We start from the raw sequence: 72,089 nt of genomic DNA on the forward strand, positions 1-72,089 counted from the left end.
TCCACCTCTTATCCTGCCTGACATGAGGGGAGGTCCCATTGCCCTAGAGTAAGTCTTGTAAGAGAAGATGGCTCAGGCTTAGGCTCAGGCCTCATGCTCTGATCATAGCTAGTCTGCACCTCAACTGCTGTCTTGGTGCAGGACAAAGAGGTGCTTATCAGCAATAGCCATGGCCAGTGGTGAGTAGACTATTTATCCAAGAAGCAGGTGCACCCTAAGTAACAGTTGATCCCATCTCCCATGCTTGAGGACTTCCATTTCAGCAATGTTTTTATAGGGACTTTCCAAAGCTTTCTTAATGTTTTGGTAAGGACAGGCACATTGCCTTTTTATTTCAGTTCCGCATTCAGTGCCCACTAATTCTGTGCACTTACCTTTCAAGCTAATAACTATTGCTCTCTTGTTAATTACTCTCATTCCCTTTTTTATCACTGGATAATAGTCTAAGCCTTAAACCTTCAGCCTCCAAAAGTTCCTTCTTAGCTTTTTCTTTTCATGGTTGATTTTGGAAACAGGATTGTCCTTAAAATCAATTATAAACGATAGATTTATCTATATTCATAGACAAGTCCAATCTGAGCAGCAGCTCAGTATGTAGTACTGCAATCACTGCATATGTTAGCAAGGAGAGAAACTTGTGAGTCAAAGATGTTTCTTAATTTGTAAAATGGTACTATAAAACTCCATATGAAATGTTCTGACTCACACTTCTAAGTATTTTATTTAAAACCTCAATTATTTATCTTTCTCAGGTGCTTGCTTTTGGGTTTTTAAAACACATTTGACATATGAAATGGTTTTGTTTTTCAGCTGAGACAGTATCCCTGGTATTACTATGTCTATAATATAAAGTGTACATTTTCTGTTCCATGATTACCGATTGTTTTTCAAAGATTTTTGAGGTACACTTTTTTTTTTTTTTTTTTTTTTTTACTATTTTCGGTTTTGGACTGTGTTCGCCTTCTATATAGCACCACCATGGCAGTCCTGCATGGTTTTATAGATTTTATATGGGATGCAGTCCATAATGCCCGTTAGCACCGCTCAGGTAGGGGAGACCACAGCCCCTCACCCATCTCCAGCCCATCAGCTGACTTCGGGAGGTGCTGGGAAGCGCCGGCTTTGAGTACTCGTGGAAAGCACGGGAGCGGCACAACCACTTCATCCCCATGATCGGTAACCGAAGAGCAACGAGGGCAGCCGCGGCGGGGCAGCCACGCCAAGCGCCCTGTGCGCGCCTGTGGGGGGCGCTCAGGCTGTGCGACCCCGCGGAGCAGCTCAGGCCCCGCCCCACCATCGCCACCGTCCTTCCTTCCACCGGAAGTGGCGTTGCGCTGCGTCAGCGCAGCCGGAAGCGCTCTTGGGAGCGGTAAACAACCTCGTCAAGAGGCCGCTGTCGTCGCGCTTCCATCTTTGAGGCGCCGGAGCTCGCCGCCACCATGGGCGGCGTCCTGGGCCTCTGCTCCATGGCGAGCTGGGTAAGGCGGGGGCTGGCGGGCGGTGTGGCGGTTCCCTGCATCTCCGTGCCCATCGCAGGCCCCAAGCAGGCGGCCGGTGCTGCTCCTTCTCCCCCTCCTCGTCCTGTGCCTCGTCCGTCGCCGCAACGGGGCTTTGTCTTCCAGGGGCGGGCGCGTCTGTGGCGCTGCCTTCTCGCCTCCTCCAGCGTGGGCCATGAGCGCTCTCCCCCGTCCCGTCCCGCCCCGAGAGGCAGCCGCTCCGGTGGGACAGGGCTGGTTGAGCGCAGGCTGGGGGAGGCGGGCCCAAAGAAGGTGGGGGGGAACGGGGACGGACGGACTGACAGACAAGATCGCGGTGGTTCCCTCCCCCTTTGGGCTTTTTCGGATGCGCCGAAGCCGGGTGAGGAGTTTCGTACTTCACCAGACAGGCCGGCCTGCAGCGCTGCTGGTCGCTGCTTGATTCGCCTAACCGTGTGGGAGGTGTCACTATGTCCACTGAGCTCCCTCGCACCAAATCTGTAAAGGAGTCAAAATCTAATTAAGTGCTTAGGAATTCGTTTTTTCTTTCCGGAAAAATAAACCACGTGTGTTTCCCTGATCCTACTGATTGCATTTATTGCCTCTTTTTTTTTACGGCTTTGTCTTGAGCAGCTCCACCTTTCATAGCATCTTTGTCTTACTGAGCCATCATTTTCGCAGTGCTCAGTAGTCTGTGGTAATGTGTCGCCACCATGCTGAGCATCGTCAGGTGATTTTTCTTAATGGGAAACAGTAGTTCGATGTGGTTTTAAATTGTTTGCACTGTGCAGAAGAGCACAGAAGTTGAAAGAGATCCTGCAGGCAGTCCTCACTTGAGGTGTTGCTATCTCACTCTTAAGTGATGACAGGTCATTCCAACTCTAGTGCCTGTGTAAACAGATGCAGTCAGGGGGATTATGAATCTTTAGAGTTCTGTCTTAAAAATGTCAGTGCGATTGTGAAAAACTGAATTTACCAAATCAAAAATATTGTACTATACCTGGATTAAATGAAATGATGTGTATTCAAACAGTTCGTACATGCTGGTCTAACAAAGTCTCATATTGATTCAAACCTCAATATTTGTGCTGCCAAAACATATGAATTTTGGTTCCTGTAGTACAGAGTGATATTTAATTATAGAGATGATACTTAACTCCTTAGTCTCCTGTCTGAATTGTGTGAAATTATGGGTAAATTTGTATGAGCTAAGCTTCCTGGCTGATATACATGTAATAAGTGACTAGAACACTGATAATATCCCATTAAGGAAGTACTGGCAGTGTTCATTTTGCTTTAATTAACATTTAAAATGCTACTTAATGGATTAGCCAGTTAGGCTTTTGTTACTAGCTGAATATAGTTAACGTTAGCATTTTTAATTATTGTCAAATGCAAAGTGACAGTATGACTGTAGGTTTTAATTCACATACTTGAGTTAATATATGCTGCATATTCAAGTGTATAAACAGCCATTTCTGATAACTGGCTGGTGTTTGTAGTGCATGAAGAATCTCCTTTTACTTAATCTTAGTTTTGAGTGTTTGCTTCTGTACAGAGAAATACATGTAATAGTCTTTTAGCCAGAATGATTTACATGAGTATGTAACCTTGATTAAGTCAAGATTTACAGTGGGTAATACCTTCTTTTAAAGTGCCCAAGCAAATTGGGGTGTTTGTTGGATTGCTTTGTTTTTTTGTTTTTGTTTTTTAATTCTTTCTTCTTTTCCCTCTTCCCCATGGCTTTAAAGTGTTGATTTTCTTTCCACACTTAATACCACAGCTAATCAGTGCATAAAGCTTGTGTATGATAGTTTTTACAGAAGAAGTCTGTCTGCACTGGTCTCTAAGGCTATGTCAGTATAAACACCATTTGGGACGCAGAAAGCAAAGCAAATTGTGAGGGTGAGGCACCAGGGGAACTAGAACGAGCGGCGTTTGTGCTAGTGTGGACTGTCCATGGCCAGGAGAACTGCTCTGCTTTTGTCTGAGAAGATGCTGCTCTTGCTGTTGCTTCAGCTGTGTAGCTTTTGCAAGGCCATGTGTTGTGTGATTGCAGAGCTGCTCTGAGTACCTGACCTTGTCATCTGGCCTCATACCCTTTATTCTGGGAATTTTTTTTTTTGTGTGGTGGTAGTGCTGATTATAGCTCTGCCCTGCTCTGTGCTGAGCAGGGAGTGCTTCAGTTCAGTGCTTTTAAGAGCACATATGAGCATACCAGAGATGGGTGGTAGGATGGGGGAAAGGCCTTAAGAGCACTGTCATCTCACTAGAAGTCTTCTGATCCTGATGGCATTGATCCCATTGATTGGTCAGACAGTGCCATTTTCACACTGCTGGGTCTTGCCTCTCTTGCTCTGTTCTCTGAAATAGCTCAGCTGCTGTTCTGCTCACTTCAATATTCTTTAGCAAAGCAAAAATCTTGATTAAGTTGGTTCTTTTAAGCACATTGTAGGGATGATGTAGCTAAAACCTGACTAGGCTCAGCGGGGTAGGGCTTAGTGTTTTTGTGAATATTTAATTCAGTATATAATCATTTAGTCATTACCCCAGTGAGAAGATTACATTTGATACTAAAACCCTGTTCTGTGTACATCAGGGCAGTAACACTTGATTTTTAGTGGTTTTGTTGGCTCTTTTTCTACAGTATTCATCTTGTTATGTGTTCTTCCTGCAGTTCCCAGAGAGAACAAAGGGACTAGTTTAGCAGGCATGAATTAACTTGTCTGCCCAGGTGGCTGCTCCCAGAATAGGTGTGTGAGCCTTTTTTATTATTTTTGCCCTAGCAAACACCACTGAGCTCCTTGTATCCCTGTGTGTTTTGGGGAAAAATGAGTTGGTAGGTACAAATGTTACTGGATGGTGGTTGTGACTTAGTAACTGTTGTCTGAGCTTCCTTACAAAACAATCTCAAAACTAATTGCGGGGTAACTCTTTGTGCACATCTATGATTAAGCTGAGTCTCACCTGGGGAGTTAAGCTTTGATTTCTGTGGTAGTCTTACTGTTTGTACTGTAGGATTCTTGGTAGGAGGTGTGGAATTTAGGAGGAAAGCACAAACTGTCCTTGTCCTCTCTGCTGATAAACTGACTTCTATGGGCTGAATGTTCTTTGCTTTCTGTTCTTTTGAAAGTCTGTTACTTGTTAAAAGTGGTCTTGCCGCTAGTATGATGATATTTGATTGGAATGGTACAGATTTTTGTTCTTTCTTGCCAAAAGAAAAAGGGACTTGGACAATACCATGTTTCCTTGTAGAAGTGGCCAACTTGTATGAATAGTATCAGTAATCAGTAGGTGTCTCTTGTTCAGACATGTGCATGGTCTCAGCTTGTAAGGATGAGCTTCTTGGTGGCAGAATGTTTTGGAAGCTGTTCTTGGAGCTTAGACACTTACATGAGTATGGCCTCGTTCGAGGCATGTTGTCACCCAGTGAGGTGGAGACAGTCATCTTTATTTCATCCACTGCAAACCTTCTATGTCTCTCAGAACACACATTCCTCTGTGTGCACCTGGGAGGAAGCCACTTGAATTATTTAGACACTTAACAGTTTACCACTGGGATTCAGAAGAGAAGTGACTTGTATACCAGCAAGTCCTTGCACCAAGTTTTCTGCAGCAGATGACCCTAAAGCTTATATTCTGCTCCACCAAACTCAGCCTTTTATTCAACAGGATCTTTAAAAATATTTATGTAGAAAGAATTAGTTCAAGAAAGTAAGTTTTTGAATAGAGAATAGAAATACTCTTCACTAGAAGGGTTATTCGTGCGTGTTGAGGAACTATTGGAATACATATAGTACTATAAAATCCTGATGCATCCTAAGCCAATATTTGCCATACATTTCTTGCATACTAAACATAGGTGCCCTAATGTAGTTGGTTGCAGTCACAGAACAGCCTCAAAGGATCATCTGGTCCAGCCTTCTGTGGGAAAGGGAGCCTTGATAAGATGAGCAGGCACCCTGCTCAATCACATCTTGAAAACCTTGTGATGAACTCTGCCACCTCCTTGGGGAAGTTATTGCACTGTAAAATCCCTCTCCTGGAATCAGCATGTTCATGCTCTTTGTGCTATGATGATACTGAGTGGAGGAGGAAGTAAAAAAATGTCAACATAATATCTTTTACATATTGAAATATAACGAGAATCTACTTAGTTTCACTTTTTTAGCAAGACAGATTCAGTACTGAAGTTTGCTTATTTAAAGATGATTCTGTAGCAAAGTGAGTGAAGATTCTTGGCTCCGCCATCCTCAGAAAGGAATACAAGTACAAAAAGAATACAAGGAAATTATTTAAAAGACCAAGTGTGTGGGTCTGGTTGAACCTGTAAGAGCGCATCATCTATGCCTTTTCCTGAGGGCTTCTCCGGAGGCTGCTGGGAGTGTTGTGGCAGTTTGCTCTTCCTGTAAGGCCTGGGCCCTTCCTAGTAGCGGCACACTGCTGGCATTTTAGTTGTCATGTGACTAAATCTGTAAGAACTCGTTCTGACACATGCCAGTCATGCTGCATGATTGACATGCACTGGTCATGTGGCTGTGTAACTAGTCATGTTTTGATGTGACTGACTGGGTGTCTTCACTGCTGTGATTAACACCCGTGGCTTTTGTCACATGGTAGAGCTGTCCTGTAGGTGAGCTGGGGCAGAAGCTGGGTTCTGCTGCTCTCTGGTGTCTACGTCAGGGTGGTATTTATGAATCCTCACCACTGGATGTGGTGGCCCAGCTCGGCCAGATACTGGACATGTTTTTAGGTGGCAATTGTGCTCAAATATTTTTTTTCTCTGAAGTATTTGTTTAATCTCTGCAGCTGTGGAAGGGAGGACGGAATTGTTAAATAAAAGCAATCCTTGCATCTCGTTTAGGTGAAATTAAATAAAATTCAAGAGAACAAATGAGTCTGAATCCAGTCTTTATTTCCTGTGAATGGACAAATGATTACTTTTGACATAGCCCTAATTTCACTGTACAGTGGTGCATTAGGAAGCGCTGCCAAGATTGTGAGGGGGCTCTGTAAATGTGTTACAGTGACTTAGCCTGCAGTAAGGATGAAATGCACAGGATGAGTAATCTTCCATCATAACTTCTGGTGATCTACACAGACTGATTAAATATTAAATCTAGTGGTGCAAAATTTTTTAACGAGTCTGTTGTATGTCCTGTTTCTGTCAGATACCATGCTTATGTGGAAGCGCCCCATGCCTGCTGTGCCGATGCTGCCCCAGCGGAAACAACTCCACCATAACTCGGCTCATATACGCATTCTTTTTACTTCTCGGCGTGAGTGTTGCCTGTGTGATGTTAATACCAGGCATGGAAGAGCAGCTGAAGAAGGTCAGATTGCTTCTTTGCTAACATGTGGTAGAACAAATGTCATAGACAGTAGTAAATGACATCTTGAAAATATGGGGTTTATTTGGAAATAGGTCATTGTGCTGCCACCTGTGCTTCACAGTCACCATTAATTTGATTGTAGATCATATAAACAAAGAACTCATGGGACCATCACTGCATGGTTGAGAAGTACTATTTAGAGGTAAAGTTGCAGCTCTTCCTTAACAACCCAGAGGAGAAAAAAACAAAATCTTCTATCAAACAAGAAAATGTAGTTTATGTATATGGAGTTTTAAATTATACATTATCGACATGCTTGTATTTGTGGCACTTGATTGGTTTTGGTTGCTGTTAATAAAATAAAAAAATAACCATAGTAGTTTCATTCTGCTATACTGGTTAAAATTCTATACTGGTTAAAGTGTGCAAATTCATAACAAAAATATTTTTCACTAACGATAGTAGCATATTTTTCACTAAGGAAATGAGGAAGTGCTTATAGGGTTTTACAGTTTATTAGTTATATGCAGATATGATAGTGCATGTAAAATTACTGAGTGATAATTTGAGTTATGGGAGTGCATATAGGTTCACTGAGCTTGGAATGTGTGTGCTTTGGTTCTGTTAGTGTTTAATTTGCTGTTTTTATTTTGTTTCTAGGTGATATGAACTTCTGTTAGGCATGCTTTTGATTTTATTCCCCCAAAATGATTCATCTGTAAATGGTTATTTTGGTGTGGTGTAGTAACTATATTAGAGTTTCTGGGGGAGCCATATTAGTCGCCTAGGAAAGGAAATCCTTCTGGAGTATGATTTGACCTCAGAAAGATGTTGTTCATGTCCTGGTAGTGACTGGAAAGGATATTCTCAGCTGTTTTGTATGGAGGTTACAGATACTTCTAATTGATGTTGCAGTTTTGATGGGGAGGCTCTTTCTGTTTTAAAGAGAAGTAAGCAGGCTGCCTTCTCCTAGCTACCTGATAGTAGCTGTCAAATCAGATTTAATAAATTCCAGATCTTTTATTTATCTTCTGATTCAGATCAGCAAGTGAAAACTGCATTTCCATGAGAAGTTCCAAAATTGCTAATATCAACACACACACACCCCGTTAATAAGACTTGGTTTTGTTTAGAATTTGCCTATGTGGGATTTTTTTTTCCTTAAATGTTTTTAATATTCTAATTAGACTGTAAATAACAGTACAGCCCTTCAGTATTATATTTTCTAACAATGATGATAGTTGCATAACGTTAAAATGCTCAGTAAAGATGTATTAATAAATCATTAATACATATTTGCTCACAGGAGGCCTTTTACAGATCACTGAAGTGTCTTCTATTTGTCACAGATTCCTGGATTTTGTGATGGAGGTATGGGAACAACTATTCCTGGGGTGTACGGCCACGTGAATTGTGATGTACTAGTTGGTTACAAAGCTGTGTACCGTGTGTGCTTTGGTATGGCCATGTTCTTCCTCCTCTTCTCCTTATTGATGATCAAAGTGAAGAGCAGCAACGACCCAAGAGCAGCAGTGCACAATGGGTAAGATACAGCCATGAGCGGTATGTGCATATGAGGTAAAGCTACTGTGGAAATAAAGCCTGTGGCCAAGCACACTGGTCAAATTTACTGTTCCACAAACAGAGCTGCATAGTAGCTAGAGGAGTGATGTTGCAGTAGAGGGCACTCAAAGTTCTTAGACATGGCAGATTAATTTTTGTAAGAGGAAAAGATCCATTTTGAGAATGGATAATCTGTCCAGAGGTTTTCCAAGATCCGAGGTTCTGCTTTTGTCCAAATATGACAAAATTCAGAGATGAATGATGGTACTAAGTTTCATTCCACTGAGATTTTTTTCAACAAATTGAAAGATTAAAAAGCCTCATCTGTCCAATGCGTAAGAGGAATTACACTTCTAACTTTGATGTTTGTAAAGGCTTGCACTTTTCTGAACAGTTTTATTTTGAAGCTTATAACAATTTATATATGTTCCTATATAGATATATAACATATCAATTCCCCCTCTGTTATCTTCATTCTTCCCTCTGCATAAAGAAGTATGAGTTATGAATTAAATTTACTAGGAAGCTCAGAAATTATTCTTTTGTATTGCATTATAGTTAGAGTTATTGGATGGAAGATGAGTGGAATTGACATAAGTGGTAGTTTTCATCCAGGCTCAGCTTATGTGTAACATAGCTTCTTGAACCAAGGAGATGTAAATAACTGTAATAGGGAATAGCACTAAAAAGCATAAAATTATTTATGGTGCCTAGTCTTGGTGGTCACAGTGATTGCTTAGACTACTTTTTCGAAATGATTCTACTTAATGGAAGCTATGAACAGCTAAGCCATAAAAATGAAAATCAGTGTAATAAGATTAAACATTTCTAGCATGAAATGAGAAAAATCTTCAAATGATTGCTGTAGGGGAAAGGAAAATAATTAAGACTGAGCAGAGTATTGCTTTGTTTGCTTCCTTTGTTTGTTTTGGTTTTAAAAAAGAGGCTGGGTAAATATTAAAGATGCATTAGCAGCAGTAACTCAGATCAGCCTTTCCCTCCACCCTGCTTTGTTCAGAAGGGCATACTTGGTACATGCAAGAAGAAAATAGCTCAGGTACATTCTATAGCAACACTTTGGGGTGGGTTTTTTGTTTGTTTGGTTTGTGGTTTTTGGTGGGTTTTGTTTGTTTTGTGTTGTTTTTTTTTTAAACCTGAAACTGCTTCTTAAGCGTTTGGGATTTTCTTGATGTCCTTGTCTGGGGTTGTGCTCTCCAGTACAAATGTTGGTACTGTTTATGCAACCTGTAGCAGTTTACTCTTAGCCAGTCTAGTGTCAGCACCAGGGTAGAGGGACAAACAATACTTGTTACTGGTACAATACTTAATAATGTTACTTCCAACACTTCTGTAATAACTGGTTGCTCCAATACAGGTAGCTTGATGAAAACCGTGGCTTTTGATTTTGAAATTTTATGTATCTTCTGTAATACTTCATGATGTCATCTTTTTGCCAGTGATTTGAAATGTTCAGAATATTGGGATTTCCCATATATATGTACTAACTTTTCCATACTCATGTGCAAGTTAAGCCTAGTTATGTGATCTGGTGCCAGTGCTTGCTGCCTTGGCTTTAATGGCAGTATTCAAAATGGTTTCCAGCCTTGGGTTAATAGAAAAAATCAGTTATAATGTATTCACAGGATTGTTGGTGGCTTGCACAGAATTCATACAGAATGTAGGTGGTGTTTCAGATGAGAAGTGCTTTCAGCTGTCATACATTATATGGGTAGAGTGTTAAGATCACTTTAAAAAGTCTGGAAATTAGAGATTAGATTTAATCAAACTTGAACATGTTCCAATTTCTACAATTGAGAATGACAATTACAAAAAATATGTGGATTCAAAACCTAATTTTAGTGAGGCATATGTTACACCATGAATGTGGTTAATTCAGCTTTCAAAGGGAATTTAGTCACTTCTCTATGTCCCAGTGAATTAGTCCATTTTCCCCTGTATTCTTCACTCAGTCATCTCACATAGTTCCTCTCCACGCAAGTGGAATGTATTTCTCTGGTCACCATCCCCTGATTGTAACAGCCAGAAGGACAGATTCCACTTGCTCAAAGTATGAGGAAAGATGGGCAGGAATAGGAAACTGGAAAACCATCCAAGTGTTTGACATTGTGGAGTGTGATACCTGTCTTTGTGTTACATTCAGTTTTGAAGTTCATGTAGACGATACTGTGCCTGTATTTGGAGCTGCCTGCCACTGTGATCAGAAAAAATCATCTTCAGCTTCTTGTAGTTTTGTTGGTGTAACTTTTTGATTTGAAGTTTGCTATGCAGGGTATATTTGTACACAGTCTGTGTTTGGGGAGAGTTTAGTAAATCTTTAGTGGAAGGTATTTCCTTGTCTGTTTTCTAGGAAACATCTGATCTGTTTTGTTTGTCCAAGACTCTGTATTCTACTAGAAAAAAATAGAATCCAATGCTACTGCCTTGGAACGGGGACTTAGAGTTTGTGTCTATCCTATGAAAGATAAATCCTTTGATTTTGTTGGCTGTGGTTAAACCTCAGCAGGTGTAGGCCTAAAAAGTGAATCCAGGCTTTTGTACATCTCTTCTGTGTAGGAAGTGAATTGAGACTGGTAGGGAACTCCAGCATAATGTTGTCTGTCGTGGGAACTGAACAGTTCTTCTGACTTTTTGGTTTGATATTAAAAACAGGTAGGGATTTTTAACCTGTTTTTCTGATATGCAGGCAGCTCAGTGATGTCACTGTGCTAGGTAAAAACCTTCTTAAAAAAAAACCCCAACCAAACATAAATGCTCTCAGTTATCTTCACCCTGGCTTAATTTGTAATACGTGAGTGAGCTATCCCTGGGAAATGTGCCAAATGATGTGTCAGTCTAGCACAGTTTAAGCATAATAAGAACAAAAATCTTGGGCAGGTAAGAAAAGATTTTTAACCTACTTCAAAAGACTTAAGAGTTGGGAGCTTTATTTCAGTCATTCTTAAAGACGTGTCTTTTGTTACTTTCCAGTTCTGCTGAATTAGATCAGACTTCAGCAGTGGCCTTACTTTTTAAAATTTCCCTTTAGATTCTGGTTCTTCAAATTTGCAACAGCACTTGCAATTAGTGTTGGAGCTTTCTTCATACCCGAGGGACCATTTACAACTGGTAAGGAAATACTTTCTTTTGCTGTATCGTGGTGCCATCATAAATGGGTTTAAAGTTAATCTAAGTGCATGCTGATGTCTTAGAGATTTAATTGTAGCTGTCTTAACTATAGCACTTTTCTCTGTTTAGAGACATATCTGTGGTTCTTTAACTTCTTGTTTTCTTTCTCTTCTAGTGTGGTTTTATGTAGGTATGGCTGGAGCATTCTGCTTTATTCTCATTCAACTGGTCTTGCTTATTGACTTTGCCCACTCCTGGAATGAATCTTGGGTTGAAAAAATGGAGGAAGGGAACTCAAGATGCTGGTATGCAGGTAAATGACTGGACCACAAGCAAGTTTTAGATTTAGTTGTGCATTATATTAAATCGGTTATTCACCAAGCAGTGCATTTTACAAGAGTGCAGAAGGGCTACTTCATGTGTAAGTATCACTTTCTCAGATGGTGTAGTTCAGCTCTGTTGTTGTGCTGTCCTTTTGATGTCAAGTTAAATAAGGGGGGCAAGGGAGAGGGGCAGCAATCTCTCAGTAATAAGATCAGTAATAAGATCTGGGAGCAGGGTTTCAGTTTGTGATAGCAAAGAAGTGGCATTTGTACATGTTATTTTTTGTTTGTTTGTCTTTTGTTTTTTTCAGCTGTAAATTTTGTTATACCTTAGCACTGATAAAAACCAAACTAGCCTCTTCCTGCTTCATGTGGAGCATAAATACCTCAAATAATTGTTTTCTACTTTCTGTCTGCCAGTCGGACATTCTTCAAATGTACATGATGAGTGAAAGGCTCAGATAGTAAAGAAAATACATGTTAATTTTAATAAATCATTTCAGATGTGATAATATAGGTATTTCAAAAGACAGCATGGCCTGTCTTTGTGCAATGGCTGTTTTGCTCTTTAATGTTTTTAGCAAGATGGAATTTGGAAATAATATTTGGTTTTCCTTCTATTGGAGAAGTAGTTTTTCAGTATCTTTTTTAAGCTTTTAGCCAGAGTGTGTGTAGCAGAACTCTGTTCCTTCACACTTGCTGCTCTTGGTTGCTCTTTGAGCACCAGAGAATCTGGTATGGCTTCAGGCTTCCCATTTATTGTGTTCGTTCTTTTTAACACATCAGAGTATTGAAAACTTACTTTGTGCTTCAGTGCCCAGAGCTGCTGTCTAATTGTGATTTTATGCCATATCCGAAACCTGGGAGTCATGTAATACTATTTCAGTTCCAATACTTCCCATTATTAAGCAGCTTAACTCTTCTTTTGTCTCTTCACAGCACTGCTGTCAGCTACAGCTGTCAATTACCTGCTGTCTCTGGTAGCTATTATCTTGTTTTATGTTTATTACACTCATCCGGAAGGCTGTTCTGAAAACAAGACATTCATCAGTGTTAATATGCTGCTGTGTATTGGTGCTTCTGTCATGTCAATTCTGCCAAAGATTCAGGTATAGTTTTAATTCTTTTATCTTCTAGATTTGTTTCGGTTTTTTTCTTGCCTTTTGGGGTTTTTTTTTTTTTTTGTTTGGTTAGGGTTTTGGGGGGGGGGGGTGTTTGGTTTTTGTTTGTTTTGGGTTTTTGGGGGGGTTTGGGGGGTTTTATTATCAGTCCCAGGAACCTATTATATATAATAAAATATATAATTGTGCCTGAGAATTGTAATTGCCTAACTTTGCTGTTCCATGACTACTTTGCATAGGAATCTCAGCCAAGATCTGGTTTGCTGCAGTCTTCTGTGATCACAGTTTATACCATGTACTTGACTTGGTCAGCTATGACCAATGAACCAGGTAAGTATAGGAGCAATGTTATGTTTTTTGGGGTAGCCAGTTTGGCAGTAGATTGTATTTTCACCATTTTGCAGGGCAGTATTTGAATGGGCTACTACAATGTGTGTAAGGTAGAGGCAGGACTCATTAGTTAGTGTTCTCTTCCCCCTCCCTAACTTTCTGTAATCATACTGAAGAAATAGTTCTTCCAAAGTAATGTGGTTTTCACTTGCTCTTACGTTTATCTCATGGAAAAATTTTGATCTCTTACTGGCAGGACTGCAGTATTCTAACGGTTAGATGTTGCAAGTTCCCACAGCTCTTCCCAGTTGTCTGGAAGGTTCATCTCCCCACCAAGTTTCAAGTTTCTTTCTGGTGACTGAGATGCTACTGATTATATTTTTCCAAGCAGAGGATTTTAAATAATGTATTAATAAATGTTTTCAATGCTGCTTGTGTCTGAAAACAGCAGAGCATCTCTAAAAAAGATTTAAAAAATGCAGAAATTCTGGTTGTTAAAATAAGCTGTCAAATACTGATTTTTGGTGTTTTTAAATTGGGTCTCTAGCCCTTTTGTCTTTAATGATGGACAATCTTCTGTGCTTCTGTGTAATAGTACATATGAGTCATATCGAATTCCTGCAGTAATTATGGGGAAATAGGATGGTCTGCTGTTCTCAGCTGTTTCATCCATGTTATCTGGAGGCGGTGGATTGGAACTGTTGGTAATATGAATCTGACTTTGTAGCGTTATTTTCCAACTCTGAGATGACTCTGGTACCCCATCTACAGAGTATTTTGTTGTCAAACTTGTTTTGTAATGGTAGAATTTGTAAAACTCAATATGCAGAACGTTTTTATGTTGTGGTATCTAATTATGAGATGAAACAGTAATGCAGTTGATTCATATCTTATATAAGTTTAAAATCCTTTTATCTGCTTGGAGAGACATTTTTATGTCACATACTTTCATTTGCCTGCTTTAGAGAGACTCAGTAGGTTAAAATCAGATTTAAAGGTTGTTTTTTACCTCAGGACTGTCACAGTTCCTTTCTATTACCATGCATTCAATGTGGAAATGTACTGAAGTCCTAACGTAATATCTCCCACAGACAGGCGCTGTAACCCAAGTTTGCTGAGCATCATTGGTTACAACAGCACCACCATTCCAACTGAAGGTCAGGTAGTTCAGTGGTGGGATGCACAAGGAATTGTAGGACTGGTTTTGTTTTTGCTCTGTGTTCTCTATTCAAGGTAAGCTTTAAAAAAAAAAATCATCAAAACAATCCTGTTAACTTGTATTACTTCTCATTGCCAGACACTGAATTGTATTTGGGTAACTGTACTGTGTCCTTTCATGTCAAATGCAGCATCCGAACATCCAACAACAGCCAAGTGAACAAGTTGATGCTGACCAGTGATGAATCAACATTAATAGAGGATGGAATGCCCAGGAGTGACAGCTCCCTTGATGATGGAGATGATGTTCACAGAGCCATAGATAATGAGAGGGATGGAGTTACTTACAGTTACTCCTTCTTTCATTTCATGCTTTTCCTGGCATCACTGTATATCATGATGACGCTTACCAACTGGTACAGGTATTTACATTTGATAACATGCTTTTCTAATAATAATAATAAGCATACAAGATGCTGTTAAGGAAAATTCTTGATCCCGGGTTTCCCACAGCAGGGTCTCTGTCATCTGATTCTTAGATAAATAATGTAACTGAGTGGTACAGGAGTAGGAGCAGCTCGAGCTATGTGCCTCCGGTAAGGGACCCAGAACAGAGATTCCTGGGGTTTTGTACTCTTGCATTTTAGGCACTGGACCATAAGGTTGTTCAAGCAAGCACATTCCTTGCACATGCTTCTTGGTCCAGTGGTGGATTTTGGTCTGGGTTCTTTCTGAGCCTCTTCTTACCCTTTTCTTATCTCTCCAGTTGTCACTCTTTGCTAACAGATGCAATTCCTTTGTCTTCCAATTTGTAAGGGTCTCAAGGTCTTCCTTTACATAACTAAACAAGTGCAGGTTGTAAATTAAGTTCAGCTTTATCTAGGTGGGAGTTATCTGCTTGTGGCCTAAGGCTTTAGTAACTTCAGCTTCCCATGCTAAGCAGCTACTAATGGTAAGCAAAAGCACCCATTCAAAAGAACTCAGTTAAAGGAGTTCAGATAACTAAACTTAATTCACAACAGATGCCATCTCTTGCTGGACAAGGAGGTAAGTTGTGTGCTGTGAGGAATGTAGGTCTGGAATGGGACTTCTCAAGGGAAGTATACTTTTTGATCTATATTAAATGAGTTGTATTTGAAGACTGGGAGTAGCCAGCCTTGTTCACAAGTGCTTTGTTGTATTTTCTGGAGTAATAGTTACGATTCACTGGACCGCTGAAATGTTTCCTGCTGAAATGAGCAGAATAGAGTCTTAAATTCTGTAACAAGTACAGATAAGTAACCACCAGGCCCATGTCAGGTACAGAGAGCTGGAAAAAGGAGAGATGGGACATGGTATATTGGCAGGCTGAGGGAGAGGTGATCCTTCCCTCTGCTCAGCACTGGTGAGGCCACTCCTGGAGTCCTGGGTCCATTTCTGGGCTCCCCTACACAACAGAAGCATGGGCATACTGGAGAGAGTCCAGCAAAGGGCCACAAGATGATGATGGGACAGGAGCATCTCTCATACAATGAGAGACTGAGAGAGCTGGGACTGTTCAGCCTGGAGGAGGCTCAGGGGATCTTAACCCTGTGTATAAGTGCTGAAGGGAGGGTGCAAAGAGGACAGAGACAGGCTCTCTTTTCAGTGGTGCCCAGAGGCATGGGACAGAAACTGAAACACAGGAGGTTCCTTCTGAACATCAGGAAGCACTGTATCACTGCAAGGGTGACTAAGCACTGGCACAGGCTGCCCAGGGAGGTTGTGGAGCTTCCATCCTTGGAGATGTTGAAAATCCATCTGGGCACAGTTCTGTTTTGCAGGATGTAGGTGGCCCTGCTTGGGCAGGGGAGTTGGGTAACTTCCACAGGTCCCTTCCAACTTCAGCCATTCTGTGGTGGGGTCTGGAGGAAGGAAATATGGTTGTCTGCTCGTGAAAAAATTCTCACAGTAGAACAGTCCTCCTGAGTGGGAATTTTTTTAATGTTAACAGCTTGAACAGATGCTCTTCAGAATTCAGAAAATATAAATTATGATTTCTATCATGTTAAAGGACATTTGTATCAAAATAGCAACACGAGAAAGGTGTTCTCTTAAAAGTGACTCTTAATAGACGGTCCTGCTGTGTGCCTTGCATGGGTCAATATGACATCAAGAGTAGTAATTCTTCTAGGTGTTATCTTTCGGCAAGGTGAAATGCCTTATTTGCATCTGTAAATGTTATCCATTCCCTTCCTTTTCACAGACTTCCTCAGAGATTCCACGTAATTATTTCTCTTGCTTGACAGCTTCTCTTACTATTTTTTGGGGTGCTGTTGCTTTCCACTTTCCTGTGACACCAACATACTCTTGCCATTCTTGTACAGGTTGGTGGGAACTGCCTGGAAGAAGGGGAGAAGTGTCCTTGGAGGTGTGGAGCTTAAGTGGAAATGACCTACTGTGCAGAAAGGGTTGAAGAGTGGTGTACTACATGTCTGTTCAAACAAAGATTGCAAATCTTCACTTTTCTTTTCCTTCTTTCACAGTCCGGATTCTTCTTATGAAACCATGACCAGCAAATGGCCATCTGTCTGGGTGAAGATATCTTCCAGCTGGATCGGCATCGTGCTGTATGTGTGGACCCTGGTTGCTCCGCTGGTCCTCACAAACCGTGACTTTGACTAAGCCGTTGCTCTCTAGGGAGACTCTGTTAGCTTTATTCACAGTGTCTTTGAGACAGACAGTATTCCAGATAGTAGTGCAGTTGTAAATATGTGTGTGTGCACGCACGTGCTGTCCGTGTAGGATACCCTGCTTTATTCTGCATGAGTACCTTGAATCACGTCTTTCGTCATTTCACTAGATGACTTTTTCTAGCTGAGCTCAGTGAAAATTGCTGTCATGGTTTTCATAGGATTACTCCTAGATCAAGTGCTTTCGGAGCATTAGATGTAAGATCAAGACCCTTTGAAAGTAGGGTGTTGTTGGTTTTTTTGTCCATCTCAATTGTGTTAAGTAGTTGTAGGAAAAAAAAGTGCAAGTGTTGTTAATTAGGGTAACAAACCCGTGTTAGATCAGGCTGTGGCAGCAAAGGAGAGGCTGCCTTTCATCATCCCTGTTGCCTTGATTCCAAAGGAAGTCTTGAGTAAGCATTGTTAAAGTGGTGCATGTTAGGGGTTAAGTGGGCATCCTGCAGCAGCATTTTGGCACTGGCAGCCTGACCCTTGTCTGTCCCAAGGGCAGCAGTACCTTTAGCACGGATGGTAAATGAGGGAACTTGCACTTGGAGCTACAGAGGAGCTGATGTCCTCCCCTCCTGCATGCTGCTGGATCTGATGTGTGCCCTTGCAGAGAGGAGGGCAGATGCCCTTTTGAGAAGGGTCCTGGCATCACATGCTTAGAAGCACATTTTTAAGGCATCTGTTTACAACGTGCATCTGTGTATTATTACTATTTTTTAAAGTAGTTTAAATGGGATAGCTGTGCTGTAATTTATTGCTGTTTTGTGTGCCGCTTTTTTGGCTAAGCTACAATCACAGGAGTTTCTGAGGAGCAGAGTGGTGAAAACTGTAAGCCCTTTAGAGGCATTTTTGAGTATTGTGGTTAAACTAAAAAAGAAGCAGGAGAAAAGGAGTGCTGAAATTGCAGTAGCTGAAGGAGGCTCGTATTAACTGAGGCTTCAGTGTCTCTTCATGTATTTGCAGCTCTAAATTTTGAAATCTTCTAATGTATTAGGTATTTTGCTTGTTGTTTGGTGCCAGAGATGGACTTGAGCATAGGGAGTCTATATATAGGCATGAGATATTAATCCATTTGATTAAACTACTGTATAGTTCCTGTGCAGTTACAAAACCTTAAATGCTTTTGTGCTTGCTGCTTTGTAACTGAAGTATTTCTCAGTATTTCTGTTACTTGCTGCAACTTGAGGCTGGAGCAGCCTGGCTGGGGGTGATCCAGAGCCTTCAGCAGGCATCACATTACTGTCATGTTTATACTCTACTTCCTGTTGCCAATTATTCTCTAAGCTTTTAATTCTGCACCTGAACACTGGCAGTTACAGCAGGAGTCTGAAATCTCAGACAAACTTGAGATGGTAATGGAAGGATTAAGTAAAGGCTTGTAATAATTTGGAATATGTTGTTACCTTATTAATAAATTTGGATGAAGATATCCAGTGGCTTGATGTCTCATATTACTGCCAGATGTGAACTGTATGTGGTTTTGTGCTGTATTCTCATCTTCTGTTCTCAGGGAGAGTTTTTTATGGCACTTGGCATCCCAGATGTAACAGCAGCAGCATTGCAGCATACACCTGCATACAGGGCAGGTACTGCTAAGCTCTTGAGGAGGTCACATCCTCCCTTTGGGCCCTTTTGCTGCCGTATCTCTGAAAACACGAACATGCAACACTTGTAACTACTTCTTCACCTGCTGCCTCTCCCTTCTGTTGCAGATGTGCTGGGTGTGTTAAGTGTGGGTGGCAGGTGACACCCCTGAACACTGGTTCTACCACAGCAGTTCTTCAATCCTGTAGTAACTACCGAGGCTGTTAACTGGGAAGATCAACAGATGGCCGGGCCTATAGCTTCAGCTTCCTTGGAGAGGGGGCATATAAAAACTGGAAATCTTGCACACTGGAGCTCCTCAGACCTCCCCAGCTTACAGCTTTGAGGGCAGAGAAGGAAACTTATTTTCACAAGCAGTTTAACTTACTGCTTACACTGAATCAGGAACTCAGGGTGACAAGGCTTAGTTAAGTATGTTGGCAACACCTTCACTAGTCATTAGTGACTCCTGGCATGCAGCCATGTAATGCAGCTCCAGCACCTTCACCTGAATAAAGGTGGAAGACTTCAGTGACTTGACAGAAAGGCTCCTGCTCCTAAGCTCTTCAGCTGGAAGGAAAGCTGTGGCTCTCAGTGAGAAAACAAAGGAGAGAACAGCCTTTTGTGTACTACCACACAAAACCAGTTTGCTGCATTAGCCACTTGTTTTGGAGGCATTTAAATAAACCTTGAAGGCTGAAGATAAAGAAACTATTTTCCAATAAACATGTATGGAAGCAGACATCACTGCAAAGCTACTTGGACAGGAAGAACAAGGGCTGTTAGATCCATCTGGTACATGGAGTAAGAGACAACTCGTTGCACAAGTGTCACACTAAATACTTACTTACTTAAGTGACATTTATTTTACCAGCGTAGATGGTCCAAGATAAAAGTATTCATGCAGTCAAGGGGCCTGGTGGCTGTGAAGAACTTTTCCCTGGTTTGTGCTATGTGTGAGCACTTCTGCTGAAGTGAAAGTAAGGCAGAACCAAGATTTTGCAAGGTACAGGCACTTTGTTCCCAGTTCAAGCAGGGAAAAAAAAAGCCTACATCAGGTCCTGGTCCCACCCCCACCCCCAAAAAGCTGTATGTTTGTTAAAATGTTGTAAAAAATAGAAAAACCCCAAAATACATAAAGTCAGTGTTCTCTAACCATACACTACTAGTTTACATCATCATATGTACGACCAGAAGTATAAGAAATCATAAAGCTTACTATCAACAAGTTTTCAGTTACCTGGGATACTTAAAACAATATGCGTAATACCAAGTACTTCACAGCAATACAGTAACAGTCTTAACTTGGTATTGCCAACCGTGCCTCACAGCTGTTCTAACCACACAGTTAAAAAGTTGCTTGTAGGAAGTAACACAGGAAAAGTATTTTGGATTCCACGGTACCTGGTTACATAAAACAGTGATTTACAAAAAACTCATATACCAAACAATATTCTAAATAAATAGTTCATGGCTATATACAGAGTTCCCGTCGCATCAGTTATCCAAGAAGGACATGTCTGTGTCCATGGGTGCCGGGGCAAGTTCGCATAGATAGAACAGCGTGGCTTCGCTCGCTTCTGCCTCTGTCAACGGCTCCAGCCGCACCAGTTTGCTCTGGGTGGGCTGAGGATCAAGGCTGCTCTCCAGCAGCTCATCCACTTCAAGGGGTTTGTCAACACAGGAAGGAGTTTCCACAGCAGAGCTCCCGCTCTCAATGGTGGAGCCTGGGTTCCCATCAAGGAATGCTAGGAGTGGAAATGCTGTGTACTGTATGAGCTGTTTATCTAAGGAGAAAAAAATCCCAAAGCATCATCAGTTTGTATGCCTGTGTGCAAACAAAACCCAACCCACAGAACTGATCTTAAGAATAATTAATGAAAAACACTGTGTTACTTTTAAAAGAGCAATTAAAGGATTGTTATGTTCATGCATAACATTATTTGTTCAGAATCTCCTGCAAAAACTCCAGGTTCTCTGCACCTGGTGCAGTGCCAAAAAACCCCAACCCCAAACATGGTATTTTGGTTATTTGCCTATCAGCATGCCACAAAACCAGACAAAGAGACTGAGATGGTTTTTAGGACAATGCTTGTTCAACCACTGAACTGTTGTAGCACAGCACTACAACTGACCTGATTTGGGCTTAGAAACTTGTGTCTCCTGTGAAGCCGCAGGACCAGCATTATTCTTGGTAGTTTCTATTTCTTTTGTCTCCATCTGAAAACCAGAGCAAAATTTTAAACACATGCCGAAACCTGTTCCAATGCCACTAGGACACAGCTGACCAGTTCTTACAAAACATTTTTATTTGCTAAGGGATGCAGTGGTATCAGTTACCCATACTCACAGACTGAGAAAATGTGAAATGGAAGCACTGGCTTACTCAACAAAGAGCCAAGAGTAATGCTCATAAACAAACAGGGCAAGTTCAAAGAGCAAGATCTTCGCTCCACTGCTTGCTCATTTCTTTTCCCCACCAGACAATACAGATGAAGACGTTCTGACAAAGCGTGTACTATGTTTGCAAGTACTAAACTCTTACAGAATACAGAAATCAAGAGACTGGTACAACAAATGGGCATTTGACCTCAAGGTCATCAAGTTCTGAAGAATGTTATTTATGGGTGTATTTTTCCCTTTTCTGTTTAAAACCTAACAGGACGAATTCAGCTGCAGCCTTCCTATTCTCACGGAAGCTTCTAAAGCCAGATCATGAAAAAGGTACTGTTATATCAGTAAAGAAAACAGTAAAGGATGAATGAAGTTTGCATCACTCGCTGCTGTGCAAATCGAGCAATGGATTTCAGACTTACTTTGATATTATTGATATGATCGGTGGGATTCATCTGCACGGAGCTTGTGAAAAGCTGTATAAGACAAAACACATCAAGGTTTAGGTATCTCAGTGTTGCTATTAAAAATACATGAACATCATGTTGGCATGTGTAAGAATAATCCCTGTACTTGCTGTTTTCACTCTCCATCAGGATTAAAGTTTATTTAAAGGCAGTTATTGCTTTTGTAGAGAAAACCTTGCTTTGGAGCACAATGATTTGGAATTACATGAACCTCAGTCACAAAGGAAACAACCACATTGTGTCTACTTAGTCTAACATGGTTTGCTGCAGTGTTAAAATACCACTTCCTTCTTACGTTGCTGCACAGAGAACTCTGCGTATAAGGAAGAACATACCCTGATCAAGTCTGCAAGTGAAACCAAAAGCGACAGAGTCATCAACATGTGGAAGAGTAAAGCTGCTGTCAAGAGGGATCTCAGCAAAGCAGAAGGGCCATAAGGTTCAACAGCCAACTGCGTTTAGGACACCATAACCTCATGCACCAAGTTAGGGAACAGAGAGGGAGCAGCTCCTCGGAGAGGGTAGCAGGGAGTCACAGTAGGCAAGACCCCACCATGAGCCAGCAGCATGGCCTTGCTACAGTGAGACATGCTCTGCTACAGGCAAACCACAGCCCGGAGGGCCAAATTATCATTTCCCGCTGCTCAGCACATGAGGCCACCTTCAGAAGGGTGCCCAGGTTCTGGCCTCCCAGTACAAGAGTTTTCAAACTAGAGGGGTCCCAGAGGACCATGTGACATCCAAGAGGCTGATTGAGCTTGGCTAATCTTCTCTGAGGAAGGCAGACAAAGGAGAATAACTGCACTCTTCCACTGCCTCCGAAGAGGTGTTATGGAGAAGACAAACTCCACAGAGGTGGACAAAGGACAAAAGGCAAGAGCTACAAGCTGCAGCAGGGAAAACTGTGACTGACTTAGGGAAATCCTTCACAAAGAAGAGTCAAGCACTGGAACAGGCACCCAAGAACCTCCCATCTTCAGAGATTTCAGAATTTGAGACAACAAGGTGGAACGTGATCCAGCTTTCAAGCTGACTCTGCTCTGATCAAGGGGGCTGGCCTACATGACATGCACAGGTCCCTTCCAACCTAGACCATTCTACTAGACATAAATCTGAAGAGAAACTGAGAACACACTCCTAAGAAATAATGTGAAATGGCAAACAAACTTGTAAAATAAATGCCAAGAACCTTTTAACACCAGCTCATCGAGAAGCCCACAGATGATGTGCTGGGTTATTTCAAAGTAAGAGTATCTAACTGGTGTCTGAGTTCATGTAGCAAGAAATATAGGCATTAATTCATTAAGAAAGCCATTCTTCAATCAAAACGTTAAGCATTCACTTGACAAGTAGCACAACACTCAGAATTATACCAGTGCCCCAGAAACATGCTCACAAATACTTCTAACTTTCCTTTTCTAAAGGGAAGAAAGGAAAAACTGTTGTTTTAAATACATTTTAAACAGTAACAACCCACACAAATATTTTCTGTAGTGTATCACCAAAATACTTTAACAGTGAAGATTACCTCAACCAGGAGGTCTGGATCTATGCTGAACTGTCGTCCTGATAACATAGCCTGGAAGTCCTCTAAACTGCAGTCGATGCTGTCAAGATAATCCAAAAGTTCAACCCTAGAAGACGAACTATATTTTAGTCCATATCCCTTAACAAAAGAAGGAGAAATCCATGCTTATGCTTTACACAGATGTACTATGTGCATCTAAAAATCTTCACCAGAACTAGAAAGAACTAAGTCTTTCATTAGAAACCACCTTTGGAAAAAAAAGGAAAACTTTTAGCCTCTTTCAATTCAACAAAAGCAGACAGGTGCTCCAAAACAGGTATTACAACACCATAACAATACGCCACGACATTAGCAGAGATGTGATTCTTGCATCCAGGTAGCCCTAATGAGTCCCACTGCCTCCAAGAGTTACACAGACAAATGCTGACAGTTAACCAATGACATTCACAAAGTTACACTGTCAGATTATGTACCCCAACTCACTCACTTCACAATGAAAATCAGAGGTCTCATCTTCAAAGTACAAAGATCTTTTATAAGCTGGATAGAATAAAGGTGACCTGTAAACAAAAGTTCTCAACAGAAACTACTACTCAGATCTTACTTCAGTCAAACAATCATTTCTGATACTTGGAAAAAAACTCAAACAAAAGACCAGGCTACTCACTTTCCAAGGAGATTTATATTCTGTGAAATGACTCCGTTCTCACTGAGTATGGAATCCATCATTGAGACAGAATCTTCTGCAGTTAAAGTTGACTGGTTATTCAGCTGCACAGCACTTGACATGAGTGGGCTTGTGCTGTCACTGACAGGGCTGAGTGGATCATTAGCCGGGACAGCAACTGATTCTGTGCTTTTATCCCCTTGAATTACAGGAGCATATTCTTCTTCATTATCATCTTCCACAATTACAATATCAGGAGAATGACTACAGCTGTAATGTGAGACAAATTAATTAAAGCCTTTCACACACTCATTAAACTGGGAGTATTCCACAGGTTTAGTTACTTCCCACTTTAGTCAAACCACTATAAGGAAATAAACCTTCCTACTACTTTTTAATACAGCACTTAGCAAGATACTCCAAATATCTATTTTCCATTGATATGGGGCTGTAGTGCTAAATACTGTTAATGCAGCTCAGCTAGCAGACACTGTTGTGCTAAACCACAGTAACAACTACTAAAAATATAGAAGAACACTGGTATTTTTCACATTAGAACAACTATAATCTTGCATATAAAGTTAAGTATGAAGTGGATCCAAGCATATTAGGCCACAAACTAGACAGACAAAGTATTCAATGCATTTTTCCTTTTGTACAGAATCAACTCTGGAGCATCAGTCAACAGTATTTGTAGTTAATTAACCTTTTCTTATGTATACCAGGAAGGCAACCTAAAAACTAAGACAGTGCCTCAAGTAATTTGCTTTTATCCATATTCTGGTTTTCTTAACCCTTAAGTAGCTGTTAGTTGTGCCGTCTTCTATACCACAACCTTAACTTCATAAAATTTTTCTACTAGGGAATGAATTCCCAGATATCAGCTGAACAAAAACAATGGTACTAGTTCAAGTGTAGTTCATATATTCTGATTCTGTAAGATGGAAATATAGAATCATAGAATAGTTAAGAGTTGGAAAGGACCTTAAGATCATCTAGTTCCAACCCCCCTGCCATGGGCAGGGGCACCTCACATTAAACCATGTCACCCAAGGCTCTGTCCAACCTGGCCTTGAACACCACCATGGATGGAGCATTCACAGCTTCCCTGGGCAAACCATTCCAATGCCTCACCACCCTTACAGCAAAGAACTTCCTCCTTATATCTAGTCTAAACTTCCCCTGTTTAAGTTTTAACCCATTACCCCTTGTCCTGTCACTACAGTCCCTAATGAAGAGTCCCTCCCCAGCATCCCTATAGGCCCCCTTCAGATACTGGAAGGCTGCCATGAGGTCTCCACGCAGCCTTCTCCAGGCTGAACAGCTCCAACTTTCTCAGCCTGTCTTCATATGGGAGGTGCTCCAATCTGTCCAATATCTAAGTTTTATCCCTTAAGGCATAAAACAGGTGTTACCAATACCATGCAACTCAGGAAGAGCTGCATGCCAATCCCTGGACCAAGATTCAACTGCTCAGAACTGAAAGATAAATTACTTCTATAGCACTAAGTCTAGTACTATAGTACTAACTACAGACGGGAAGGAACATAGTCACAAAACACTTGGGACTGACTAATTTCAAAGCAAGCTTGAAAGAAAATCCCAATCATCTAGGAATCCTAGAAAAAAAAAAGCCTGAAATTAACTGGCTTAATACAGTTCAAAGACCACAGCAACATTTGACAAACAGCACATGCTGTAAAACCCAAGGAAGTCATTCCTGTCTGTATAACCAAAAGTATGAAGACACCACTTACTCTGTCTTTGGATAAGTACTATATTTAACAACAGAGTACAATAATACAGACTACTTCTCACTAGTTTCTAACCTCTGCATATTAAAACTCCAACAGCCAATTAAGTATTTCAAACAAATCCAGAAGTCAGTAGTTCAGAACCTAGTGTGAATTAATAGATTAAGCTTCCACATGTGCAGGAGTGTTGAGTAATTCTATTAATTTTTAAAAAATTATCTAAGTCATCTGAATTATTCCATATTCCACAACACTGAAAGCCACTTATACACTTCTAGAGACTTCTTACTTTGAAGAATCAGAAGTGGAATCTTCATTTGCTTCTGGTGCAATGGGAAGATTTTCTTCATCAGCCATGGGATTTTCTTCATCAGCCATGGGATTTTCATCTCCCACATCCTCAGTGACATCATAAATAATAATGTCATCTGAAATCTGTTCCCTTTGCTTTAAGCCTTCATTTCTGTTGAGAGGTACCTGAGAAATATTTTAAAGAGTGTCAGGGGATAGAAAGACAAAGAGCTTCAGCATTCTGGCAGTTACCATTGTATCTTACAATGCCTCAATTTTAAATTGCAAAAGCTGCCCTACACCTCAAAGATTATAAGCTGTTTGTATAGATCTACATTTAATAAAAAAAAAAATACAAAAAAATGAACAAGATGAAAAATAGCAGCTACAGGAAAAATACTGCAGCCACAGAAACAAAAATATCCTAGCACTGTCAGCAAAAGCAACAAAAAACGCTGTGACAACAGGACTACGCAAGAACAAAAAGTATTAAAAAGTGGCTGCTGTTTAAATAATTCTTTGGTTTAAGCTATTAATTCTAGTTTCATGCTCCAGCCCTCATTTTAAGAATTTCCCCACCAACCATTATTTGGACAGCAGAAAATAACTGTCAGTGACATGATACATTCAAATGGCACAGGGACTTGACATGATTTTGCTGGGTTGGATGCTGCCTGGCAGAGCAGCACACTGGATCCTTGCCCCTGCATAGGGATACGGGTGCCTGACTTCCAGAAATACAAATGCAACATAAATATGTTATTTCTAATAACTCTTATTATTAAAAGCAGACTGCTTTCAGAAGTATCACACCAAGCTGCATTTAACACACAGGTAACTGGCTTATACATGCTTATATTGAAAAGTGAATGGTGACTTTCAACACACTTGGCTTCTGAAGGAAACACAACGCAGTGTACCACTTGGGAGAAGTTGACAGCTCTTCGTACACAGCTATGTTTTTTTCCCCATAAAACAAGCTGCTTGATCAGTCTGCCCCTCCACTAGTTCCTTCATGTTAACAAACAGTATGCATAAAATGATACTTACATGATGGTTACTGTCAGCTGGTTCTTTCACAATTTGTTGAAACACACTCGACTTTGTAGGTCCATTAGTGTTCAGAAGTAGAGGCCTAAATCAGAAAGAGTATAGAAGAAAGCCACCTCAAAACTAAGTCCTTGGTTTTAGTCCACAAAACATGTCAGTGTATCGACTGGACAGCAAGTTGTTAAGACCTTACTTACCTCTTGCGTTTCAGGCTCACAAGCTGGTTATTCTGCACCAAGGTAACAATAAATTGTACAATCTGTAAGATACAAACCACTACTGTTAGTCACCCTACCCTGTATTTGTTTCTCTCAGATTATCAAGATCAGCTGCCTTTCCTTTTGAAATGTTAAGACTTTCTTCCCTTATGTTTTCAATTTAAGGATTAAATATATGTATCTGGCTTGAACAAACTGGAAAAAGTAATCAGTAAGAGTCTTTCCTATGAGTCTGCTTTCAGTGATTACTTCTGATATGTAAAAAAAAGGTATGAGACTCTGCATTTACATCAGTTTTGGCAGATTATAAATCTGTTCAATTAAGCTAAGCCAATATATTCTCAGTGGGTTCCATGCAATGATCACCCAACACAGAACATTAGTCATTTGACTTCTGAAGTAAAGTGGATGGACCATTTTAAGGGTACCTTAATGAACAACGTACAATATTCCTGAACCTCTGAAAAAGTTTACAGGAGTTTGGCCTTATTTTCTGCTTATGCATGTTTGTTTCACAAAGATTTGCTCACCACCCTGATGTTTTTTTCTATTAAAAAGACATTTCAGACGCTACAAAAAAAAAAGGTGAGGGAGAAGCAAGGTAACATGTGGCACCGTATTCCTATCTCAGAAGCACTCACTCACACATTCCCATATAATGCCTCAATGGAGCCTTACCTTCCGAATAACTTGCTGCTGTTGCAAGTGTTTTGCTCGCAGTTCTGCTACTTCCCTCCACAGGGATTCATTCTCTCTGTTTGAAAACAATGGTTTAAAAGTTTTAGAATATTTACGTTAATAATTTTTGTTAAGATTAGCTGGCTTCATTAAAGCTCTTTGAAATGTCTTTTTAGATTGCATGTGGGGGGAAAAAAAAAGAAAACAAGTCACACAGTAAGAAACCTTGGCAAGTGATTACAAAATGGAGACCCAAACAATAAGTAGCCTTCAGAGAATTTCCAACCCCTTAAAAATAACAATTAATTCCCTAATTTGCAATTCTTATTACACATACAGTCAGCATTTGTTTTCTTTCTTGTAACAAAGTTAACTTCTCTTCTTCCTTCTAGTGATTAAATAGTAACAACAATAAAAAACGAAGCATAAAACTGGTTCTTACCAGCAGCAAGGGACCAAGGAGCACAAGAATGCAGTTTCCTCTCACCACTAAACAACAATAGTTCCTCATCTATACTGCTTGTTCTTCAAGTTCTTCATCAAACCTGTTTGTCATCCCTCAGATACCTCTTGCTAGATGGCAAGCTACCTATGAGCAACTGTACATCCCCCTTGAAAGCATATTTACAGAACAAGCTCTCAAGTCATGCATGCACCTGTAGGTTATCTTATGCTGCCTCTACTATCAGTGGGAGAATGAAGACAACAAAAAGCAATGAGCAAAAACATTAATTGTAGTAAGCTTAAGCAATTTGTGTCATACGCAATTTGCACAAACCAAACTCTGCCTCAAGCTAAACATACCTACTTCAAACTTGAAGACATAAACCAGCATACTTCATGCTAAGAGCCAAGTTGAATATTCAGCCGCAGTACTATTATGGAACTATTAAAGGTATTATTTCATTGCCCGCTAGTATACAGTTCTCCAAACACCAGCACTGCCTATTACTTTTAGCCATATCAGAATATTCATTTTTTAATGCAATGCTTTTATTAAAATTTATTTTTATAAAGCAGTATTTAAAGTTAGGAAATAAATCAAGAGACACCTAAAAATTAGGTCTTTGGCTGGTACCTATTATCAGAATTACTCAAATTTAAGGATTGGTTGCTGATGAGCAAATTACCTCTTCAATGCAGACAACTGAGATTCAATGGTCTCTTGTTTATTCTGCACCTTTTGAGCATTACTTAGTATTTTGGAGAGATCTTCCTGACGTATCTTGTTTTCTTCGGGTCTCGAAGAAGAAACCTTTAAAAGATTAGAATCCAGAAACAATGCTTTCCTTGACTTAATGTTAACTGTTTTCTTTTGGTGATCAAGTATATTTTCCTTTAGTGCTGACAAACTATTCATTTAAGCTAACAATATACCAAGCATCAAATAAGAAAAAAACCCCACCAAAACCAAACAGAAGCACACGGAAATTTCTTTTTACAGCTTGCCACCACATTAAGCTGCCACCACAACACATTTAGCTGTTAAAAACATTCGTGCACATTCAGATTTGTCAGGCATTCTCCTAAGTAATCTACTTCATCCTAACTCTTTCACAATAATCCAACGTTAGTAAGTACGCCCCTCACCAGAGTTTAAATGCTGAATTTCTATTCATTATCTCTACCTAACTCACAGTAACGGCAGAACACATTTCAGAATCACATCTAGCAGCATAACAAACGTTTATAAGTTTGCCCCTTGTCCAATTTGGTGCAAAGTTTAATGCTTATTGTAGCTTTGTGCTGAAACAAGCTACGTAAACAAGCAGACTGTTATATTACTGATGGCAAAGTCAAAGCATGCTCTGCACGCCTTCTAATACCCATTTGTAAAACTGTATTTGCAGAATTAGCTTATTTTTTCCACCTGTGAAACTTCCTATAATGACAGCAAAGGTTAGAGGAAGCCAGTCAAGTCACCCAAAATATCTTTAAAAAAGTCAAGATATGTATGAGAGCGGTGCAGACTGCTTCCTCAACTCCAAACTTATTTGCACTCACAATCCTGCTATTAAAGCTGACATTAACTTTGCTATTCATTCAATACTTATAAGCGTTCCACTGAATTTTCACTAACCTTCCTTTTAATGTGTTCCAACAAGTCCTCCCGGCCCTGCTTAAAATACGGGTGCTGAAACTCTACTGGACCATCTCGCTCCAGTTTGACAATACCAGAATCAACATGAACAACTTTACGGAAGCCATCTTTAAAGAAAAAAAGAAGAAAAAAACCAAATAACTCTCAAAGCCCACATTAAGAAATTCAAACTATGGTGTTCCAACTATGCTGTTACCAGTTTTGAGGCTAAGACAGTAACCTAGTTGCAGAGAACACAGGGCCACTGCTCGAAGGGTATGGTCTGCAACTGAACATGTACAGGATCTAAAACCATGCTAGAAAGCAAAAAGCCAAGAACTTACACATGTTTAACTGTCTGACAAAGCTTGCCATGTTGTTGTGCTTGAAGTACTTGGGAAGAATCTCTTTTGAAAATCTCTGTTCATCCAATACCAAGAAACTCTGGCCATTCTAAAATGAGAGACACATTAAGATACTTAAAGACCATTGGAGAAAACATGCTGGGCTTTCAGAATTAATCATCAGATAGGAATGTTTCCTTTGTGCATGCAGTACGTAACTGATCTGCTTGCCTACTATTTTCCGCAACAAAAAGCATACAAAGCCTGCAGCTGGAAAGCAACGAGTATTATCAATTTACAATCCCTATCTATACATGAAAGGGAACATCTCTATTGTTACTCATGGCTTCCTCAAGAAATTAATTACTTGTTTACCAACAATTATCATAATTTCACTGGAGGACAATACTATAAATTTTGCACATAGCTTCAAGGACTTTGGAAGTAATCTAACAAAGAGACAGTGCAAGGAAAAACACTAGCAACCAGCTAAGGTCTCCTCTGCTTCCCCGTATAAAAACATGATTAGTTTAAAATGAGTTGTAGACTGGATGGAGCTGTCAAAGAGCTGAGAGTGCTGGGTTTTGGAGTCACCAACAAGATAACCACCCAAGGCTGCATCCCCCTCCTCCTGGGATGCCAACTGGGAGGGAGAACTGATCTTTTATTTCATCCACAGGCCTAGACTAAAATAGAAGCCTCAGCTCTTTGTTCTTCAATGACTGTGCTCCATTAACCAAAGGACAACTATTTGGCAGAATCCAAACCAGTCACTTCAAAATTATTTCGGTTCTGTCTGTACCTCCACAATACCCTCATCCTGTATTTAATGAGAAATCTACCATCTTTGACAGATATCAGCACTAATGTTACATCTTCTTAGAAGCCCTTTCTAGTTAAATGAGTCACATTTGTTTCTTACTCCCAAAGATCAGCAGTTCTATGATCCCAAGCTTAAAGAACCAACCAGGAGACCATGTGATGATCCTTGCCCAGGAGTTTGTTTCTGACAAACTAACAACGATCATCAGCAACAGGATTTATAAACGGCTTACCCCTGCATGAGTTAGGAGCTCAAGACTGAGAAGAGGGTAGGAAGGCAAAACCTTCCCAGTAAAGCCTGCCTACCTACCTCCTGCTGAGCATGTCAATGGAAGGGAAAAAAAGGAAGCAAAAGAAATCGCAGGAACAGGCCATTTTAGCCTATGCATTATTGAAACCCACCATCTGAAGATACTCAAACAAGTGTACTACAGTGATCTGCAGTACCTCACTTCACCGTCACTTTGACATTGTTCAGACCTACCACACAAGAATCTGGGAAACACATCTACTAGGTTCTTGTTGCCCTGGCAGCTGTTTACAGCAAAGCTGTACAGACATTAAAGCCTGACTTGAACTCATTGAAGCATTACTACACAGCTAAATACAGTTTTCAACTGCTAATATTACTGACTGCAGCATTCAGCAACCTTCCAAACACTTTGTTTGGTACTCCTCATATGTGTTTCCATGGACAACACTTACCGTGCTTTCATGGAGATATGTTTGCAGGGAGATAGAATTCAGCTGTTTGGTTGACGATGGCATTTTTTCATACAGAGTAAACTTATGGATTGGCATAGGCGGAAAATGAAATACTGCAGTAGCTGTACTCTTCCTTTCCTGTTAAACTGGTACACTTTCTGTACCCATAATATTGACACAGGCCATTTTCAAGAGCTGCCACTTGTGCACCAAGTGATCCCAATACCTTCCCCACACAGAAAATACTGCATGCCAATAACATCAACTGTGATTAGTCTATCTTCCTCCCACAAACAGCCTTGCAGAAACCCAATTAGTCTTTATTTCTAATTAGAAAATACTACAAGGATACCAAATAGCTGTGGTGTGCTTACTTGTGATAAGGATAAGCAATTAATTTGGAAAGTCTCCACTGAAAGTGCAAAGTGGCAAACCCAACACTTCTTAAGCTAGACAACATCTCAGTCTTCATGTAGCCTTTAGCATTTCTCATCCATGGGAAAAAACAAAAACCAAACAAACAAAAAACAAACAAAAAAAAGAAAATCTACCGAGTATACCCGTTTCCTTCTTCAGGACGTTCTGGCTGAAGTTACTGGTAATGCATTACCAGCAAAATGTTTAAGAAAAGCATTTTATCACTGCTTAAGCATTTAAAATAAACTCAGACAACAGCTGCCATCTCAACACCACTTGAAGCTGCTGATGCAGTTGGAGGCCAGGATTGCTTTCAATATTAATAATTATTTTATAACATTATTTAATAATTATTTTAAAACCACCTAAAATATAGAAAAAATTAAATAACCTCCTGCTTAGCATTCATCAGAAGAGTTAATGATGCTTACTACAGCAAATCTGCCAAGTGGTTAATTCCTGCCTTGCAATGTTTTAAGACGCTTGTAACTCCTGTGCTCGGATAATTCTTATTTATTATTTCTACATCTGAATATACGGGATTCAAGACGAGAGGGCATCCATCTCAGATCTTCCATTTAGACATCCATCGCCACAGGCACCACGCACGCCTAACCTGCAGGCAGCAGCACAGGGGTGCAATAGGCAGACCGCCACTTGCCCCGCACCCTGTCCGTCTCCAGCAGTGGCCATGATGGCCGGAGGGGTGGTGGTGAGGCGCCCGCCACAGCAGGTGGGCAAGCGCCCGGCAGCCGTGGCCCCACGTGGCCAACAATGGGTGCGGGCCGCTCCCCGCAGCGAGAGGAAGGTCTCGGGTGCCACGCGGGGGAACCATTGCCGCCCGCCTCGTGCGCAAGAGGCACTGGCACCTCCGGCCCCCTTCACCCCTAGGCAGGGCGCTGTTACGTAGCGCTCCCTCCCTCCCGAATTCACCCCGAACTCGCCAACCCGCCCTGGAAACCCCACCGTGGCCCTGCGCTTCTCGTACCACAGCTTAACAAAAACTGCGTGTCGGCGATCCGCAAAGCCCGATCGCTCTCGGATCCCTATGCTCATTCCCCAATCCCTTAAGCTCGGAGGCACCCACCGCCCGAGGAAGCCGGCCTGCTCAGTTGGGACCGGCGCCCATACTTCCCAGTTACCCCCAGCTACCACACAGCGTTTGAGGCAAACCGGCCTCTGACTGCCCCTCCCGGACTAGGAAACCCGCGACGGCCCAGAGCGGCCGGGAAAGGTGGGGCTGCTCATCCCAGGCCGGCTGAGGGGAGCCCAGCCCAGCCAAGCCAAGCGGGTGTACCCTGTTCTTACGCCCGCCAAGGCCCGGGCCTCGCGGAAGGCCCTCCTGCCCTCCCCTCCCCTCCCCGCCCCGCCCCGCCCCAAGCGCCGGCCGCCGGAGAAAGGCTGGAAGGGACGACATACACACACGGGCTGACGGACGGGCACCCCACCCCCCTCACCGCGCACGCGGGCGGGGCGCCGCACCTGGCTCCAGGTGATAAGCTGGTTGCTGGGGGCCTCGCCCACCAGCGCCCACAGCTTACTGAGGAAGGCCGGGACCCCCCCGCCAGCGGCGTGCAGCGGCTGCGTCTGGGGGGGCTGCGCCTGAAGGATCTGCGCCTGAAGGATCTGCTGTTGCTGCTTCATTGTCGCTCGAGATCCTCCGCCGTCTGGCCGGGGGAGGGGCGCGGCGGCAGGAGAGGAGGGAACCCGCCAGGCCTTCCCCGCGCTCCGCCCGCGCTACGGGCGGGCCCCGCATGCGCACGGCTCCCACTTTCACGCACGCCTGCGCACCGCCCAGCCATCTCCCCGCCCCTATCCCCCCCTGCGCGTTACATAACGGCCCCACGTGCGCCGCCCTCACGTGTCACAACAGCTCGGACCCGGCGCATGGACAGGGAGGGGGTCCCGCCCATGCAAACGTGAGGAGGCCAGGGGCCAATAAGAGCGCGGCTCTGCTCGGGGGCGGAGCCGGGGGAGCGAGTGTTCCCGCCAGGGCACAGTGCCCAAGGCGGGCAGCCCGCTGAAGGCTTGCAAGTGACTGAGGTGCGGGGCACAGTGGGGGGTATCCTCCTCCCCTCCAGCCTCCATAGAAGGGCTTGCCTCTGTCCGCACGGAGGTACGCAGGGCAGAGTGGGCAACCGTGCCTGGCACCTCAGTGTGAAACCCACGGCACGCAGCAGGGTGGTGCAGCAGCTCTAGCACATACCCTATATATATATATATATATATATATATATATATATAAATATAATCTGTCCTTAGATTACGTGTAAGCATATGCACAACAGAGACATCCAAGCTAATGCTAGAAGGGAGGTAGTTCCTAAGGATACTAACGTCTCGCCAGCGCAAGCTGAGCTTTTGACTTCAGACGTATTGGCTACAGGGACTCTGGAGAAAGACTGATTTAAATCAAAGGTTCTGTCTAGGAAAAAAACCTTGTAAATGGTAAAATGCAGTAAAATCATTTTCCTTCCTAACAACTATTTTTCAAAACTTAATCACAAACTTAATTATTTTCAATTAAGAAATTGTTCTGGGAATGAAACCAGTATCTTCTTAAAAAGTCCTCATCACTTGTTGCTGATAATCCTTTGCTGAGAGTTCTCAGAAAGTCTCAAAAGAATCAAGGTCAGTTTGATCAGTTTCATCCACAGTGACAATAAAGCACAGTGGTTCAGGAAAAAATCTAAGAACCTTTGAGCGTGGTAACCCTGCAGGAAAATGAATTTAAATACTTCCATTTCATGCTGTGTATCACACCACTTTTTTTCACATTACTTGTAAGAAACGAAAGTTTGTTTGTCATGATGTTCAGATTAAGACTCAATTATTTACTTGCTGGAAATGAGAGAAGCACAATAAATAACAAGTTGCAGAAACTGCTGAAGGAGAGGGTGAAACGAGTCAGTTTGCTGAGGTAAAAGCCATCCAGCTGGCCCTGGACATTGCTGAACAAGAAAAGTGGCCAGTACTTTATCTCTATACTGACTCATGGATGGTGGCAAATGCCCTGTAGGGGTGGTTGCAGCAATAGAAGCAGAGCAATTGGCAACCCAGAGGTAAACCCATCTGGGCTGCTGCACTGTAGCAAGATACCGCTGCCTGGGTGCAGAACCTGGTGGTGAAGGTACGTCATGTAGATGCCCATGTACCCAAGAGTCGGGCCACTGAGGAACACCAGAACAACCAACAAGTGGATAAAGCTGCTAAGATTGAAGTGGCTCAGATGGACTTAGATTTGCAACATAAAGGTGAATTATTTTTGGCCTGGTGGGCCCATGACACTTCAGGCCATCAGGGCAGAGATACAACATATAGATGGGCCCCTGATTGAGGGGTGGACATAACAATGGACACTATTGCCCAGGTTATTCATGAGTGTGAAACACATGCTGTGATTAAGCAAGCTAAACGGTTAAAGCCTCTGGTATGGAGGACAATGGCTGAAGTACAAATATGGGGAGGCCTGGCAGATTGACTATATCACACTCCCACCAACCTGACACTACATCATCCTGTTAACAAACTCATTGACTTGACATTCATTAGATCATTCCTGAGAGCCTAAGTCACAGTTCCTAAGTTTATGGCTTAGGTTTTCAGGGTCAGCATTTGGAATGATAAAACTTCAAAGAATGCCTTTTAGATTTAAGCACAAGTTTACAGTAATTGTCCAAGTCATTTTTCATCCTGACATGCATGCAGCAAGCTTCTACCAGTTCCATTTATCTAGTTAAGAAATGCTAGCTAAACAGAGAAAACGTGGTTGTGATTTAATCTAGACACAGTATTGCTCTCCATCTTTTTTGTTCATACCATACGTTTAAAAATAGAAGCTGATTTGCATAATTGTTGGACAACATTTCAAATTGCATTTTTAATGTCAAATTATTTTAAAAGGTAAAATTCTGTATTGATATCTTTTGCTGAGACAGAAGTGGAAGTATGCACTTAGGTTTTTTGCATTTCACTAGTTGATTAAACATCATCTTAGTGAGAAAAGACCATTGTGTAACTTGATTTCCAACCTTTTACAGTTGAGGGAAGTCTTCTGAGCTTTCTTGCTAAGCATCAGTTTAGGAAAAAACCTAACCAAATTCTCTGAAACCTTAAGGCTTAAAAGTGGGAGTTATTAATTACATACTTAGAATAAAATGTTAGTGATGTGCAACTCAAGTAACTCTTCCATTAGTTTTTTATTATCTTACAATGCCTGGGCACAAGATAATTGCTTGCCCTTGTTCATGTTATTTTACAAGTCAGCAATTGTAGAACTCACCAGTCTTTAACCCAGGGCTGTTTGACTTCTCAGTATCTTCATGAGCAGTGTTATCAGTCATCCTTTTCCGCTCTGCAGTACCCATTTCCTCCATTCAGCTTGCAGAAATCTAGGAATTGTTAGCTCTGAGATAGGTCAAGGTATTTAAATCTTTCACAATACAGTTCTAGCCCTCCCCTCACCAGGAAAACCTAACACTCTAACACCTTTTGGATATTGTGAAATGATGGAAATTCAGGAAGATCTCCTCCCATATCCCTCAACTAATCCTTTGAGCACCAACAGATGCTGTTCCTTTTCAGCCTCATGCCCCCTTCCCTAAAGTCCACAGTCCTGCCACATGCAGGAGTTTCAACTAAGTCTTGGCACTTGGGAATAAGAAGGGGCTTCCAATGAGGAACATCTAATTTCGAGTGCTCTTTCTTACAGCATTCACAGAGAGGTTAAATAGGAAGCAGCACCTCAAATCTGGACAGGAAGCCAAGACAGTAAAGCGACCTGTTTGATATCCCATATGCTTAGAATCACAACCCCCAAGGGTCTCTTCTCACACTAGAGCAGCAGGGAAGCCCCACAGCAGTCCCATACTCTCTTAAAGGAGCTTTGGCCACTGCTAGTATCATTTTGACATGGTTTTTAAAAAAGTTTGGGATGGGGATTCTTTTTTCTACGGCATACTTACAAAGAGGTCACAGTGCAGCCCTCATGTAACAATATTTGTCTGAAATGAACCTCACCTGTTCTTCTCTCACTTGCTATTTTCTCCCAGCATAGTGGAATATACATCAAGGGTCAACCCCCAAGCTTTCCCTACAGGCTGCTGCTATAGCTCTTGTAAGCCTGAAGTACAATCCGTGTGAATTCTTGTTACTTCAGACCTCGAGTAAAGCCTAAGCCAACTCACCAAGGGTACTACTTTCCTTAAGACAAACAGCACAATGCAAAACAAGCAACTGAAAATGACACAGGAGCCAAAGGTAGGGTGACATATTTCAAGGGGATGCTCTCCTCTTCTTGTGACCACTATTTGTCCTGACTGAAGTGCATAACATTGGAACATTTCTGGCAATGATAAGGTAGTAAAGAGCAACACAGTTGCCTTGTAACTCTCATCCATACTATAATTTGTGGTTTGAGATCCAATGATTTGTCTGTATTGATCCCCATGAAAACAGCAAAAATCAGTCACCAAACTTGCTCATATTCTGCCCTGGAAAAAGCACAGAAGGCCACAGGGAAACCATCCTAAAATGTCTATAGTATCAAACACTGTGCACAGCACTTCACAGCCAAATTTGATGCAAGCCCTCCACCTTTAAAAAAGTTATTACACATTTTAAACAACTGAAAGTGTTCCCAGGAGTCCCAACTCTGCACATAGTAGGATCTCCCTGAATTAAAAGTGATTAAATTGATTGATTATTTAATTAGCTTTAAATTAATCCTATCCTCCTTGAACCTGTGACGGCCTTTGAGATTTCTGTGTTCATGATGAAATTTCCTAGAGCAGGCAAGGTAAATGGCATTTCTGAGAGCTTCTGAAGAGGTTGTTCTTCCAAAACCAATACCCTTTTGGTAAATTTTATGCTGTCCTTGTGCACCTGATTCAAGTACTGCTCAGTGGTTTTGATGGCTAACTGATTAATTTTCCTTCTCTTCTCACATGCCCTGCAGGAAGAGCAGATGGCACAGTCATCACACCGAACATCTAACAGACACTGATACAATAAGACTGGCAATAAATTTTAAAATTAAGTTACAAAAACTGTTCCCCACAGTGTATTTAAAATTCAGCTGTGAAAACTGAAACCCAGTTCCATTCATGATCAATAGCTTTTTTCTTAAAAGGAAAATTCAGACCTATATTCATATTTACTACTAACCCTTCAAGACAGCTTGCTATGGAAGTGGCACAGAAGTAGTACCCATTTTTTTCTTAGCTTATGTATGAGGAATTAGGCTTTTCCCAATTAGACAAGATCTTCTATACTCCATGAAACTGCTTACAGTATCTTAAAAGACTGATTTCTCTTACTAAGAGGAGGAGTTACAAACTTGAAAAAGGTATATTGTAAACAGGCTAAGATAGCATTCAATTAAATGCAGTTAAATGCAATTAAAAACTTCCTTAAAAAAATCCAGTCTTAAAATGCTTGGAGTCATACCTCCTGTGCCCACCCCCCCTGCTTTAAAAAGGAGACAAAAATGGAACAAAAATCTGAGTCTAAACTCACTTCTTAACACGATAAGAGTGAGTTTCACATTGAGGCCAGATTGTCTGATCTTCAGGGCTTTATGCAAAGTTAAATATATTTACTGAAGCTTCTGGATGGATGGTAGATTTGGGAAAAAAGGTAAGGAGGCTTCATGGGCAGTATGACTGGCAGAAAACTTTATAGAAGTTTTAGAGCACTTTGCTGTGGCCATGTGTTGGTAATTGTGGAAAAATAGTTCCTATGGTAAAAAAAAACCCACAACAAACCACAAACCAGAAAACCCAAACAAATCAAAATATAACCCACTCCCTCCCCCCCCCCCCCAAAAAAAAACCCAAAAACCCCCAAAAGCCCAACCAAACCCCCCAAAACAACAACAAACCATAAGCATATTTGGTCATCCAAACACTGTTTCATTCCAAAATGAAAAGCAGATACAACAAACAGTTTGCACGATCTTCTCCAGGTTGTTTCTTCAAGTAGGATTTCATAGCAGAAATTACAAACATTATGGCAATGAAGGGCTCATAAGTCAAACTGAGTAAGGCATGAAAAGCTTTTATCTAACCCGAAGCTAGTTTAGCAAGCATATACTACATCCATGGTTTAGTTATTCAAAGGCCTCTATTTCACATGCTGGACATTAGGACCTCCATAAAGTAACTGTTCTGCCAGGTCAATTCCAGAGCATGAGAAAGCCTTCTTCAAAGATCCTCAGCCCTTACATTGGTTTACTCTGTGAAAAAGCACAGGAGAAATTCTTCACAGAGTACCAATGAGCAACTTTAAAAAAAACAGACATGTAAAATTAATGGTGTTCTTAAGAACCTTTAAAATTAAATTTATTTTCAAAAATAAGTTACATTTGATGAATCTGCTTCTTAAAGCCATTCAGAGATACTCTTTGAATGGACAAAACCCATCTGCTCTATGATTGTGGAGTCTGTCACATCAAATCTCTCTCCACACTAATGGCCATTTAGCAACACTCTTCAACCCATTTAAAGTGGAAGACCCTCAGACTAAAAACTGAAAATACAACAAACTTAGGTGGTTAATCTCAATCTAATTTACCTGAATCAGAACAAGTGGAAGTGTAATCTTCTGTGTCTGTCAAATCCACTTTTTTCATCGCACAGATTCCTGTTAAGTTTTTATAAAGGAAAAAAAATAATTACTTCATTTCCAAAACTATGACCCGAATTTGTGATATAACTAGTGTAAAAAAATGATTTGCTGTACTTCTTACAGGATTCTACAATTTCCTTCCCAGTCTGGTTAAAACCACTGCTCTAGCAGCCACACACTACAGTTCACTTGACAGCTGGTGACTGAAATGCTATCTATGCTGCAACTGCAATTGCAGCTGTCATCATCTTTGTTTAATAGTATAATGTAATCAAGCTATTTTTTAATTGGCATCAATGTTGTTTTCCTTGTTAGGCCAATTATTCTTCCCCACACAAATTGGCCATTATGTTGAGAATGTATGTTAAAAAAAAAAACAAACAACAAAGGCACAACTGGTAGTCATCTGTATTTTTCAGATCCAAGACCTAAATACAGACAGACCATCTGAACTTCGCAGTTCTGACAGATTCTGCCTGTTCTCTGCACGTTTGGTGCCTTATCCTGAAACTTTGAGCCAGAATCTGTACTCTAAAGCTGTATATAAACTCTTTTACCAAGCCAGTCACACACACACAGGACAACTAGGACATTCCACTTGCAGATTTACTAATTATATTACTGAAGAAGCCCATAAACATAATCTCCCCCTACCCACAAGAAACAAAGTTTTTCCTCCATGTTACTGTTCAGAAACTGCTGTTCTCTAGTTCTCTTCAGCTAGGTGCTGCTCCTTCAAAACCAGAGAGAACACTGCAAGCAACCTCAGGATGTAAAAGGCTGTAATTTGAAAACATTTTCCCATCCCAGCCTCTCCCTACAATGCCTTATTATTCAATCCTTTCCACTCCCTCCCTGCTGGGCTACCTCCTGTGTTATACTGCAGTAACTACTAGATATTGGATTAAAAAATTCACACCAAAAAATAATTCTTTAACGCCCATAGGACAGTAAACTTTTAACCTGCGTCAGTTCCATGATCCAGTTCAGGCAATTCAGATGCAAAAGCAGTTGCATCATCCAGGTGGAAAATGTTCTAGGAGTGGAAGTGAAGAGCTAGGAAGCTTCAGTTAGGGCATATTATACTTCAAGATTCTCTTCTCCCATTGAAGGATTTGTGAAGAGGCAACAACAGAACAACAAAAGCAAGACAATTCTGTTCTAAAATACTTTAAATCATAGGATGAAGTATAGGTTAAACCATATTCCAAGTGCTTTGTATTTTCCTAATCAACAGAGACAAGTGCCAAACCAAAATTTGTGCCAAGAAGAAAGTATTAGAAACAATACAGCCTTGGGGTATAAGAAATTTCTTTAAAAATCAGAGCATTATAAAGCTAGGAGTAAATGTTGTTTCCTCTGTGCATTTCTATTGGAGCCTGTAGGAGATACCGCAGAAGTAAAACGAAAGCACTGTTTGTGTAATAAGTTTTAACACTCTGCTAAAAGCAAAACCAAACCACAAACATAAAGCCTGGGTAGCCATCAACAAAACACAGAGGAAAAAAAAAATATTTCTTTATGCCTATAGACCTAAAATGACATGTCCATTGGTATTTCATTTAAGACTTACAAAAATGTGCTGTTAAGATTTATGGAGTTTCTCTGGAAAAAGGTAAAAAAACCCAAGCCACAGCTATACCCTGATTAACAGCAGTTTGTAAGGCTAAATCAGGATGAGGTAACCTGAAAAGAGAAAAAATCACTCTCTCTTCTTGTGTATGCAGTTGCCAGGTGACCATGAAGCACAGAGCTCTCCTTTCAAAGGCTTAAAAAGTCAGGGAACACATGAATCTGATATACAGGCCCTAGCCATGGTTTCCACAGGATGACATCCTTACAGGTCTTTTTCTTTTCATCCCCATTGTGAGGAAGATTCTTCTATTTAACATCCATAGGACAGCCCTACCAAACCCAGCATCAGGTGTGTGGCTGGTACCCCCTGCTCCCGACCCCTGGTAATGTGGTTATCATAACTAACATCATTTCATGAGGCAAACAGCCATATACAGGTCATGTATTTGTTCCCTTTCCCCTTGTTATCAAGCCCTGAAGGTCCTGTGAACCAAGCAGACAAACCACACAGATTTCTTCTTCCCCTCCCTGCTCTCCTCAAGGCTCCTGGGCACCAGACCAATTACTCCCTTTCTTGCTGGCCTTGAAGGTCCCAGGCACACAGCCAGCCAGGTGCTGTTGACAACCCATCACACAACAGCCCACAGAGCACTGTCTGTAAAATCAACCAGGTTCCAACTGGGGAACGTGGACCCAAACTGCTGCTGGTCACTGAGACCTGTGACTTCCCAGTGACCATGGATGCCTCCACTGTTGGCTGCTTCCTCCCAGGAATGAGGGAGTGACTTGTATTCTTTGACTAAGTGTAGATTATGATTGTTACATTGATACAGCAAAACATGTATTAATATTCTATGATTTGACGCAACCTGCAGAGGGTTAAGGTGATTAGAAACCTCAAGTTGTACTGTAAATGTTGTATTACTTACAAACTGTACTACATTGATTTTGATAGTGTGTCATTCTAACTGTAAATTCTATGCTATACTTATAATATGCTATTAAGAAAATCAAGTTTTAGTTGTAACTACAGTTTAGCATCATCATAATTCTTTTCAGTATACCTAAAAATCCCACTCTGTCCCCTTAGTGTCAGGTGACACAGGTGTGGGTACCTCAGCACTGAACACATGCACGCAGTTGCATAAATACTGTTTACCTCTCTACTGAACAGACGGGATGCTCAAGTCTTCATGGAGACCTTTCTGACTGAGCCAGCCACCTACTTTCTTTCAGGTTCAGGAGACCGCAGTCCAGTCACCCCCTCTATCATGCATGTTCAAGTTCTGCACCTTCCCCCAAACACCAGACTTGCTGCTTCTGCATAGAAGGTGAACGTGTTCACCATACAACCAGCCTGAGAAGGGGTTCCTATAGCTATTTCTACTGTTAGCCACAGTCAGCTCAGTTCTCCTATAAAATACTGTTTTCACTGTCAGTGTAGAATAAAACAAAGGACCATGACACTTTCCGCTCTTCTCCAAAAGATGCAGCAGCACTCCAGAAATGCTACTGTCACCTCAGTAATGCACCAGTCCACATCCTGCCCCATCTGCCAAATCAGTCATGCTAACACTTGAGACTTCCAGATTTAGTGAGCATTAGTTGTAGGACTCAAAATTCTGACTCATCCTCACTGACAGGGCAGCTGGAGAGGTTAAAGACATCTGACAAAGGCATTTTGAATCACCCCACTACCTAAAGTGTAGGAGCAGTGGGATTTTAAATCAGAGCCTCACCCTTCTAAATACCCATTTGAGATACTAGACACTGCTATACTTACTAGCATGAGGGTTTGAAGAAAAAATTGCATCATAGATAAAATTCATGTAAAGGACAGGGCAGAGGTTCTTACAGAGCCTTTTTTCAAAAAATAAATATTTTGTAAAAATACTTTTACAAAAAAAGTTTTGTCAACCTACCAGATTTTGGCTACTGACATGCCAGAAGCGGCATGTTTTTCCAGTTCTGCCAAAGAAAATCCAAACCTGGGTACAATGCTTATTTGAGTGTTGAAGGGTTCTGACTTACTATCTGCCTTGCTGATCCAGATAAAGCAGCATCAGTTCTAACTATTTCTTCTTTCTTAATGTAATCTAAGTTTGCACTAGTGATACGGTGGTTTCTGCTCATCTCCAAGCAGCTGCAGATGAGAACAGTATGTCCATTTACAAGTACAAAGCTGACTATACCTACCCAAATACAGCACAGAATTCTCACCTCAAAATCTTTTGTACTCTGGGGGAAGCAAACTGTGGTAGAAAATGTTCATTACAGTATTGCTGCATACACAACTATGGGTGCATGCTGCTCTACTATTTAGATAGGGATCTGGAACTGGTAAGGAATACAGAGATACTGCTATGAATCAATTGTTTACTCAAGATTTTTTAATTTTTTTATTTTTTTTTAAGTTATACATAGGCCTTAATAGACACCCCTAATTTAACTACAGTATTACTGAATTAAGCCATATACTGACAACAAAAGGGTTGTTTTTAAAAAACAAAGAGTAAATTTTTTATTGCTGTATAAATGAGTAAATGACCAACTCATGAACCCAAGGATTTATACTGCAGGAGTCAGAGGCTGACAGAAGTTGTGTATGCCTGGCCAGTTCTACTTGTTACTCTATATCTTTTCTAAAGGGAAAGCTTCCTAGGGCAAGCTGTCAAAGCACTGGTAAAAATGGAAAGAACCATTATATCTAGCCCTGCCACCTGTTTTCCCTTTTTCCAGTGTAGGATCACAAGATCCTGCTTAACAGCAGTTTAAGTTCAAGGCTTGACCAGAGCAAGAATTACTCCTAAAATACGCTGAATAATCCTGAAGAGCCCGCTGCAAAACATGCAGCTTGTGAATTGTAAGCAACTAAGTTTCTTAGCACCTTTACATCAGTAACCACTGAGGTAAAGCAAGAAGAGGTGGCAACCTCTGCTGCTTTGCAAATACACAGTGTTTTATACCACAACATCCCAAAATAACAGTTTTGTTTTGGATGAGGCTTATCTGATGAAAATGACCCACCTTTCAGAAAGTATAACTAGCTGAATTGTGTCTTAACAGGCACATATCCTCTTTCAGGCTCCTTCATTTCACAATGACTTGGAAAACCCCCAGAATTTCTCCCCAAGTTAACAATGCCTGCCCTCATCAAAAGATCAAGAGTAATCTTTTGATCTTTCTTCTCCACAAGACATAAGGCATTCTGCAGGAGAAAATTTCAGACTTGCTCCCAAAGATGCTCTCAACAAGTGTGATAAATGTTGGCATTAAACACTTCCAAATAAGATTTTAGTTAAAAAACAGAGGGTGAATTTGAGGTGGTAGTGGAAAGTGTTCAAACCAAATACACCACAAAGTTTTATGTTTGATTTTTATTGTTAATGAGTTTACACATCAGTATCTTTGCATTATCATTCGATGTACTCTACATTTATAGGCAGATGAACTGCAAGGAATGTGAACAAGGAAAGCCAGCTCACGCTGTAGGGAGGAACACATAGGCATACTAAAAATAAAGCATTAACACACCCCATATGCTGTGCCGCAGCAAATACCGTTATTTAGAATCATTCCAATAAAAGCTAACGATAGCAAAAGTTCAGACCTACTATAAAAAACTCCTGAAGGTGACTGAAGTCAGCCACATACTTCACTGCATAAAACCCACAAGTTTTATTGAAAAATTTAGTTTCTTCCATTTTAGAAAGAATGTGTAGTATAAGCCTTAGTATAATATATACCCAGTTGAACTAACTATGCCAGACAGGAGCTGAAATCCAAGTGGTGAAACAAATTGTCTTGTACACTGCCTATGACTATTTTTTCTTAAAAGACTTGTTTTGCACTTCAGTTGTATCTTTCTATGGAGTACGTTCTGTTTGAACCTCTGTGTTAGTACTACTATGCAGATGTACATTCTCTCTCGAGCTATATGTGCAAACCAGTAAAAAATGGAGAAGGTCTTCACTAAAGCCAAGTATTTTCTCAAAAGTAAGATTCTTTGTTATCACAAAATCATGTAATTTCAACTCAAACAATGTTGGTTTTCAGCATTTTTTGAAGCCACAGACAACATGGGTGCCTCTGTGTGCATCCATAGTGAATAGTCAACAAATAAGCAATTTTTTTCCGTAACTTTAAACTAAAGATAGCAGCCAGGACTGGATTATTTTTTAGAATGCATCAGTTAATGTTAATCAGTTAATCTTGCAACTGGGGAGAAGTTTAAGGAGATTTAGGAGAGGTAAGTTTTTTAAACAATAGAAACACTTCACACTGTCACACAACAGACAATGTCTACTGGCTCTAGCATGGAACTGGGTGAAAACCTCATAATCTAATGATGCCACCGCCCTGTGCAAATCTTAACCTAATTTTCACTCAATTTACAAAACGGTGGTAGCTTCAGACACCCTGCAGTGGAGAAGTGAAATCAGTTAGTTACATTCTGAATTCTTCAGGACTGGCATCAAGCTTCTCAATCTCAACCTTGTTAAGGTGCTCATTCACACTGTCTGTGTAACCACTCCAATTACAGGAGTATAGAGATGACGATCACTATGTTTTCTTAAGGTTTTGCTTTGTTCTGTTGGTGTTAAAACACAACAGAGGTCTTCCTATTGGCTTATTCAGTCTTTTGCTTTGTAGCAAAGTATGTAAAGTATGGAATCAAAACAGGACACCTTTGCTCAGTAGCCCTAACTTCAGCTCATCAGAAAATGTGGAAGAAAGTACAATGACTTAATACATACTAGAAAGCTTCAGGAAATTACCATTCTACAGTTGAGCCTGTGAGGTAACCTGATATCAGCAAAACCATGTGTCTGGGATTAAAACATGCAAGCATATTCTAGAAAGGCACATTTAAACCAAAAGTTGCATGGTTCAAGTTTGTTAGATTTTACCTGACAGGTCTGAAGTATTACTGAACCATCCAAAAGAACTACAGTTGATTTAAAGCATTATTGACATCACATCTTTGTTCTGTTCCAGAAGATGTATTTCATTAGCACCTCAGATGGAAGTTTCAGAGTCCACAGTGTATGTTCATTCTGGTATATCCATATGCTGAATACTAAAACCCCTTTTAAAAATCTAACTAGAACATTTATGCTTCATGCAAGAGTGGAGTTGCACTAAGAACTGGCATCAGAAATGCAGCTGAAACAAAAACAACATTCCCACCTCAGACCAACGTTGAACTCAAGCTGCCATTCTGAAGACTTTAGTTTTGTACATGGCAGAACTCTACTCACATTCAACAGCAAGAACTAAAATGTGTCTCCTGACTCATTTGCAGCAACTGTTGGACCACAATAGCTTACATTCACTGAACACTTTCACCACTGCCTGCTTCTGCTTAAAACTTCACTTCCAACACAAACAGAAACCACTAAAACCTCAAGATTCACTTTTCAACTCAACCTGCCAAGTGAAAAGGAGTAATGCCCTGAGAATCAGCAGACAAGTAAGAACTCTCTACAGACACAGAAAAAGGGTCCCTTTTCTTACCCTTGTTCTGTCATCATAAGGGACTGCTGCCAGCCCCCTCTTCACAGAATCACAGAATGGTTAGGGTTGGAAGAGGCCTTAAGTTCCAACCTGTCCTGGGTTCAGCTGGAACAGTTATTTTTCTCACTCCTAGCAGCTGGTGCAGTGCTGTGTTTTGGCTTTAGTCTGAGAACAACGCTGAAAATACACCAGTGTTTTAGTTGTTGCTAAGTAGCACTTACCCTGATCAAGGACTTTGCAGTCTCTTGTGAGAGGAGGGAGAGAAGAAGCCAGAAGGAAGCAGTGACAGGACACCTGACCCAAACTAGCCAAAATGGTATTCCACAGCACAGCACATCAACAAGGATCAGGAATAGGCTTTCTACCATTTTATTTCTGCATTCAGAAACTTGAGACACTGAATTTGTCAAAATTTTTTTTCAAGAGAAAAGTAAGTTTTCTATAACATTTTGATCATAATCACTCCATTTAACTCAACTGGTTTTGTTCTCTTAGTTGTTTAGTATTTTATGGGACCCTTTATAGGTTAGCATCTGTCATGGAAAGGAACATGGTCCTCTGATCGCTAGAGATGCTAGGCCAAAGTTATGTTTCTACTCTTTAAGCAAAGCACGCTATTTTTATTCAGTCACTCAAACCCCTCTCATCTCTGAAGGCTCCAAACCCCATTTCAATCAATGCTTTAATTGTACCATGAGTTTTCAATAAATAAAGCTTTTCAGAGTAATTCAGAACACAGATCTGACACTTTAAAATTCAGTAGGGAACTGAATGATCCCATTCTATCCAGATGGATAGAATGATAGCTGATCCCCAGCTATCCAAAGAATAAAAATAAATAAAATGGCATTTTCATTTAAGTACATTCTACCCTTGCTTGCTAAATTACAGTCCCATACACCTAGTATGTAAAATACTAAACTCAAGTTACAGAACATCCTCTCTCAGTATCTCAGATTAAGTATTGCTATGCTACTTGATGCTTCATGTAGTGTATCTTTCAGAAAGTGAGCATTTTCATATTTGCCAAGTGAGTCTATGAGAAAAGCTAACTCCTCAATTTCTATGTATTAAGATTACTGTGCTAACAGTATAGTGTGACTACTAAAATATTTTTCTACCATTTTTAGGTTGTCTCAAGACTGAACAAGTGCCATTTAAATGCTGCATGATATTTAACCCGAATGCTTAAAAATAAACATATTATTAAGTACAGCAATTTAGAATACCCATAGGTAGGTAGTAAGAATTACTGTAACTGAGGCATAATTTCAGAATGCCATGAAGAATATTATCTTTTTTTCAATATCTGATCCTGCAAAATACACATCAGAACACAATAGAACTGATGCAGTTAAGTATTATTATTATTATTAAAAATCCAACAAAATGTTAAGACTGCACAAAACCCACACTGGTACAAGGGAGCAAGAGCACTCTTACAGCAAAGTCACAAAAGTTAGTATTTTTCAGCTGTATAAATTCTTTACTGCTTTCATATAGAATTATTTACATCACACACTGGTAATTACGAAAAAACACACATACTGTAAAAAACTATTACCTGCATCAGCGTTGTTTTAAGACCACAAAAAGTGATGATTATTATTACCAAGCTAAAAAACTAGGGAGTTAGAGCTTAGGGTAAAATGATAAATCTCTGAAGGGAATTTTTTCTCTGCACCCTTAGGAAGTGCTGATTAGTACCGACTATACTAATTAGCTACTACACTCATTGTAACATCTGTCCATAAGCTACGAATTCAAGTGCAGACTGAGTGTAGCTCCAGCCATGACAGAGTGAATGTGTGCTAAACAGCACCAGTTACTCTAAAGAAGTGTAGTGCTGTGAAGTTCTTGGGGCTTGCTTTCCAGCTAAGAACACTGGGGGAGGGGAGAAGAAAGGAACCAACCAAAACAAAACATGAGAAGTTTTATAGGTGCTTGAGACCATTTGTTTTTAACCGCTGTCTCAAGCGTGTGGATTGTGAATTACTTTTAAAGGACCTGTGAAAGACAATGGCCAGACCAAATCTGCTAACACTGCAAATGTTGTACGTGTATGTTCTTATCCACCACAAATTTCCTAGAAGTTCATTCAGAAAGAGCCTTGAAACAGATTTAGAGAGACTTCAAACACTAGAAAGTTTACTGTATAAAAAAAAGCTTCTGAAAGGGGTTTCCCTCACTTAAAGCACTTTTATAGCAGTATTAAATTTAATTCACTGAAATAGCCATGGAGCAAATCCATGATTTGCAGTCAAAAGACCTTTTCTTTACATAATTATTTTATTATGTGAGTATTTTGCAAAGCGGACGAAACCCACTCCTCTCACGTTTACCTTACTCCAATATCAAGGGTGGGCGTGCTTCCTGGAACGGATCTGATAGAGTAAAATTCTAAGAGAAACCTACAGTATATACCATGTTAATGACGCAGATCAATGCAGAAGAACACCTAGGTCAGTTGTTTTCAGAAAGTTAACTTTTACCATCTGTTTCACTTACTGCTTTTGTAGCAGGCCTGGAGTTTGACTGTAAGACTGCAATGCAACATTTGGGGAGGGAAGGGTGAAGAACAGACCACATACCACTCGACAGTTAGTGAAAAATAAACCTTTCCACATCAGCCTAACTCTAGGTATTAATTCATAATCAAAACAAGCAATGCATCAGAGCGATTTGTTTTTTTAATGGTAAGACAAGAAAACTCAGAACCATGATGTAGCATTAATTATATTAAATTTCTCTTCACTAAAATTGTGGATGCTGACACTTTCAAAGCAAAAAAAACCCTTGAAATTGTGAGGTGAAGGAAGAGCTAGAGTGCTGATGCCCCATGAAGACAATCTGTTGGTAACCGACCAAAATTCGTTTAATGCATTATCCTCAAAAGCCATAAAAAACCCCTACAGTATTTGAAAAAGGCTACAGCTAGAGGGATATAAAATGCATCCCTACTTTCTATTAGTTACTAAAGTGTCATAATTTCAATAACATTGGAAGCACACTGACATCTGGCTTCTTCAGATTACTGTTAGAAGACTTGGGGAGTGTTTACACATTTTGATAGAAGAGTAAATTCATAGGGTTTATGAAAGTTTATACATGTTGGGGCACTATGGCTACGTTTTCTGCTCTTCAAGAAAAAGTTTTCTCAGTAAGTACTTAGACAGCAGTAAAAAAAAAAAGAAAAAACAAAAAAAATGAACTTGCGTACTGGAAAGCCATTAGCCATTACAGTACCAGCACACACAACTTTTTATTGCTAAGGACTTATTAACAGTATAAAAGCCATCATGGCAAACAAGCCTTGCTGGCTCCATCTTCCTGATCACTATCACTGCCTAAACAGACAGATCATACTGATAATATTTTACTTCTTTATTTATGATAGAAATAGCACACGTACTCGTTCATGAGAAAAGACATTAAATACTCCACCTAAAATAACCAGGTATAAGTAAATAACTGGGTATAAGTAGGAATTACCAACATAAACCACCACTAGATAATTCTTATTTAAATCTAAATATGTTTTTGAAGTCCATTCCGCTGGCAATTACAGGTAGACACCAGTATACTCCTCAGTGTCAGAGGTATATAACCTGGACATAATCAGTCAATTTTAAAAAATCTAAAGTTTTATGTTTTAGCATTATTCAGTAGCTATGGATACTCACTGCCTGAACATTGCTGTTGATGCCTCAGTCGCTTCCAGGATCAATAACATCCTTCCAAAGGGCTCCCTCGCCCCTAGAAATTCAAGGGAAATATTTCAGTAGACCTTAAAACCCAAAATTGACAGAAAAACGGTGAAGGGAAAATTGGATTTTGTAAGTAAGTGTAAACTCAAAACAATTAAATGCTTCCTTCATCATGAAGTAAAACCTAAATGCATGAAAATAAAGAAGATCTAAGGAGATAAAATAGTGCAAGTGAAGAGATCATTACTGACACATCCTAACACCTTATTAAACCTTTTTTTTATTTAGTTGTTATCTCAAGCAGGAAGCACACCTAGCATAAAGTAGCCACCAGAAATAAGTTTTTAGTATCCTTCACTTAGTGACTGAAGGGCAACAATAAACGTCATCCCATGAAGCACTGCATTGCTCATGAACACAAGTTAAGTTTTAAAGCAAACTAACATGACATAGTGACAAATTACCCATGCTTATACCTGAAACATGACCTTTAGGTTCCCAGAGTTACAAGCCTCGGTCTCATTTATAAAAACATACACTAAAGTGATGTTGAAAGATGCCAAAGGCACTACAAAGTGAAATTTTCCATTTCAAAGTAGACAAATTTTGTTTCACAATTTACTTAAAAGAAAAGATTACACTGATTAAGGGGGACTTTCACATCTTGATTATAAAAACCTTAGACCTAAAAAGTGCATATGGCAAACAGGAGGGGGGGAAACTGCAAATAGCACACAGAAGAGCACGTTGGTCAGCCTCAGTAATGGTTGCCATGTTGTTGCATCCTTAGATCATGGAGGCTGCAAGTCATGCAATGTTTCTGTGGAGTGGTAATACCTTTTATTAGACTAATACGATGGAAAAAAGACCTGATGTTCATCTGGGCATGTAAGCCCTCTGAGGTCACTCACTGTGTGACCAAAAGCTTGAGTGGCACTCTGTCCCATTATAAGCTGGTCTAATAAAAGGTAATTACGTCCCTCCACAAGCCTCATCTGACATATATTATACCACAGGCAGTCTCTGCAAAGAGATGATAGTGAAAAATCAGGACACTGGTTTAGCAAGAATCATGTACCATCATAATACATAATCACTCAAGACTGTTACAGCATTTCATCTAAATACCGTAAGCAGCAAAAAAGCTATGCCAAAAAAGCAGAAAGCCCTCATATTCAGGAAGATAATATATTCAGAGAACTTCATAGATTGAGGGAGCAGCACCCTACTAAGTCTGTAATGCCGAGCTATGGAGAAAGGCAGCTGGCGGAAATTCAGTCCCTGGGAAGAGGGAAGAACTTAATTATCACACTGGTATTTATTAAAAGAAGTTCCTGTATTACAAGAGCTGTTTCTCTTAGAGAAAAGAAGAAACACAGGAGAGAGAGTTAGCTAACAATCTGCCCTGAACAGACGAGACTTACTTCACCTGGGAGAAGCACAGATTATGTACATCCAAGCTACAAACATTGACAGCCTCCTGAATTAGCTTTAGAGGTCAGGTCTTCAAGAAAGTCCTTAAAAGGTCTTAGTAAAGTACTAGCCTTCAGCTGGCTCCTTGGCTTTCATCACCAGTTCTCTCAGAAATGCCTCAAGTTGGACAAGAACACATTAGGTAATTTAAGTTCTCCAGTGTTTTCTTACAATACAGGATTAATTATGTATTCTCATAGTACAGCTGTACTTCAAACATAACTGAGTAACTCTGCCACAAGCATATGGCACTCTAGGCACGCTACATTTCAGCCACCCTCAGGCATGAAAAATATGTCGTCTAAGCTAATGACTCCAGACGTGCACATTCAAGAGGTAATTTAGAAGAAGGTGCTTTAAGAGATCTAATTTTCAAACTAGAGTTCCTTAGTTCAGCAGACAAACTTATTTCTTCAGTTGTCTACCCTGCTAGATACATGAACACAAAATTATTACTATTAACATGGCAAGTACCGAGATCCTAAAGACATTATTGGGGAATGTTCTTCAACAGTTTTTGAAAAAATGACTGGTGTGCAGAACACAGATGAAGTGCCCCAGCCTATGAAATGCAGTACATAGCAGGCTGTTGGCTACCACATTTTGTTGTCAGGTCAGTCCAATCCCATAATAATCCCAGGGCTCCACAGCAACTGACAGTTTTATAATGGAATATATCACTTTTTCATAATCAGGATTAAAACTGAATTGACTGTTTTCCAATAGTACCCCAATAAAGAAGGACTTTTTTGACTGTTGAGGATGGTCATACGTAAGAGAAAAAAACCCTCCCATCCATAAACCAAGAAAGAATGCACATGCTCACAGCCTGGATACGTATCAGCTTTAGACAGATTCAACACATTGTTTTAATGACTGAGGAGTAGAATCCATTAAGCCTGTTTTCCCTCAACCTGATGAACAAATGTTAACACTTTGCTGATCTCCTGTGAATCACGTTTATCTATTTCAATACAAGGTAAAGGTTCCTAAACCAACTAAAGTAGAACACTGAATAAAAGCAGTGAGAAAGATACAAAAAGACTGCTTAAGTTCTTATGTTTAGCACCTCCCATTCTCAAAAGGTTGATGAAAAGTAAAGAAGCATGTAGATGTGACCGGTACCCCCTGCTCCCAGTTCTGGTAATGTTAGTATAGCTAACACCATTTCATAAGGCAAGCAGCCATTCTCTGTGACCAAACAGGTCATGTGTTTGTTCCCTTTCCCCTTGTTATCAAGCCCTGAAGGTCCTGTGAACCAAGCAGACAAACCACACAGATTTCTTCTTCCCTCTCTGCTCTCCTCAAGGCTCCTGGGCAACAGACCAATTACTCCCTTTCTTGCTGGCCTTGAAGGTCCCAGGCACACAGCCAGCCAGGTGCTGTTGACAACCCATCACACAACAGCCCACAGAGCACTGTCTGTAAAATCAACCAGGTTCCAAGTGGGGAACGTGGACCGAAACTGCTGCTGGTCACTGAGACCTGTGACTTCCCGGTGATCAGGGATGCCTCCACTGTTGGCTGCTTCCTCCCAGGAATGAGGGAGTGACTTGTATTCTTTGACTAAGTGTAGATTATGATTGTTACATTGATACAGCAAAACATGTATTAATATTCTATGATTTGACGCAACCTGCAGAGGGTTAAGGTGATTAGAAACCTCAAGTTGTACTGTAAATGTTGTATTACACTACTTACAAACTGTACTACATTGATTTTGCTTATAGAAATCGTGTGTCATTCTAACTGTAAATTCTGTGCTATATTTACATAACATGCTGTTAAGAAAATCAAGTTTTAGTTGTAACTACAGTTTAGCATCATCATCATTCTGTCCAGGATACCTAAAAAACTCCTCTGTCCCCTTGGGTCAGGTGACAGAATAGGAGAAAGAAAATGAGTTTGAAGAACCACAACAAGCAAGCTTGCACACTTCCAGTGTTCACATTAACTGAAATGGGATATTTCAGTTCCAAAATGAGTGCTCTTTAGATACAGATGTTAGATTTGCAGGTGTCATGGTTTAAGCATTTAATTGCCAGCATTTCAGGAAGATACACAATTGTGCCTTCTGGGACAATACAGATTGTGCCTTTGAGTCTTTTGACTGAAGAACATGTATTAGATTGCTCACGATGAAAAGTTTTCTTGTACCACTGTGAAAATAACTGAAGACTACAGAAGCTGTAGTCATACTGTCTGCAGCCAGGATAACTTAGTAGTATCAATACTAATTGATGCTCTCCAGCAACATTTGATTACGGCCTTTCATACCTTACAAAGCAAATATTACTAACCAAGAGTCCGAGTAGAATGCATCTGTATCTGTGACCTAAAAGATATCATACAAATAAGTATTATATTTAAAACAGATTAACAAACTCAGGATATTATTACCTAGGACTATAAATTAGAGTTACTTCCCTTTTTATCTGTCACAGCAAGTTTTCCTGTCCTTTTTTGCAGAAAGGATGCTGGTGCTTATGAGAACCATATAGTTCTTGCTTAGCAAAGCCCAACCCATACTGCAGAATTTTATGAAAGCAATTGAAAATGAAAAACAAACACAAAGCTTAAGTGGCATCTCTGTGTCCAAAAAAAATGGCAAAACAAAACACTTAGTACTTGCATTAGTAAGGACAACAGTAAGCTCACCTGCCAAAACCAGCCATGGATGTGGCTGAAGTTGTTATGACCTTCAGTGGGAAAAAAAAACCCAAACACCCAAAAAAACAAAAACTCAAAAAAACCCACCAAACACCAAACCAAACCAAACCAAAAAACCAAAACCACAAACAGACTGAAGTTTGTCCCCACAATGGAACTGGAAGGTGGAGTGATGAGGGAACAAATTCTTCTCCTTTTGTAATTTGAAGGTCTTTTATAAATACTCGTACAGAGTTTAAATGGTAACCGAGATTTCTGAATTTGGACAAAACCCCAGAGTGAAAATAGCAAACACCCACCCTCTACCCACAAAAGCAGGCCCTCAAAAAAACTGTGGGCTATATTCTTCTTACCGTCTGTAAATTGATACTGCCCAGGTAGCTCAAGTAAAATTCACTAAACATCTTGATATCCACTGAGAAACCACTAAAAACCAGTCTATCCAACACATAAAAGTTCCTCAGCATAAGGCTAAATAACGCAATTCTTATAACAACTCCCCTACATGTCCCTCCCCCAGCCAAAAAAACCACCAAACTTAGAACTGAAAAGAACAGCATTCACAGCAAAGAAAACTTACACAATATTATTTTGGGGCAGAAAACAGCGAGAGGAGAAAGCTATCAAAGGATTTGAAAGAGGAATATATGACAACTGTGCTCTGCCAAAATCAGAAGAGCTTACATTAGCTAATGTAAACACATGCATTCTTTTTCCTCCCCCAAAATCTTAATTTTCAGTAAGAACAAAATATGTTTAAGGTCTATCTCAAACTTTTTATAGCTGTTTCTGATGGCTGCCACTGAATTACTACGCATAAGATTATTTTTTCATGTTAAGCTAAAATGAATGTAAGAACAAAGAACAGAAATAGGTGGGTGCAAAAAACCACACCCAAAGGCTAAAGCTTTATTGCTCTCAGGATAAGTAAAAATATTTATGAAACTTATCACAATATTTGAACAGGATTACTGGTTTGTTTTTTGGGTTGTTTGTTTATTGTTTTTTTTTTCCCACTAGGGTGTGACAGATTGATTATTCAGAAAATAGAATCACAGCAGGCTCTTGGAATGTATCTATAAAGAGTTAGTCAAACAGTCTTGCTGGGTTGACTTGCAGCTTACATATTTATGAGATGCTTCTAAATTTCACTCCAACCAGCAAAGAGAAACTATCTAGGAAAACTAGAGTGGAAGGAAACTCTCATGAATTATCACAAAACGAAGTTACAATCTTTAAAAAAAAAAAAAAAAAAAAAAAAAAGGAACACCAGGATACAAAACAAGATAAAAATAAATTCCGAGAATTGATAGGACAGAGCTTAGATGCAAAGCAACCTATAATGTATGATTAAATTAGACAGAAAGGATGGTCTACTGTAAGTTAGGAAGCACTGTTTTTCTGCAGAAAAATAAGAGGAACAATCATCTGATTAGCAGGTTCAAAACTGAAGCCTTAAGACCAAATCAAGTACTATTCAAACCGAGCTTATGCATGATTTAAGTACTGGGCTTTGAAGCTCCAAAGATTAATCCTGCCTTTGCTTCTAATTACACCCTGCAGCTATGCTCCAAGATACTGCATTGGACAAGACAATCAAGCAGATATTATACAAGGACAGCAAATCTGGTAGAAGTACAACTGAGACAACCCAATCTATTTTTATGGCTATGGGGACAGACTTTTACAAATTCCAAAATCCCAGATTTCAGCATGCACGCACTTAATCTTTAGACAGAAAAAAATCAAAATACCCTAATTCAGAGGACCATCAAGAAGCCGAGGAATAGCTAAGTGAAGGCCAACATATATGGAAGACAAAGTAGGACAGCTTTTTAGTAACTTCTCATTAATACAAATTATTTGAAATACCAATGTTAAATAATGCTAATTTACAAAACTGAGCTAATTACATATTTTCATTCTTAGTCTGCACTTGTCAGAAAGCTTCACACAGCTTTCCAAACAAGATGTTGCTCTTCCTGCCAGTGAAATTGCTGAGCTGGTACTACAAATGCCCAGAATGGTACACTGCTAATCCAGCAACTTGGGCCTCCGAGACACATTTTAATAAACATTGTCTATTTTCAGCCTTTTGAATCACAAGACCAGGTTTAAGCCTGTACATTTTAGCTTTGTAAAAAAAAAAAACAACCAAACCTATATGAATCACCATTCAATCCAATAGTCTTTCAGTGCAATTGCAGTCAATATTTATTCCTGTCCTTTGGCTTACAGTTACAAAGGTATTAAGGCATCCCTTCCCACAAAAAATTTCTCTTGGGGCAGGTCATAATTTCTTAAGACAAAGGCAAACTAATTTTCACCTTTTCAACGTACAGGTTAAAATTACTAGGCTGTGCTTTCAGTCTTCTTGACATTATATTCCAATTCTAGATGATTACTTCCACTTTGATTTAGCACTCCAATTAAGAATGATAGTCTAAAAGCCCTGAGTGTTTTGGCTACGTTCCCTCCCATGCAAGGGAGTCAAGAGAATAAATGCTAGGGCTGCTGTTAAACTGTTCTAGTAACTGTCACATATTTAAAGAGTGCGTAAAATTGAAGATCTGTTTTTTAAACCTAGTAACATAGCCAAGAGTCATGATTAATGTACTTTCAGAATAAACCAAGTCAGTAAGCATATCAGGGAAGGCTTTTGTACACAATTCAGTACAAATAATCTTCATTTTGCAACGCAGTTTTATCATCAAACCTTTACATAAATATTACCATCACTAACCTTTTTTACTTTGCCTTTTTAAGTATATTCTTACAGCAGAATATTTACCTCAGAAAAGATATCCCAGCCGAAGAGTGATAACGGACCTGGATCAGCTCCCTGACCTGCTTCCCTGCACAGCTGGCAGACCCTGTACATACATACATCAAGCCACTTTACTTGCAACTCACCTGCCTCCTTCTCAGCTCATTAACAACAACTGGCTGCAGGTCAGACTGCTCTCAGGGGCTGGCTGTGTCCCTAAGAGGAGCTAAGCAGGCTCTTGAGAAGTTAAGAGGTAAAGCTTTAACTGATCCTGTCATCACAAATAGGGAAGCGATAGGAAAGTAAAAACTCTGGGTTCTGAAGCTCATTTGGGAGATGCTGTTCTAAAAAAACTAACCAACCAAAACAAACAACAACCACCAAAAACCCAACCAAACCACATCACCACCATCACACATCACAACCGTAAAACTACAAATACAGAAAAATGACACTTATAAAAGAGAAAGGAGTGACAGAATAAACATTCAGAGAGTCGTCAGTATAAGAAGGACACTCTAGGCAACTTCACCATCTCTCTTTTAGAAGAGGATTCACATTTATACAGTGGGTCTGTTAGAGATCATAAAGTTATATACTTGTCATATTAGCTGCATATTTACATGCTGCACTGAAACTACTGCAGCACCACATCAGACAAGAGCTTATAAACACCACTAACTTGTAGCAGACATCTTATTTAAAAGAAGCACGGAGGGGCCCAAATATATTTCATTTACAGAATAAGCCACAAAATTAACATTTTAAAAGCTGAAAAGCTTTTACTGACAGGATTTCACAACTCCAGCATTTTAGTAATGAGTGACAATTTTTTTTTTTTTTACAAATTTTTCAGAATTTAAATTCCTTTTTCACTTATTTTAATGGAAAACTGTTAGCATTATTTCAACCTACACAATTCTGCCATCAAATGATGTGGTTTCTGGAATCAGAATTGCAACATTCTTGCCAGGCATGGAGTAAAAAGTTGTTTTCAGCCACAACTGTCAGTTTTTCACTCAATATCCTAAACATAATGCAAATCTTTAAGTCAAAGGCTATATGCAAACAGAATTCCCACGTCCTCTCTTGATGGCTACAATCCTTCCCAAGGGGACCCTCAGCTGAGGCTGTCCCTTCTGGTACACTGAATCATACATGCTGCAAAAAGAACTGCGCCTCACAAGCATACAAAGTCTCTTCATAGTAACTCAAGTGAGCTAACCCACACATTTAACAGATCAAACAGCATCCATGCTTTGCTTTTCTTGACGAGGCTTCCAACACGGAGCATCTCTGCATGTTTCCACTCTTCCTCTGTCCCCTTTACTTTTCCACAATTCCTTCCCTTGGTTTCTCTTACCTATCCACCTGGATTACAAGCAAGATGTGCTGCATCTGACTGGAAGCACTCTGACCCACATGCTTCGGGGACCACCTAACTTACTACTACCCTTTTGTTGCAGTAAGCTGCTGAATTCCTTCTGTGGGTGCTATAAATAACCTGTGACTTTCTCTTCCATAAGGGTACTAAACTGTGAAAAATTTGGAGGATCCTATCCCTTTTCAGGCACCACAGGAGTGAAGACACACACATACTGCATAGACTTCACAGAGGCATAGGACCTTTAAAGATCAGCTGCTGCCCATGACTGCCACTAGAAGCCATCAGCCACAAAAGCTTTGAATACTGTTGACCCTAAGGAAGTTCTGAAAAATAACCCAAAACCAAACCCAACCCCACCCCCAAAACAAAAAAACAAACAAAACCCCCCAAAAACCCAAAACAACAAACCAACACAAAATAACCAATCAACCAAAAATTAACCCAAAAAAACAACCACCACCCAAAACAGATTGAGAAAGACACAAAGATCTGTATTAAAATGAGTACCAGTTTGCTGCGTTTCACCCCTAGTTCTTAAACCCACGTCTGGATTATAATTGATTTGTCAAGGCACAGCTGAAACCAACAAACTCCCCACAACCAAAGTGCCTCACTTCCATCATTTTACCTACAGAAATCACACAAGAAAACACAGAGCCCTTTGATACTTAAGGCATTTGAAAAAAGTATTTTATTAAAAGAAAAAAACCCAACACACCCCAACAAACAAAAAACATTCTCAGTGTGACATTATTAAACTGACATTTCAGCTAAAGGGAAGCGGCACCCTCAAGAAAAAACTGTCTTGCTGTCATGTTCATGAATGTAATCTCTTTCTTTTAATGCTCTTTCAAGAACAGAATAAAACTGGCAAGAAAAGATAGCATACATCTTCCAAAGGTTTTTTTGTGAGCCTCAGGCAGACTGACCAGGTCAATGCTAGGAACAGTTACAACTACTCTCTTATGCCGTTAAGTGTTAATTGTGAGACACGGGAGCTTACAGAGTCCAGTATTACCTGAAGACAGTTTTTAAATACGGCACTACTCTCGCACAGCCTTCCTTTCAACAGTAGCTTGCTCTTGATTTGGAAAGACACATCCCAGCGCCCACAGCAGGCTGGTAAGGATTAGTGCCATGCCCTCCTGCATACATACCTAAACCACGGGGAAACTCCACCACCCGTACCAACTCAGCCAGGCATCAGCTGGGACCATTCCTACGGCAGTCATGAGCCATCCAAACACAAGGCAGAGGAAGACTGTCACCAACACCGAGGCTGCAGCATGCTGCTGCTCAGCTGAAGCAAACAGAGTCTCTACAGAACACTTCAAACTCTCACCTGGCTGAGGCACCCCGCATCCCTAAAAGTTACTAACTTCCCACAGGCCAGCATAAATAGCAGTCTAACCCGGGGCAGGGTTAAGCTAGGGAAAGGCCGAAGCCTCAGATCTCCGAGCGGTGGCAGCCAGGACGCGGCGGGGAAGCGCAGCCGGGCCGAGCTCCCCTCACCTCACGGGAGCGCACACCCACCAGCAAAGGCACTCACGGCAGTGAGCGGCGCAGTGGAGCACCGACAGCTTAGTGACAGCCATTCCTATTCCACGCAATGAGAGAAGCGGAAGCGGGGAGACACCTTGGTCCAGGGCGGAAGTCCCGTGAGACCGGCCGCCTCCTTTATTGCCGGGAGTGGAAGGTATTACCCTTAACCAAGATGGCCTCGCTTATTCCCTGTGCCTTAATGGGCGTTTGCCTATCGCCGCCTGCTCGTAGTTTGCATGTAGTTGCTGAGGTTTCGTTAGTTTCGCATTTAAAGAAGCGCTTGGTATTTCTTCCCTTTAGCTGAACGTTTATTTGTTGCTGTGAACTTCTTGTATGCCTCCTGTGTCAGGTGGCTTCCACCGTGGCTGTCATTTACCCCTTTTCTGTTGGCCCGTGTGTGTGGCTGCTACTGCCTCAGTGTCAGGCTGTGATTCCTTAGTGGTACAAAAACGGTGCAGGAAAATAGTGGAGGACAACTAGCACAACGCATTTCTCTGCTGGTTGAGCATAAAAGCTGTCAGTGTCACCATTTACCTGAATTTAAATGCTTTCATATGGCAGAAAATGGGACCTGCATACAGCAGCTAGGAGTTTTATTCCTTAGGCTTTATCTGGAAATGAGGATGCACCGTGTTCTGTTCTTGCAGAGCACAGCTGGTGGATGTGTCCATGGTGATGGTGAAGTGAGGAGAGTGATTGGACTACATGACCTCTGTGCTTCTATGGATTAATTTTTCAGGATCAAGAATACCGCTGTCAAGAATACTGCTGTCACATTCACATTATTATTAAATAAAATACATATTTCCTGGGGCCTGGAAGAAATATTTAACGAATGTGTTTTCCTGCTTAAGTCAGCTCAAGAAAATGTTAGCAGATGAAGTCAGGGACAGGGACTACATACAAGTCTTGTGTGACTGTGAAGCATTCCAATATCAAAAAGGGTACACTGTAGAGTCAAACTGCTCGCATCTGTTAAGAGTAAGGCAGTAAGGAGACAGGAAATTACACTGGTAGCAGTCAGACAATACATGTAATGAAAGAATTGATGGATTTCATACTAATGCAAATGACTAGAAATAATCACAGTAAGATACAAACCTGTGTATCAAAGAAATCAAATAGTGGAACAGCAAGAGTAAAATCTTAAGTTGTGACACAGAATGACATGATGACACAAAAATGTTTCACTGTTCAAGGAAGAAAGAAGTAAAGCATGCATAATAGACACTACTGTGTACTGAAGTGGTGGCATAGTTTAAAGGAAAAGAACTGGGTAGGTTCAAATTCTCTTATAAAAAATACTACAGGAGTCTCAATTGTATCATGTTGGGTATCTGCTAAAAACTTTGACTCTCATTTGTTTAGGGGTGTCTTGAGTACCCAGTATTATTAGAAAGATAAACTCAACGCAGTGCATAGTCATGATGGCTGGATTCCACTTCCCAGTATAGGCTGGAGAGCAAAATTACATTATTAACAGAGAGACACAGTCGAAAGTCCTAGTGAAAGTTACCAGACTTCATCAAAGGGTTCTCTGGTCTGAGGAAAGCAGTGCATTTTACTAAACAAGCTTTTAGAAAGCCATTAGAATACCATAGAAAAGCTGGATATAATAACTGAATTTATTCAGTTGAAATAAAACACAGCAAGAAACAGACAAGTCTTCAAAAGGGTACGTTTTTAGAAAGGTAGGGAACTAGTCAGAAGTGAAAATGAAAACCTCTTAGTTATCTATTAATGACATTTCTGACAAAATAAGTTTGTAAACTTTTTTATGAGAGTGGTAATATTGTACTAGAAAATTAGAAAACGTACTAGAAAAATCAGGTAGTCTTGAAAAATGGAGTGATAGGATGTCTTTGCATGACATGTGGTGAAAACCACAGACATGTACTATGAGTGCTGAAGGGGAGCTCTAGGAACGTGTCTCCTGGAAAAGTGAGAAATTTCTCTGGGATTCCCAGAATGGTGTGGGTGCAGATGAGGAATGCAGGCATGTGTATGGTCAGGAGCAGTAGCTGCTCCTTCAGAAAGGTTTGTCCTAGCTCCTTGAATGAAGACATTGGAGGGCTATCAGAAATAGCCCTCAAAACCATAGGCCAGAGGGACGTTCCTTAAGATAAAGAGATATAACGTATTTACATGTTCAGATTAAAATCCTTCTGAGTAAAATGTGAACGTGGTTTTAACTTGTGCCCCTAGGTGGTGCTAACGTTATTCCAGTGGCCAAAATAGCAGTTTTCAGTAACGTTTCAAATACCATTGAAACTATTCTGTGCACAGCTTTTGAGTAGAAGGAGGTGCATCTGTTCAACAGACCACATATTAATAATTTGCAACTAAGAAGAATCCACACATTGATTTCTGGTAAACGAATTTCCCATAAATCTATGCTTAAATAACATTTAATGGTCTTGTTTAAAGCCAAAGAAGCTACTAATTTTAAAAATTGAGTTTAAAACCCCATTTTTAAGCAAATATTGAATCAAAGAATTGAGGCACATTGGATATTAGTTTGCTTACTATTGAGCACCATCTTACACAAGCAGTAATCTGATGACTGAGCTTATATTTATACAATATTACAGCTTGCAATTTATATCTTTCCTATATGTAGCATATAGTAATTCTCATGTTGTAGGATCTGTAGTACTAAAGTCACTTCCAACAGTTCTCATGCCTTTGGGAAAGCAAGCCCTTGTAAGCCTTTAAAGTATTTTGATGAGAAAGCAAAACAGAGCTTTTTACTGGAATAGGTTTGGGCACAGTTTGCAGAAAAATGAAGGAGCTGGCATTATTTTATGCCTACTGTAAAACAGTGTCTGTTCTTTGATATTAAATAAAAGATGATGATTCATCCAGCCATGTTTCCTTTGGACTATAGTGTAAAATTTCTGCGTAGTTCAGGATACTTTTTCTTCCTCCTGCCTCATTCACACATACTTTCCTTGGCAGCCTAGGTTGCTTGGCATTCTGATGCTTACTTAGAGCTTTTGGATACCAAAAAATGGGAACTCACTTCTGAGTCGTTATTGCTGCCTGATAATTTTCTTATTAACACTGCAGTTTCCAGTTGAGGCCAAGTCAAAAGTTTTGTAGCTCACCTCAATGCTTTATTAAATTAAAAGGAAATGTGTTTGAGGCAGTTGCTTGTTTATGAGTGCATTCATTGGTGGGCTGTACAGCCTGGTGAGAGTGGTGGTGGCTGGGTGGTAGGGTGTGCCTTAAACTTGCCACATTCTAGCACCCCAGGAGGCATTCTGTTGTCTCTGCTCTGCCTGGGTGAGTGCAGGAAGGACTGGCAGTGAACCAGCTCCCTTCCTGGCATGCAACTCCCTGCAGTGCTGTGCTACATCTGTTTTCGGTCAGGGCCAGTACCAAATGACCTTGTGGATTCCACTGGGACTTGGGAGTATAGTGATGTCAGGGGAAATTTTGATTTCACTGTAGTCAATATAGTAAAACTCCACTAATTTCTCTGAATCTAATCAGAAGGGTCTGTTTAATAAGGGCTAGCCAGTCCTGCTGATCTGCAAATTGTATGTGGAGGTCTTTGCATGACTGAAAACCACAGGCACATACTAAACAGAGCTGAGGGGGAGCTCTGGGAATGTGCTTTTAGGCAAAGTGAGTCCCGGGATGAGGTGAGTGCACACAAGGCATGTAGGCATGTGTATGGCCAGGAGCAGTAGCTGCTCCTGCAGTAATGTTTGTCCTAGCTCCTCTGACAACAGATGATACCTGTCATTTTATGAATACTGAACAGACAACAAAGCAAAATCACTATAACCAGAACAGAGCTTTGGTGGGGCTCAGTTATTTAAATTTATCTCTTTGCATTTCTTGACTCTTTATTTTCTAAAGTTCATTTTCCTAGGTCTGAAATCCAGCACACATTTGTCATCCCTTAGGAATCTCTTTTGGATTAGATGTTGTTCACTGTTGGAACAACAATAGGACTTGAGGACAGGCAGTGCCTTGTAGGGCTGATCGTTTAATTTGTAAGGCGATGTGGCCATGTGCAGTCAGCATGGGTCTTAGCGTGGTGAGCTAACCACATAGGTAATACAAATTACTCACTGCTTATGGGTAATTAACCTGCTAATTATTAACAAAACATTTTGCTCTGTCCTGGTTTCGTAAGCTGACAGGAATCACCCAAGCTGAAAGAAACTTTTAAACATTCTTTTTACCATTGCCTTACTTCATGTCAAATCACATCATATCTTCAAACAACGTTTTTGTACATACAATGAGGTAATAGTGGAAAAAGAAACTCCTTCCTTCCATGTGAATGCCAGCTGTCATTTCAAGTAACCAGAGATACTCATCAATGTGAGGAATAAAGGCTTACAAATAATGTGCTTTTGAAGTCCACGTACCTGTTCCCAATTTGAGTTTTAGTGTTTGGGGAAGTTTTAGATAAGATTTAAATTTTAGATAACATCTGAAACTTACATACTGATATTCTGATTCTACAGGTTTATGCCTCAGTTTTTTGAGTGGTTTTTTTTTGTTTGTTTGTTTGTTTTTGTGGGGTTTCGTTTGTTTGTTTGGGTTTTTTTTTTTGGTTTTTGTTTTTGTTGGTTTTGGTTTTAGTTTTAAGTTTCTTAATGCTTGTATTTTCTCTAGACATTTTTTTTCATATAATATTCTACAAAAAGTAACTGGTAGGCCTTGTATCAGTGCACTCTTGATACATATAGGTGAAAAAAATTATGGACAGTACCTGAATCTTCTACAGTAGTGGTCAAGAAAAGTATAGAGCTGCACCACATATTACAATGTACATCATGTTGTTGAGTGCTGGGCTGGGATCTTCGAGGCATTTGGGGCAGTTAGGTCATGTTTTCTTCAGACTTTAGACTGTAATGGAGACAGCAGCTTACAGTGGTACTGGGCTTGCTGGGACTTCATTTTTCTTCTTCACCCTGAGAAGAGGTAGGTTCCTCTCCATCATAACAGTACCCCTTCTGCTCTCTGCTGGGATATAAACACTTCCAACAAGGCTCCCCAGTAGCCTTTTTTTATTATAAAGGACACCCTAATCCAGAAGACTTTTCCCCTTACTTTCCCAGAACACCACCTCTTCTCCCTCCACTGCTCCAACAAGTAGCACTTTCTCTAGTCCTGTCCTAGCATTTTCATAGACAGGACGAAGTGCACTGACTGTATGGTCTGTTTTGAAAACTTGTAAAGTAGATGGCATAATTATCTCAAATATATCACTGCTTAAAAAATAGCTTTGAAAAACATCGTTCTTTCTTTTAAATGACAGACTGTGAATCTCTGAAAATTTCTAGATGCTCAAAATGGTATATTGTGCTGTAACTAGGCCATAGGGGCGACACGAAAGCTCCTTTCCAAAAGAGTCAGTGGAGGACAAGGCAAAAGCCTTTTAAGATTTTTTTAGTTCATACTAGACCATTTGTCCATTTTTATTCTGTTGCCTTTGAAAATGGCTATTGCTCTGATACACAGGAGTTAGGACACTCATATCATAATGCACTTGGACAATTGTGAGATGCCGCGAATTACAGCCAGAGGGAGAAAAAAACATCTTTAAATACTCTGTGCTCATTACTCATTACATTTTCTGTGGCTGTGTCAAAAGAGCTAAAATTAGCTAAAGTATCCTGAATTTGTTGGGTGCGGATGCTTGCCTTAAGCTGTTTTGCTATATCAGGCAAGTGGTTGTGATCATATTAAACATGGTTTTGTTACAGTCATGATGATTGAGTGGCAGTGCCTTTTATAAAAACATGATGATCAATGTTAATGACATTTTATTATTTACAGTGCTTTCCTTTATTCCAGATTTTGTATTGCTGTTCGATTAGTGATTGTGATGAAATTTCAGATTATAACATTTTAACACTTAGTGTGTCAAAAGAATTTCCATATATGAAATGGGACTGAATATTAACATTCATTTTGTTTTTGTTTGGTTTTGCATTACAGTGTGCTCTATGAATTATTCATTCAGGTGAGGAAAGGCATGTAGCCTGCTGTTTTGTGAATAAACAGAGGAGTAATAAGATTACTTGTCTTGCCTTTCCCTGCTGGTTTTGAGTATTAAGAATGTAGAGATTCATAAAGAAATGTTAAGACTGACATGAATAAGAGTTTCTAAAAATTAAAGCACCAGAAAAATTAATTAAAAAACCCAAACAAACAAAAAGAAGGTTAAGAGAATGGCATGTGTGGATGACATCCATATTAGCAGCTATTAAAGGACAGAGCACCTTTACTTCCAGCTTCTCAAGACATCCAGATAAGGAAAATGAAGGTGATATGGTTTAGAGCGAGGTGTCCCTGCCCATGGCAGGGGGTTGGAACTTGATCTTAAGGTCCTTTCCAACCCTAACTATTCTGTGATTCTATGAAGGTCAAGCTAAGATAAAGGACAGGCTACCTATGGAAACAAAGTCCAAAGAGTAATGAGGAAATCAGCAGTTTTGCCTAATGACTTACAGAGGTGTTACAGGATGGAAAAGGCAAAATACACCATTCCTTTAAAGTCCTAATTGCTGCAAAAGGCACAGCAGAAAACCAGCACATGATTACCAGCATAAGACAGTTGATGTGATCAATAGACAGTGTCCCTTGTCTTCCTTATCACTGAAGTGATCCTGGCCAGGCTACCTGGACATGAACATGTGAGTGTGAGAGAATCCATGTGAGTGAAATCAGTTTTGTTTCAGTTACCATTGCTTATTACAAAGTTTTACTCTGCATTTTGTGCAACCAGAGTATTGCAACCCCTTTAGACTCCCCCTAGTCCCTCTTCCCCAGTTTGTGGCTGTCCTCAGATCTGCAGGTATCCAAGACATTTAAGTGAAGGACAGAAACTAGTGTGCATAGTTACTTGTACATGGTTTCTTCATTATATGATGTCAGCTTTGTAAACACTAGTGTGAATGTGAACTTTTCAACTGCTTTCTGAATTAGACATAAGTTATCTCAGAATATCACACTTCCTGTATGGTGGTGTTGAGGGAGCTCATGTAGAGAGTGAAAGTGCAAAATCCAAGTTAGGCTCTGAAGGTCTAGAAGATCCTGAGTTTTTTAGTGCACATTTGGACAGGTTTACATGCATAAACCATCCAGTTTCACTTAATTTCTTTGCTTGTATCCTTTGCTTCTATTTATGCTACAAGGATCATCAAAAGTATTGTAAACTTCACCATTTAACGTGTCAGAAACTGACACTGGAAGCTCAATAGTAATTTATTTTCTTCATAAGTAAGTCCACCAAAGACTCCTTGAGGAATCAAAGAGCCAAGCCAGTTGATAGCTTACAGGTGTATACCCAGGACATGTCTGTAGTGAAGTCTGTTCTAGAGACGCTTTGCAATATGCTAAAGGACAGTGAATGTTTCAGGAAAATAAAGACAGTCATTCGTTACCAAAGTCTTATTTAAGCTAATCAGGGTCACAGAAAATTTATTCTTATATAGGTTACTTTGAGAACTTTGAAGAAGTTGCATTTGTGAGATGTACTGCATTTTATTTCCTTGAATTGCCAGAAGATGACAACAGCAGTGGTCGTATCATAACTTTCATTTATATAATGACACAGAATAAATAGGGGAGATAGAAAAGCTGAAAACACATTTCTGCAGAAAAACAATAGTTTGTTTTCTTTTGGTATTTTCTTCCCTCCTTCAAAACAAAGATGAAACTATAAAAAAACCAATAGGGAATACTTGGGATTATTTCTTTATAGGTGGATAGTCAATTACTGTGGATGAATTTGTCCATTTTCAGAGATGGAAAGCGTTTGGCCTTTTACTGAGGCTGAAATATGAACTTCATTTGATCTTCTTGGAAGCGTTTGACAATGAGGCTTAAAACACAAATGGAGATAAAATACCAAGCATAATCATATTATGGTGCAATTGTTGACTTCTCTGTTGAATGAATAACAGCTAAATTTTCCCATTCTTTTATTTTGAGAAATTATATTGCCTTAAGAGCAGGCATGCTATTTTCATGATCTGTGACCTCTGTAGTGTCTAATGGTGATTCTTATCAGAGTTCAGGAAGTTCAGTGGAACACTGTATACGAGGGTAGGGGTTGCTCAAACAGAGTGGTTTCAAAAAGATAAACGAGATTTACGATGTGACTTTTTTAGCACAGGTCGTAGAATTTCAGTTGGTATTGTTTGCATCAAGACCATTACTTGTGATGGAGTGAAAATATTGGATGACCTGGGAGTTAATATTTGTACAATGGGGGGAAATTAATCACATGTAACTGTAGATACTTACAGTGCACACATCTACACTTGCCTTAGTCACTCTCCCCTTGTGGAGAATGGAGGCAAGTAAATGATTCTACAGTGTAATTGCCTGGTTTGTTTAAGACATAAGACTTCTGGATGAAATGAGTCATTCACAGAGTGGAGCATAGGGAGAAGGCACACTGTCCACTGTTAACTTGGCCTTAAGGTCTCTTGCCTGCAGCATAATGTATATGCCAGTCATCTTCTCGCACGTAGAAGAGATTGTTGTCAAAGGTTCCTAAAGACATTTTCAATGCCCTGTGACATATCTGGAGGCTTGACCCATGTGGAACAAGTCCTACAAGATTCTGTCCTGGACAGACAGCTGAAGCCAAGTAGGATACATTAGGGCATCTAAAGTAACATAAGAGAACAAGCTAATCCTTTCCTGTTTATTTTAGTTTGTACTAGTTTTGAAAGATTTGCTATGTTTCTTTTTCAGTTATTCTTCTAATTTTGTCCATCTTCCCTAGCCAAGGGCGTTTACTAGCCCTCATTGTTCTTGTTGCTCTGCTCCACACTTGTCTGGTTCTGCATCTTCCTTGAATTATGGGCGAGAGCTGTATTTTATACCAAAGCTCTTGTTGTTGTTGGACAGAACAGAAGGATCCCTTTATAAATCTTGCAATCTGTAATCCTAATTAGAAGTCTAGGGTGTTATTTGCCTTTTAAAAGATTTATTATGACAACAGCATGATGTTGTTAACTCATGTTTAGCTTCTAATTCTTTATAACCTCCCAGTCAGTTTCAGCAGAGCTGCAGTTTGCCCAGCAGCTTTCTATTCTCTGTTTCCAAGAAATTACTTTTTTGCCTTTTTCATACCTGAACATTTTACTTCCCGAACAAGATGATTTAAAATTGTTATTTTGTCATCTAAAATGGTTGCAATCCCTCGCAGTTTTTGTCACTGGTATTTGTATTAAGTATACTCTGTGTGTTTCATACAGGTGTTTAATTTAAATACTGAACATATTGCATCCAAGGAAGACCCTTACAGAGCTTTAGTTGCTCCATCTTTCCAGTCACTTGGTGCCGCACCATTAGATAACCATACACTGCAGGTATGGTTATCTACTAATGCTCTTCCATCCTGTGGATGTTTCATCTAGAATATGTTTTGTAGGAACAAGTAGGAAACAGAAGCTATGATAAAATCAGTTGTTATATTGGCCTAGAAGGAAACTAGAATGGTTTGAAACAATGTGTTCTAGACAAACTCCCACTCTTCTCCCTTTCTGCTAGGTTACTATCTGCTTAGGTTACTCTTCTGCTTAGTTACTATCAAATTTTGTTTGTTTTCTGAAGCAGAACTGAGGTTATGTTGACTCAAAACTTTATTTCCTTTTTAAAAATAGGCACTGTTTTCTAGGCCTTTAATGCCTCCCCTTCCTTCAGGAGTTCTCAGGAGTAACTGCTGACATGCTGCAGCAGCCTACTTTGCTGGCATTGTAGAAGCAACTCTATCAGGCCATGCATATTTGAAAACATCTGACATGTATGAACGTAATTTCAAGGCTGTTCCTTCTCCCCCTTATCTTCCTCTCTCTTATTCTGAGGGTTGCACGCTTTGCTTTTTCTCATCTTATCTACCAGATCTTTTTAATGTGTGGTGTCTTTGATCTGATGGACATTTCATTGGGAGTAATTCTGGAACAGTATTGCTAACCTTGTCATTTTCTGCTTACAATTTTGAATAAGTAATATTACCTTCAGATTCTTCTGTTTTCTGATCTCTACCTCTGTCCTATTACTTGGGCAAGGAGACTTCCTTGCTAGGTGTGTTAACATTCAGTGCCCAAAACAGAGATTTTGGTGAATCCTGGTTGCCAGGGGTCTTACTAGTTTTCTTTTGCAGAAGGCAGAAACCCTTCTGCTCCAGGCTGTTTGCAGGCAAATGCAAATAAGAAGGTAAAGATGAAATGTTTGAGCTTCTGCTCAACTTTCTGAAAGATGATCAGAGAAGCTTGTTTTGCTTATAGGGGCTGATCTGCAGCCTCCAATACCAAAACTTTGCCATGTACATCATGTATACAGAATATACACATTGTATTTGATAGAGAGGCCTAATGTCAATGTGTACAGCTCAGTGAGATAAATGCGATCCTGAACAGGGCAGTGTCAGAAAATCATAGAATGGTTTGGGTTGGAAGGAACCTTAAGATCATCTAGTCATAACCTCCTGCCATGGGCTTGGACAAGACCTGATAGACCAGGTTGCTCAAAGCCCCATCCAATCTGGCCTTGAACATTGCCAGGGATGGGGCAGCCACAGGTTCTCTGGGCAACCTGTGCCAGTGTCTCACCACCCTCAAAGTAAATCAATTCTTTCTTATATCCAACCTAAATATCTCCCCTGTTTACATTTGAACCCATTACCACTTGTCCTATTTATTACTACAGTTTTTTTCATGTCCTTTCATGGAAACAGTTTTCTGGTTAACATACTCCTCCGAGATCACAGCATCTATTTCATGCATTGTACCTCTGTGAGTTGTTCTGAAAAACCCTATATGCAGTTTTTGGATGATCAGAGACTTGAGTTTCCTCTCAGCTTTGAAGTGTTGTAGTTCTCTTCAGGGATGACATCTATGACCTGCTGGTGTAGGTGAGAGCGGAAATAACTCAGTGGGCAAAAAGTGAGATTGCTTTGCTCAATGAAAAAACGGTGAGAGGGGATGTTTATATTGCCTATAAAGACAACAGACCAGTAGGAAGTATTAAGAAGGGGAAAAATGTGTAAGATGAGTGCCAAAGTCTATGGAGGAGCACAGATAGACTCATCTTGGAATGGAGAAGGCAGCCTCCCACCCATCAAGAGCCTGATGCTCTGGAATAACCTGCTAGGACAAGTAACACAGGCCAAAAAACACAGTGCTTCAGATTGCACTTCTGAAAAGAGTAATATGGCAGGGTGTGATAGCAGATGTTTGGACCCCAGGCTTCCTTTCCCAGCTTTGTCTTTTACTGGCTTAAAAAGACTAGGAGTTAAAGGAGCATCCCATGGTATTTATTTTATTTTTTTTTTCACAAAATGGAGTTTTCACATTCATGTAATATAAATGACAGATTAGATAACTTCTTTCCAATGCAAGTTTCCTCTTTTTTTTCAATGATTTTTCAGTTCTGTCATCACAATCTTTCAGGTTTTCATATTCAGCAGCTGTTGAATTTTTGTGTAGAACTCATTTCTGTGCTGAAAGTCTCTGATCATGCAAGCCGCTGACTGTTCCTTGGTTTCGGTAGTGAATCCCTGAATGGAATTTCATGTAGTACTTACTAGAAGGAGCTTTTAGTTGCTTGGTAAACTGACCATCACATTTCAAAAGTAATTGATGTATCTATAGCCAGTCCTTTAGCTCAGTAGGCTGGGCTAAACCTGGACATTGTAAATAATAGTGACTCCTCT

General features: G+C 40.2%; 2 protein-coding genes and 1 long non-coding RNA gene across 4 annotated transcripts; 1 reads left to right on the forward strand and 2 right to left on the reverse strand.

Annotated features, from left to right (window-relative positions):
- The first annotated feature begins 1,341 nt into the window (after window positions 1-1,341).
- SERINC1 (serine incorporator 1) lies at window positions 1,342-18,564 on the forward strand. Its single transcript, XM_061378271.1, has 10 exons — window positions 1,342-1,478; window positions 6,647-6,808; window positions 8,158-8,351; window positions 11,418-11,497; window positions 11,673-11,810; window positions 12,760-12,929; window positions 13,181-13,271; window positions 14,363-14,504; window positions 14,621-14,851; window positions 16,934-18,564. Exons 1-10 carry the CDS (start codon window positions 1,440-1,442, stop codon window positions 17,070-17,072), a joined length of 1,386 nt encoding a protein of 461 aa, XP_061234255.1. The 5' UTR covers window positions 1,342-1,439; the 3' UTR covers window positions 17,073-18,564.
- A 991-nt stretch (window positions 18,565-19,555) lies between these two features.
- HSF2 (heat shock transcription factor 2) lies at window positions 19,556-33,797 on the reverse strand. The gene is made up of 12 exons (XM_061378272.1): window positions 33,610-33,797; window positions 30,184-30,292; window positions 29,840-29,967; window positions 28,890-29,014; window positions 27,760-27,835; window positions 27,061-27,122; window positions 26,864-26,948; window positions 25,812-25,999; window positions 23,769-24,038; window positions 23,102-23,207; window positions 20,848-20,932; window positions 19,556-20,499 (listed from the first exon to the last, which is right to left on the reverse strand). Exons 1-12 carry the CDS (start codon window positions 33,769-33,771, stop codon window positions 20,210-20,212), a joined length of 1,686 nt encoding a protein of 561 aa, XP_061234256.1. The 5' UTR covers window positions 33,772-33,797; the 3' UTR covers window positions 19,556-20,209.
- A 2,476-nt stretch (window positions 33,798-36,273) lies between these two features.
- On the reverse strand, window positions 36,274-60,343 carry LOC133225658 (uncharacterized). Of its 2 annotated transcripts, none has more exons than XR_009729228.1 (3): window positions 60,007-60,343; window positions 39,700-39,768; window positions 36,274-38,077 (listed from the first exon to the last, which is right to left on the reverse strand). It is a non-coding gene; the product is annotated as an uncharacterized LOC133225658 (long non-coding RNA). The 2 variants fall into 2 exon arrangements; XR_009729229.1 differs by lacking the exon at window positions 36,274-38,077 and adding an exon at window positions 39,040-39,654.
- Window positions 60,344-72,089: the final 11,746 nt, after the last annotated feature.

Source organism: Neopsephotus bourkii, unplaced genomic scaffold (assembly GCF_033783945.1).
Source record: "Neopsephotus bourkii isolate Nb327-2 ecotype Australia unplaced genomic scaffold, CSIRO-AGI_Nbou_v1 NB_1765, whole genome shotgun sequence".
NCBI lineage: Eukaryota > Metazoa > Chordata > Aves > Psittaciformes > Psittacidae > Neopsephotus > Neopsephotus bourkii.

Coding starts and splice junctions, on each gene's coding strand:
- HSF2 (XM_061378272.1), bottom strand. CDS start 33,771: ATGAAGCAGCAACAGCAGATCCTTCAGGCGCAGATCCTTCAGGCGCAG. Junction 30,293..33,609: donor AGCTTATCACCTGGAGCCAG/GTGCGGCGCCCC, acceptor CTCTCATTTTAG/AATGGCCAGAGTTTCTTGGT. Junction 20,500..20,847: donor AGTTTCTAAGCCCAAATCAG/GTCAGTTGTAGT, acceptor TTTTCTCCTTAG/ATAAACAGCTCATACAGTAC.
- SERINC1 (XM_061378271.1), top strand. CDS start 1,440: ATGGGCGGCGTCCTGGGCCTCTGCTCCATGGCGAGCTGG. Junction 6,809..8,157: donor TGGAAGAGCAGCTGAAGAAG/GTCAGATTGCTT, acceptor TATTTGTCACAG/ATTCCTGGATTTTGTGATGG. Junction 11,811..12,759: donor CTCAAGATGCTGGTATGCAG/GTAAATGACTGG, acceptor GTCTCTTCACAG/CACTGCTGTCAGCTACAGCT.